Genomic DNA, 72089 nt, shown 5'->3' on the forward strand with positions numbered 1-72089 from the left:
ACACCAAAGGTAATTTTGGGTATGTATACTTGGGAGATGATGAAGCTTGTGAGATTGTCGGCAAAGGTACAATTTCTGTCAAAACTGCTAACGGAAATGAATGGAAGCTTAAAGAGGTTAGGCATGTTCCTTCTCTTCGCAAAATTTAATCTCTATAGGACAATTGGACGATGAAGGTCACAACATTGCATTCGGAAACAAACGGTGGAAGATCTCAAAGGGATCTTTGGTGGTTTCCAAGGAAGAAAAGGTCGGTACACTTTACTTGTGTACTGTTAGCACGCAACCTTCAGCTTGTGCAGCAACTACAGAAGTTGACAGTGCGGTGTGGCATTACCGGCTTGGGCATATGAGTGCCAAAGGAATGCAAATCCTTCAAACAAAGAAGCTTCTACCAGGTTTGAAAGAAGTGGACTTAGAGTTCTGTGAAGATTGTGTTTATGGTCAACAAAAGAGGGTAAAATTTCAAAAATCAGGAAATGAAAGAAAAAATAAAAAACTTGAGCTGGTTCATTCTGATGTTTGGGGTCCTGCAAGTACACCATCACTTGGTGGCTCATTGTACTATGTAACATTCATAGACGATGCGACTAGAAAAACATGGGTTTATGTCATGAAGAATAAATCTGATGTATTTTCCATATTTCAAAGGTGGAAAGCCTTTGTGGAGAATGAAACAGGTACCAGGGTTAAATGCCTCAGATCCGACAATGGAGGTGAATATTGTAGCCAAGCTTTTGAAAGCTTTTGTGCTAGCAATGGCATTCGGAGGCAAAGGACAACCCCAAGGACACCTCAATAAAATGGTATTTCGGAAAGGATGAACAGGACAATCATGGAGCGAGCACGAAGCATGCGGCTACATGCAGGCCTACCGCTTGAGCTTTGGGCGGAAGCTGTAAGTACGTCTGTGTACTTAATCAATCGCTCACCCTCAATGGCATTGGATGGGGGAGTTCCAGAAGAGGCATGGACAGGTAAACCGGTGAATTATGCATTTCTCAAAGTGTTTGGGTGTGAGGCTTTCATGCACATAGATGCAAAGTCCAAAAAGTGTTTCTTCATTGGCTATGGAGAAGGTGACTTTGGGTATCGCCTATGGAATCCTGAAGATGGTAAAATCTTAAGGAGTAGGGATGTAATTTTTAACGAAAAAAATAAGTACAAAGAGTACTTGGAAAGAAAACAAACAAAAGAAACAGGTGATGAGTACATGGAGCTTGAGGACGATGAAGACTCAAGGACTGCAAACGGTGACAATGTGCAACAACGTCAACCAAATGAGGAGCCTCAACCTATTCCCCGAAGATCTACAAGAGCAAGTAGACCTCCAGAAAGGTTTTTTCCTTCCTTCAACCATCTCTTGATCTCAGATTCTGGAGAGCCGGAATCATACAAAGAAGCTATGCAACATGAATCCAAAGAAGAATGGACGAAGAGCATGCAAGTGGAGATGGACTCACTACATCGCAACCAAACATGGGAGTTGGTTGAGTTGCCTAAAGGTAAGCGGGCACTTCCAAACAAATGGGTGTACAAGCTGAAGGAAGAAGAAGGTGGGAAGAAAAGGTACAAGTCTAGGCTTGTGGTAAAAGGGTTTTCTCAAAAGAAAGGTATTGACTTCAATGAAATATTTTCTCCTGTTGTAAAAATGAACTCAATTAGGCTTGTCTTAAGCCTTGTGGCTACTCATGATCTAAATCTCGAGCAAATGGATGTAAATACGGCGTTCCCTCACTGTGATTTAGAGAAGGAAATCTACATGCTTCAACCAAAGGGGTATGAAGTAAAAGGTAAGGAGAAAATGGTTTGCAGATTAAAGAATAGCTTGTATGGTTTAAAGCAAGCATCAAGACAATGGTACTTGAAGTTTGATCGATGGATGTTGGATCATGGATTCACAAGATGCAACTCGGATCACTGCGTCTACACGAAGAATTTGGGAGATGGGAAATTCATCATCCTAATGTTATATGTTGATGACATGTTGATTGCAAGTGCTAACATGCAGGACATCAAAGACCTAAAAGAGGAGCTGTTTAAATCTTTTTCAATGAAAGATTTAGGTGTTGCAAAGAGGATACTTGGTATGAAAATATTAAGGGATAGGACGAAGAAGACAATAAAGCTATCTCAAGAAGATTACATCAAGAAGGTACTAGAAAGGTTTGCAATGCAAAATGCAAAACCAGCTTCTACACCTTTGGCTGGTCACTTTAAACTAACGAGAAGGATATGTGTCCAAAGACACAAGAGGAGATAGCCTATATGTCTAAAGTTCCATATGCTGCAGCGGGAGGTTCTCTAATGTATGCTATGGTCTGGACAAGGCCAGACATTGCACATGCAGTGGGAGTTGTGAGTAGGTTCATGGACAACCCAGGTAAAGAGCATTGGCAAGCTGTGAAGTGGATACTTAGGTATCTAAATGGGACAACAACAAATGCTTTGTATTTTGGAGGAACTGATATTTTTCTAGAAGGGTATGCTGATGCAGATATGGCAGGTGACAAAGATACTCGAAGGAGCACTACTGGCTATGTGTTCACGGTTGGAGGCACAGCAGTAAGCTGGGCTTCAAAGCTGCAGAAAGTGGTTTCACTTTCCTACCACGGAAGCAGAGTATGTAGCAATGACGGAGGCAAGCAAAGAAATTATGTGGCTTCACAGATTCTTAGAAGAGCTTGGATTCAAACAAGACAATTGTGTTTTGTACAATGCTAGCCAAAGCGCTATCCATCTTGCGAAGAATTCGGCCTTTCATTTAAGGACAAAGCACATTGAGGTGAGATATCACTTCATATGCACTCTTTTGGAAGAGGGACATCTAAAGCTAGGAAAGGTGCATACAAGTGAAAATCCTGCAGACATGTTTACAAAGGTGGTCAACAAGGAGAAGTTGAGCTTTTGCTCATCTTCAATCGGCATTCAAGGATAAGAAGCCAGAATGGAAAGTAGTCACAGGTTTGGTTTGGAGATCAGTCTCCAAGTGGGAGATTGTTAAGTATGGAGCCTGATTTACCCTTGTTATTTTCTGTGGGTAAAAGCGCACATTTGTAAGGCCCCCATTATGAGGAGAAGCCATCGTGAGTGAAGAAAAATCACTCGTCGTCGGAAACCAAAATTTTCACGACCAAAAATCAGGGGCAACTTTAGGGGCCTCGGGGGCGGAAGCCCCTGAGACTTTTTCCCCCCCTCGCCGGAATATTCCTTTTCGCCGGGATATTATGGCCGGCCGACGGCCGGAAAGTGGTCGGAAAACAACCGGTACGGTTGGCCGGTGGCCGGTAGTCAATGGCCGGTGGCCGGTGGTCGGAAGTCAATGGCCGAATTCAATGGCCGGTGGCCGAATTCAAAAGCGGACTTGTCCTCTCAAGGGCGGCCACACATGGGCGGATTGAAGGGTCCGATTTGAACTTATTCACACAAGGGCGGCTACACATGGCTGCCTCTCATAAGAGAGGGCAGCCCTTTTGGCCTATAAAAGGAGGCCATTTCTACACACATTTCACAGTGTGAAGTTGATGCAACAAGGTGAGTGTGAGGTGGTGGGAGTGAAGCAAGGAGGGAGCTTCATTAAGGGTATAATCCCTTTGTAAACTACTTTTTGTTTTGAAGTACTAAAGCCATTGAGTGGCTGATTTCCCATGGACGTAGCCCACATTGAGTGAACCACATATATCATGTGTACTCTCTCTTTCTCTCTCTCTCTCTCTCTCTCTCTCTCTCTACTCTAGAATCTTGTGTATGTAAATTTGTCTCTCTCCATTAAGTAATCTACTCAATTATCTATTTAGCTACGTCTTATTTCCTAACAGATCGCACAAGTATCATATGAACTAACATAGTGATGGACGCTTTTCTGCATATGATGCCAATAAACCCCTATTCTCATCAGCCATTGGTATGTCTATGTTTTTGCATTGTGAAATCCCGTCATTTGTACATGAGCTTGTCTCAAGTACAATTCTTTCTTGAATGACTCTACGCATAGCCTAAGTATTCCGTCTTTTCTATGCTTATATAGCCTTCCGGCTATTAGTACTACTGAGCGAGATTACTCAATGATTGATGGTTTCCACTCAATCTAAAGAGAACCAATGGTGAGCAATGGTATCATATGTTCGCTCGACCTCGATACCATCTGGATGTTAAAAAGATACGAATCAAGCAAGTCATCATCAACCCCAAGAGGCACTTCCACGTGTATCAAAAACGATAAATGGTTCATCCTCTGATGAGTAGTCCCTTTCTTGATTACTACAGTGAAATCAAACTCTAGCAAGATAATGAACCATCGAACGATGCAAACAGTATTGCATTGTTTGCTAAATACACAAGTGTCTGCAACAAATACAAATTTGTTCGTGAGAAGGTAATGTCCAAACTTTTTGACTGAATAGATCATTCCCAAGACTTCTCATTTAATGATCGTGCAATTTTTCTCAATTCTATTGAGATGTCTAGTGGAGTAATAGATTGGAAACTCCATATTGTTCTCTTCAAGTTGAGCCAAGATGCATCAAATAGCTAGGTTGACTCATCTATATGAACGTGGAAGATCTTGTTCTAATTAGGGAATTTCAAAATTGCAGCAGAAATAAATCTTTGCTTCAATTGCTCAAATGCTTTCTCACATTCCTCATTCCACTCAAATTTTGTGATGAGAGCATAGAGAGATTTTGCAACAACTGCATACGTGTAAATAAATCGTCAATAATGGCCGCAATGGCCCATAAAGGATTGTACCTCTCTAACTTTGGTTGGTCTTGGAAGAGAAACAATCACTTGATCGAATCTTCTCAAGATATGTAGAAACGTCATTTTTGGACATATTATATCCCAAAATCTTGCCTTTTCTTACCATGAAAACACATTTTTCAGGATTTAGAAAGATGCGCTAAGTTTTGCAGTTCTCAAAGATCTCTTTCAATTGTTCTACATGTTTGTCTCTTGAAAGAGAATGCACACACATGTCATCCATATTAATCTCTAAGAATTGTCTTGTATATTCCTTGAATATGTGACTCACTAATCGTTGGAATGTGGCAGGTGCATTGGTTAGACCCAAAGGCGGATATCCCCCTAAGCAAATATGACTCATCTGTTACAAAACCTGTTTTGTGATTATTTTTTGGATTGCGCGTGACTACTCCACTTGGATAAAGCAATCAAGCACAACATGTAATAGAAAGAGAGAGGCCATCCATCTTAGGCACAACCACATCTATAATGAGGAAAGGGATCCCGATCCCTCCCCTCAGACACGTGGGAGAAGGAGCTTCCTCCAACAATGTTCCCGAGAGCCCTAGTGACACAAGCGGCTACGAGAGAGAGAGAGAGAGAGAGAGAGAGAGAGAGAGAGAGAGAGAGAGAGAGAGAGAGAGAGAGAGAGAGACCGCCGAAGACGGCCGACCATACTAGTATATATAACATACATGCAGATCATGATATGAATGTATGCTTGTATCTTTTATTATTAGTCTCCAAGAGACACCGATGCCCCTAGCATGCGACACACCGACTAGAAGAAAAAGAAGACAAGTTCTTGTGCGAGTTTATGTCCTCAAGGAGTTAGGTGTTGAATACAAGTTCTTGTGCGAATCTATGTGCTCAAGGAGGCAGGTAGTGCTGCATGAAGAATTAGAGCCTGTTGTTGCCTCGCTCGAGCGCCTCCACTTTCGTCTTGAGGAAGCCAATGTAGTGGACAGCCTCTTCCAGCACGGATGCTGTGTCCATTGTCTTTCCACCTGGAACCAGCTCCTGCAGTTCCTACACTTTCTCGCAAATGCGGCCTCACCGACGCCGTGCTGCCACGCTTTGCGGCTCCCTCGATAGTATAACATTCTTTTGTACTTTCCACGTTCTAGCTGGCTGCAGGGACTTATTGCAACTTGGCGCCGATTTCTCATAAATGGGCAATGACTGCATCGTAGCCGCCAAGTACGCCACTCGTGCAACGTGTAAAGCTGGCCATGATCTGGTGGGGTGCTACTTCTACTACAAACTTCTGGTGCTGCTGTGCTCGCCAAATATAACTCTTCGATGTGCGGTACCCAGCTAATTGGAGGGGGGATTTGCTCCTTCTCTGACACTACTCTACAACTAAATGAGTAGAAATGTTGCTTTAGAGTAATTCAAAACTTGCTAGATTAGCTTGTAAGTCAATCTAGCAAGTTGTATTCACATGACATGAAAGATTCAAATTTTACTAACACCATGATGACTTCATCAATTTACATCAACGATAGAAAAAAACCATCTATTATTATACAACTTGATAAAATCAAGCATTATTACCAACCAATTGCACTCGTGTTTTGTCAAATCACACATATTGTTAAAAGTAAAGCAAGTATGTCGGTCTAATTTTGGGAAGCAGGTCTATTAAGACGAATCAAGGAAGATGCGTTGGTGGGTTTGAGGTCAAAAAGGGGGGAGGTGACACATGGAGGAGAGAGAGAGAGAGAGAGAGAGAGAGAGAGAGAGAGAAGCGCGAAGCGAGCGACACATTTTTTTGGTGTGTGATTTTCCTCTCTCTGCGTGTCGACTGACTGCACTCCAGGCGGGAACCTGTCGAGGAGGTGAGGCCACAGGAGATAGTCGAGGCTCGAGAGGTCACAAACCAGAGGAGAAGCCGAGGGGGACGATGGGGAGGCTAGGGTAGGGTTGCGCAGGGGGCGTCTCTCTCTTTCGTACCTGGGTGTGGTCCTGGTCTGTGTGCGAGGGAGCTCCTGTTCAGAAGCAGCCCGGGAGGGGGCCGGGGGGGTGCGCTCGCTCACGATGGAGCTGGAGTAGCTGATGTGCATGGCTGACCAGCCATGGCGAAGCAACCGGGGGCACAGAGGGCGGCGATGCCAAAGCAGGGGGAGAGGGGAGGACCACCGGGGGAAGAGAGAGAGGTTATTTGGGGGAGGATCTGGCGAGATTCCTTTTAATAAAGGCAACATGGACCCAGTAAAGCAAGACTATAACTTCCAAATGAAAAAGAAAACAAAATAGATACAAAAGCTAACCAAGCAGAGCCCACAATCCATGCATGGAAGCATAACCACTCTAAAACAAGCATGTCATAAAAATGACTATACTCCTAGTATACAAATTTACTCATAAGTTTTTAAAATCAATTTGTTCCCGATACAATGAAGATTGAAATCCATGGTTGGAGGCTTGGATGGTTCCAAACAAAGTCAGCAGCAGATACGATATAATTGAGGGTTTTTGGATTCAAATGAATAACCACTTAACATTTGATAACGACATTAGAGTGTAGGACTCCCCATCAAAGTATCATGAGCTAAATATTTATTTCCAATAAAATAGGTTTGCCAAAGTGTCTCATTAAAGGGAATCAACAAAGATCCCTTGGCTTGGGGCTCACGAGGAAAATATAAGGCCAAAAAAAATAAAAAAAATATTGCTTTCCACGTGTAGTACCTCCAGGTGTTTATTAAGGTCTCTTGGGATAATTTCCTGCTGCGACGTTAAAACTCTCTTCTTCATTTCCTTAAGTAGAAGGCAATTAACCAACTCATATTCTAGTTGTTGCATCTCGTATGATATACAATCAGTCTTCTTATGAAAAGCTAAAAAAAATAAAAAATTTTAAGAGATTTTCTCTCACAACTAGGGTACTTTGGGAATTTTGGGAAACTTGAAGGACATTTTGGGAATTTCTGCTCGGATTTTGACCTTGGGAAGGAAGAGGAGATGAAGAGAGATATTTTTTGGAGGGGGTACGTGGAGCACAGAGAGAGAGAGAGAGAGAGAGAGAGAGAGAGAGAGAGAGAGATGCCAACTGTGTTCGTGAAGGCCCTGAATGTAGATGTTGACACACACACAGAGAGAGAGAGAGAGAGAGAGAGAGAGAGAGAGAGATTGCGAGCTGGGGCTTAGCTAAGATCAGGGCAAGCATGAAGTTGCATCATGAGACGAGGAGGCGAGCTGATGCTCGGAAGAGGCTGACGCACGAGCGGACTGGCACTGGCTCAATCTCTCTCTCTCTCTCTCTCTCTCTCTCTCTCTGTTGTGTCTGCGAAGGGAGTGGCTTGCTATCATACATCTTGAGGCACACACTCTCTCTGTGTGTCTCTTTCTCCGCCTTGCTAGATCATGTGGCTCGAGAGAGACTCTCTCTCTCTCTCTCTCTCTCTCTCCATTCTGGCCATGCGCATCCCTTGAGGCATGGGGGAATATAGAGGCGCAGGGGACTAACGGTGATAACAACCATGGGCTTCGTTGCAGGTGGGGAAAGGAGGGTGCCCGAGAAGAGTGCATGGGAATATGACACAAAAGAAAGGGTAGGAGGAGGATCTTCTAAGATTCTCCTTAATAAGTGAAAGTGGACCCAGTAGTAGTGTCAAATCTAGTGTCATGAGCTAAATATTTCTTCCACTAGTGTCAGATCTAAATTTTTACAGTCATTTAAACTATAAACACGGTACCCCAACATGCCTATTTTCCAAGAACATCAAGGACAACATGGTTCTTGAATTTAGCAAGTAAGAAGAAGCGGGTAGATAAATTTGCTTAGATCCAACAGACCAAGATCTACTCTATTGAACATTGGATCTCCAAATCTGGAAGAAGTATGTGATATATGGCAGAATGATCATTATGCAGGCAGGTGCCATTTATCAGTCTTTAAGGGCTAACTTTTGGGCGCTACACAAGGTTCAAAGACATCAAGAATCAACCAACCATCAATCCACCAAGGATCAAAGACATTAAAAGTCAACCAACCATCAATCGACCTAAAGTTACAATATAATCGTGAAGATGGTTGCAAGTTTACCTGACGCTTCTTCTCGTATGCAGTCAGATCAATTAGGATTTGTCTCACAGTCTAGTAGTAGTGCACCATCCATAGGATCACAGTTGGATTCGGGAACCAACATTGGGTGAAATTTCACTAGCACCTCAAATTTGTACTATTGATGGAATTCCTTGTTGTCAGTTCCTTATGCTAACACCTGCACTTGAGCACGATCTGACATCCTAAGCACCAATAGCACTTGATAGAGCACATCATATGCCAAATCTAGCTCATCAAAGCACATCAACACCATCACTTAGCACAATCATAAACATTCACCAAAAATGCAAATTTGCAAAGCATGATAGAGGATGCACATGTAGATTTCTTACTTGTGCAAACCTGTAGGTAGGGGGAGACTTGCAATAAGAACATGAGCAAGCAAAATTAGACAATTTAGTGAGGAAGTGCAATTTCTTTTTCACCTAAACGACCTCTAGGAAGGGAAGAGCCACATCTGCTACTACCCAACAATAGATAACCAATCAAAATTATCTCGAGAAAAGGAAGAAAGGGAACAATCCTAGCAAGTTATCCGTTGTCACAACACAACTCTCCTTAAGCCAAGTAGTAGTAGCTCCAAGGGTCTCACCAAAGGCATCATCAAGTTCAAGGCCAAAGTAACCACCAAAGAGAAAGATTTTACCAAAAAGTATGATGGCCCTATCAAGAGAAAAAATTGAACAGATGCAAGTTGAAAATGTAAAGCAAGTGCTAGTTGAAAGTGTGCTAGACTAGGCATTGATCAACACAAGTCAAGATCCATAGGTGAGTTTTGAGATTAACGAGCTAGAAGTTATGGAAGAGATCAAAGCAAATAGCTTTCAAACGGAAGACAAAAGACAAGTTTGTATTGGTAAAAAGAATAAACAAGATCTTCTTCAGACACAACCTCCAAACAAGGTGAAAGAAGATGAACCGAGGGAGCTAGCACAAGGAATTCAACCATAATAGCTGATCAAGAATGGTAAAATGGACCTTCACAAAAACCAAGGAGCAAGCTCTACAACAGTAGTTCAACAAATACAGCTGGAGGGAAAAATGATGGCAAAGTCAATGAGATTGAGCTAGATTTTATCACATTAGTCCAAAACAAAGCAACCAAACCTCTTCTATAGTGCCCCCAACAAGGATTGCAATTGTTCTCAATAGTGTAAATGCAGCTAGTATCAGATGTATAGCTCTATTAGATCATAAAGCAAAGGGCAATAAGGTGTCATGCCAAGTTTGGAGTATTATTGACAAGCCTTTGCTTCAAACAATGACTGACACAATGATTGCTACACTTAGCATCCAAAAGAAGTTTGAGAAGATGGAATTTATAGTGATGATCCAAGAGACATGCTTGAAGATAGATCTTGTCGATAATGGAGGGCACAATGCGAGCGGTAAAGAGGAACTACAAAACTATTCCTATCTTCTCCATGCCAAGTAGGGTCACAAATACAAGTACCTTTGGTGGAAGAGGTCAACAAGAAGTCAAATGCAACAACCTCAAAGCCAAAAGTTTTGGCACGATCGACCCCTAGTGTTACCAAAGCCATGTATCAAGAGTTAAACTCAAGCTTTCCAAAGCCTCTAAGCTCAATATCCTGTATGTTTGTGCATTGATTGATCCTAGAGGCGTCTCCACATTTGAAAGGCAAATGAGGCACAAGAGTCTTTGATAAGCTCTAGGAATGGCTATACACACGAACCTTCACATAGATTTCTAGAACGATTTTTGATTGTGGGGTGTTTAGAAAAAAGCCTTTTCTTGTTTGCATCATAAACCAATGCCTCTAAAATGGCATCTTCCAAAGTTTTAGGATGTAGATTTTGGCCTGACATTAGGATGTAACCCTCGTAGAAAACCCTGCACCTTGTGAAACTCATCCAACCTATTTAACTTGACAATAACAAATATGAACTAACCATTGATAATAGGAGAGTTCTCTTAGATTAGGGTGCTAAGAGAAAAATGCCATCTTCTTATAATTATATCCTATGAGAACCATGCCACGTCCCTCGTTCAATTATGTTAAAAAGTAGTAGTTGTAGTTCTATCGGCAATGTCCTAACAAAACGATAATGCAATGTCAAATAGTTGTAGCTCTATTGGCATTGCCCTAACAAAAGGGCGATGCAATGTTTTTACTTTGCTACTTTCAAGGAGCATTGTCCATGTCATCTAAAACGTGGACATGCGTACTAATTTCCATGCGCACTATAGGTCGATTGCGATAAAGATGTTATGGGGTATGTTGTGAGATTTTGTTGCAATAGCACTTCCATGATGTTGCAGGTTGAACCCTAGGCTCCAAGTGTTGTTGCTCTCTCTCTCTCTCTCTCTCTCTCTCTCTCGTCCATTTGTCTTCCCCTATCCCGCAAGACTTTCCCTTCCTTCTCTTGTTGAAGGACACAAAGAGAGAGGAAGACTCATGATACTGAAATAAACCATGGGTGGAATCGAAGGCCTATAAACCAATCATTTGAGAAGATGGAGGTAGGTGCATGCAAATAGTGAAGATAGGGTGAGGCTGTTCAGATGCAAGGTAGGTAAAGTTTCTCTACTACAAGGCTTTCACTAACACCCAATGCGTGACTAGAATTTACGCTCCATGCATACCCACGACTTGCCTCCCACTAATGAGCACCGAAAGGAACATTCTCATTCAAATTCTCATGGAGAAAAATGGTGTTATCCTTTTATCTATCTTATGTGTGATTTCAAGTTGTACATCCATGTGCAAGTAGGCATAATCGTATTGGCAATATCCAAGACATTTCTTTGCCTCTATGCCCATTTCAAAATTGGACTCTCATAAAAAAAAGCGTTAACTTGCCAAGCTACTACTCGACATGAAGTCATAAATAAGCAAGCATATATGGCTAAAGCTATAAGACAATAGTCAACAAAATTTGACCTCTAGCAAATCTGTGTATTAGAGCGCAAGGTTTTAGGTTACATACCACAAGACCCAATCGCTTGCATGTGTTAAGTACCATACAATTTAGTGCAACAAACTAAAGGAGGAGATTCAAATTAATTCACTTTGATGAAGAGAATCTGGCATCGTTTCTTTCCCTCCTTAATGGGTGTCGGTCGACTCCACGATGGGCAAACTTTGCAACCTTCACTTTGATTTTTTTGTATTCGTTGACAAGGTGCAAGTGCTTAGAAACAATGTTTTTCCTGTTGAATGTGAGCTTTGATTCAACGCGCATATTGCATCCTCAAGATCACTAGGGCCACTTGCCATAATGTACAAGAAGTGCTTAGAAATGCCAATTTCTCTCGACACCTAAACCTTGTTTGATGTTATGCAAGAATGAAGTATATGATCATATAGTATAGTCCCAATTTGTGTTTTGGCTAAGATCCATTGTGCACCGTAACCACTTTTTCACACAAATAAAGCCCCATTATCTCCTCCCAAATTCATATCACCCATTCATGACTTGCATCAAAATGAATAAATGTAAACTACTTGGAACCTCCCTCGCAATATATGTTCTTAGCTAATCAACAAGAAGATGAGCACACAGTGTCCCAAAGAAACATACTTTGTTTAAAATCATTTATTTACATGCTTCACAATTCCCCCCCCCCCCCCCCCCCCCCCCCCCCCCCCTCCTCTCTCGGATCTCCTCCTCCCTCTCTCTCACTCATTGATATTTTGAGTGACCCTCGTGTCTAAACGCCACTGCATTCTAGCCATAAATCCCTCTATGAGATGTGTCTCATTTGATTATGTGGGGTTCAAGTCAATAAGCTTCCCCTTCCATCTTTTGACATTTGTTGAACTTAGTCTTGTTAGATAGATCGGTTAGGCCTTGTGTGATTGCTCTCTCTCTCTCTCTCCACATTCATTTAGTTGTCTTGTTGGATATTATCTAGGGGGTGGTTTGATTCAGTTCGCTACTAAGAGTTGAAGTGAGTTTTGGAGAATGGGCAGTCCCTTCGAGGACTTAAATTACCCTTCCTCCCTTTGCTGGATAGATTCTCTCTCTCTCTCTCTCTCTCTCTCTCTCTCTCTCTCTCACACACAAGTAAGAGTTATTTCAGAAGACCACTTCAAACCTTATCTCAGTTTGCATGTGGATGTAGAGATGGCGAACTTGCTTTCCTGTACCCTCCCTGCAGCAGCGCCTTCCTGGTAGTTCTTTTCTCTCGAATCTTCGTGGGAAATCAAGCATTTCTCGGTAAGTGCTAACCCTAGTCTCTTGAAACAGTGAGCTAAGGAGCTCCTTCATCGGCGAGGAATTCAGTCTAAGCACTGCAGAGTTCAAGCCGAGAGCGCAAAATGGAGGTTTACTGAGGATCGAGTGCAAGGAGTCTAGGATTGGCAAGAAGCCCGTGACTGTCCTGAAAGGTGTGAGTGTGAACTTGGACAACCAGACCCTCTTTGTAAAGGGTCCCCTTGGAGAGCTTGAAACGACATACCCGCGTGAAATCAAAGTTGAATGCGATGCCTCTGGCGTCATAACCATCTCAAGGGCTCTGGATACTCGACGAGCACGACAAATGCATGGGCTCTTCAGGTTCTGCACTATGCTGTTTATGAATGATTGATATGTTGTCATTTGCTTCATTTCACAGGCAGCTCTAGTAGCACGTGCCAATTTATGGCTGCTGGACATTATGCAGTGCATGTATGCGTGTGCAATAAATGTAGGTTAGTAAGTGCAGGAAAATGCACCAGCAATATGCACAAAATGCTACTTCCTGATGGTTTATAGTCATATGATGGTTTTAAAAGTACTGTATTTGGAATCTCTGAAAGTGAGATAGGCTCAGCTGTGACTTACTAATTTCGAATTATAATAAGTCAATAGGGTCTTTGCGAGCATAACTTTGAAGTTTACAAATATCTCATGTTTGGTTTGACTGACTTTGAAGTTGAGGTTCCTTCAGAAATATTTGCTAGTCAGATTGTCTATTTTATTTGTATATATTTTTTTGAAATAGGTACAATGAACCTTAAACTTTCCCTCTATGTATTTCAATTTTGAATCTTCTTTTCTTTAGAAATTTATACGTGTTTTGCTATAGCTTGTGAATTCCAATCTTCTTAGTTTATGGGGGTATTCATCTTCTTCTGGCATGAGTATGTACTTGTGAATTTTTCCCAGAATCTACATGTTGCCAGTGACAATTTGCGAATGAAAACCATGCACTAACTCTTGATGCTCCATTTCTATTTTCCTTAGTGGAGATACTATCAAGTTGCCCCAAGGATACGATTTCTTAGAGAAACCAGCTCTGTTATTGATATCCGTGAATCATAGCGCACCTAAGCTTTCCATTTATAGGTGTCTCTTGTTTGAAATCAGGTTGGTGAGAAGGTTGAGGAGTTGATACACTACTAGTGACTCACAAAGCAGAACTTTAAGGATTAGAGTTAATGGTCATGAGAATGCATGGCAATACATATATCATGGAATGAACTACGCGAAAGCGAACAACTTCCCTGGAGTTTTTATTGTTTTCTTCACCCTTCAAGATCTTTTTCCAGCTGTTACAAATGAATACGCAGCATTTATCAAAGCGTGATTTGTCATAGATCCTCTTGCCCCTCCTACACCGATTTAGCATGTGCGGTAAATCTATCAAGAAAGATAACGAGAGGGTGTTTGCTCTTTCACCACAATCTCTTCTAGGCTTTGTTGGATTGCATTCCCATTTGTTGTCAAGAGCTATGGGTGTCTAGTAGAATATTAGGCTGGATTGTTGTTGAAGCAAGAATGCTATCTTAGCAGTGCATTGAAGCAAGAATGCTACTTTACTAGCAATTTCCAGATTAAGGCTTCAGTTTTGGGATCCAAGTCCTCTATACCAAGGATGCCAATTCTTCTTGGTGATAGTAGATGCTATAGCCGCTAGCGGCTTTTGTAGCAGAAAATGGGTGGGGTTATATCCAATTTTTGTGGACATATTGGAAAGTTCCTCCACTCTTGTCAAGATGACGAGCATACCTATTCCATGATGTCTATGGGGCTTTTGGAGGATCTATGTCTGGACTTATGGGAGGTATGCAAGAGTTGAAGGCTCTTGCATTCATACGTCAGTTTGATGTGGCTTCGTAACTTCATAAAAGTCTCCAAAGTGAGAAAGGCCTCTTCCTTTTTGAAGAAAATACTTTATAGTGGTGTTGACTCTCTTGATATAAGGGCAAGCCCCAAAGATTTGGTGGGAGTTCAAACGATTGTCTGCTTCTGTTTGGTTTTGACACAAGCTTTTGAGATAAGACACCTTGTCAGAATGGAATCATATATCGTTTGAGGAGGATAACATGTTAAAGCCTTATAACAAGAAGTTTTGGGATGCATATTTAGGTGTAGATTCTTAAAGGTTGGTCACTTTCAAATTTGGATGAGTAGATGGAGTAGCGTAGTGGTTTGCAGAAAGGTATCGGCTCAAGTAGAAAGCTTTTATCATACATGGTATGATGGGACACGCGCAAGGTGGGTATTCTTTCCTTGTCGAAAAGGGGACTTTTGAGGCTAAGGAATACTAGCTCTAATTAGAAGCCTTAATCCAAAACACCAAGGGCCACAAGCAAGAAACCTAGAACTAGATCTTTGGGAGGAGGAACTTTGGGCAGCCAACCAAGTTTGCAGAGCTAAAGCTTGAATGGTTTAAGTAGGTCGACTGCTTTACATGTGGAGATTTGGGACACAAATTTGCTCAGTGTTCTACCGAGTAAGGTAGGGCTGAGACTTCTAGATTTGCAGGGGGAAGGGAAAGAAACGACAGACCGATGTTGGGCTAGTGGCAGACATTCTTGAACCTATCAAGGTGATGAGTCTTTAGAGCTTTGTCGGGCATCGGGAAAAGGTTAGAGACAAGTAGACCCTTATGATCTTTGAGAATAGATCCTAGGCTAAATTCATCTCACCAAAAGTTGTAGCACACCTTGGACTGAAGCCTGAGATCATGGGAGACTAATCAAACTATTAGAAAGGGCCACATGCAGTGCCAACAATTGATTCTATTGCAATGCCTAGTGTAGAGAGGGGGGGCCATGTCACTCCTAATCACCATATCAACAGAATTATGTGTGCATCAATCATTTGGCTATGCTATGTACCGTGTCAAGAGGGCAAGCTTGATATATCAAGTGACTTTCTCTAGAAGTAGACGGCTCATGTATATATGGCACATAGAGCTAGTTGGCACATGACAAGATGCTTGACTGTGTGTTGAGGGCCGATTTCACTTATCCCGAATAGAGGTGATATTGCTTTGCTCATGAGTCATGTGACGGCTACTCATAACTTTCCTTATTCAGAGTATATGATGTTGGCTGGGTGATTAGGCCTTGTCTGCCAGTTTTGCTTTATACTTCACAACAGGGTCTCTATAAGAGCCCCATACAACTAAGAGTGCTTAATGCTTAAAGAACTTGACAAAATATTAATCACAACACTCTAAAGAGACAAGAGGTAGAATGAGGTTTGAAGATAGGCGACCTCCCCTGAAGGAAATAGATTTCTACTCAACCCAAGTACCTTAGAATTGAGCTTAGTTACAATCAACCCGAGAGTGAGTTCAAGTAGACTCACACTCGTAGATCATGCAAGATGCCATGTGCACATGCATAAAAGTAAACATAAGTAGACTTCTCAAACATATGTTCAAAGATAAAATTTAGTTGCTGCGTATGCTAGAGAAGAGATCTAGTGTCTTGGTTGCTTGTAGGATGAATAGAAGAGCGCAAACTGAAGGGAAAAAGCTGAATTTTTCAGATTTATAGGTTGGCTGTTTGATAGCAAACGGTGAGGGGAAAGAGCTTGGAAATTCAAGATGAAAGCTGAAATTTCAAATTTATAGATGTGCTGCCCTGAAAAACAGCAAGCTAGAGAGAGAGAAATGTGGCAGCTTGAGAATGAAGGAATAGTAAAGGTAGAGAGAGATGGTGATGGTAATGAAGGGGATTTCTTGGGCTGATGGTAAGAGGAAAATTAGCAACTAGGAGATGGTGAAACGAGAGGGAAAGAGGCTCATTTATAGGGAAGCTGCCTCAAGAGAAAAGGGAAAAGTTGAAGAGGATTGTGACAAGTGTGTAGTAAAAGATAAAGTTGGTGTGACAAGTGTCCACACACTTGTCTCTTCCTTTGAAAGCTTTTTAACAAGTGTCATCTTTTGGAAAGTTTGTGACAAGGGGCTCGCCACGTGTCTTCTTTTTGGAACCTTCCTTCTAGGATCTCCCTTTTAAAATCTTCTAGAATCTTCCATCTTGGAACTGCTAAATACACACACCAATATGGGTATCAAATGAAAGCTCTTTCCAAGTACAATACGGTTTTTGCTTCAAAACATGGATTTAACATCTCTATGAGGAGATAAAACCATTCAATGCATTCAACCCACATGCATAATGAGCAATCTTCATGATCATGCCATCTTATTGATTGTAACTGTCTGTTCAGGTGGATCTAGCCCACACTCCAAGGCATCATCCCTTCCTATGTGCCAGTGTAACAGAGAACAGGCGGAGCACAGCCCAAACGTTTTGAACGGTGTTCCGGATGAGTCCCGTTCCCGAAACGAAGTTAGGAACGCATTTTTTTTGGAACGGGGTGTAACTAGAACGGTGTTCCGGAACGGGGAGAAGATGAGGCGAAACGACGAAATGCGGGGTGGAATGGTCAGAAGTAGGCATTTGGGGGCAGATTTGGGGACAGTTTTTGAGTTGTTTAGAAGTTTATTTGGGACTAAGCTGAATGGAGGTAGTTCAAGCCTTACTTTAGTAGACCATTCCGGCCTCGTTCTCATTCTTGTTCCGTCCCCCCCTCGTCCTCCCTGTTCCCATTTCGGACCCTCCCCTTCCCGTTCCCCATTCGTGTTCTGGGTAGTGCAAGTATGATCCCGATATACACGAGTTACAAATCGTAGGCGCCTTGTTGGGTTATCTAGGTGGGAGTGTGTACTATCTATGTTCTAACCCACTGTGTGGGTCCACCATAACCTGTGACTACTCATCGGTAATCATACTAAGGTGCACTGTTCTAGCGATCTTGGTTTACAAAAGGAAAACACACTTGTTAAGGTTAATAGAAAAAGCAACCCACCCGCTCTTATTCAAATGTCCCCAACTGAAAAGCTTCCTCATATTGTTTAAGAATATCTGGATAAGCCTGTATGAAATTTTCATCCACCCTCTTGGCATCGGTTGTGGGTAAATCTTTGAACTTCAATAGAAATTTCTGGGTCAGAAGGCCACTTCTTATAGTTCGATTGTTATGAAAGAGGATTTGTTCGAGTTTAATGAGTTGCTCCGTGTCTTCAACTTCCGGGAGATCTTCCAATGACTTGGGAGTTCTAGCTTGTAGCATACTTCATTATTTTTCTTGATGACCTTGAAGGGTCCAAAGTACCTTTTCGATAGCTTCGGAAAAGACCTTGTTTGCCCTGAACTTTGCTTTAATCCGTTCTTATCAAACTTTAGTAAGACATATTGTCCTTCTTTGAAAACCAAATGCCTTCGTAGCTTATCTGCTTGCTTCTATTGTCGTTCTTGGCTCGGACTTGATTCATAGATGTCTTCAAGTCCGAAATAGACTCATCAACGACAAAAATCTTGTCTTTGGTACGGATAATAGGTGGAGGTATTATTCTTCCTTGCATTATTTTATTTGGAGCCTTCCTTGTAGAGGAGTGTCGGGTGTTGTTGTCCAATAGAGGTAGATACTTCTCCCATTGTACTTCTGCTCACTAACATAAGCTTTTAACATATCAAGTAAAGTGAGATTCAGGACTTAAGTTTGCCCATCCCTTTGTGGATGAAATGATGAGGAGAACTTTAAGGTTGTTTTTAAATTCTCAATAAAGCACACCAGATATTACTGGTAACTTGGAGTCCCTATCAAAAATAATTTTTGAAGGCACGCAATGCAACCTAAAGGTATGCTGTATAAAGAGTCGTGCAGCTCGTGAAGATTTCAATGTTTTATGGCAAGAAATGAAATGTGCTTGCTTACTGAACATGTCAATGACGACCCAAATCATATCGCTCCCTTGTGGTGTTTTTGGAATTCCTGTAATGAAATCCATCGTAATAGACTCCCAAGGACCATCTGGGACAGGCAAAGGTTGCAGCAATCAAGGAGCCTTTTGTCTATCAAACTTTGATTTCTGACATACCAAGCATTCGTCAATGTAGTTGTATGTGTCGCTTCGTATTGTCGGCCAATAGAAGAAATGCTCTAAGACGCTTAGAGTGAGTGCTCTTCCTCTATGTTCAGGTTCATGACTCTCTTTTAACACCTTTTGACGAAGAGGAAGAATTACACAAAGACGATTATCCATTATGAGGTGTCCATCTTTGATGTAGTAATTTAGATGAGATTCTCCTTCTTGCAGCTTCAACCATATTGTTTGAAAATCAGCATCCCTGTCATAAGTATTTTTCATACCTTGAAAGTCTTCATGATGAGCCACTGTGATGGTTGAAATTTGAGGGATTCTTGAAAGTGCGTCTGCGACCACATTGTGCTTGCGACGAGTATATAAGATTTGAAAATGAAAAATTGACAAAGAAGTTTTCCATTTTGCATGCTTTTCATGTAAATGCTTTTGAGTTTTGAAATACTTCAAGCTTTAATGATCGGTTCTTACAAGGAATTCATTGCCTAAGAGATAATGTTTCCATATCTTCAAAGCATGAACAACAACTATCAGCTCTTTCTCATAAATGTCATATCGCTTCTCTGCATCATTTAGGCGTCCGCTTTCGAATGCTACCGCATGGCCTTCTTGATTGAGCACATCACCAATGCAATTGCCACAAGCATCTGCTTCGACTATGAATGGTTTTGCCAATTCGGGGATGATGAGAATAGGACCCGAAGTGAGTGCAATTTTGAGCTTTTTAAAAGCTGCCTTCTCTTCCTCTTTCGATTGAAAAGTGCTATTCTTCTTGGTTAGGTCATGAAGAGGAGCAGCAATATGGGAAAAATGTTTGATGAAGCGGCGATAGTAAGAGCATAACCCAAGAAAAGATCTCACTTGATGAACTTCACAAAGATCTGGACATTTTTGAATTATTTTGATCTTTCCTGGATCCATTTGAATACCTTCTGAAGAGATCACATGCCCAAGATAATTTATCTTCTGCATGAAAGACTCGCTTTTTTTATTATTAATGAGAAGCTGGTTCTCATGAAGAAGTTGTAAAACAGTTTCCAGATGTTGACGATGCTCCTCTTCATTCTTGCTAAACACAAGAATATCATCAAAGAAGGTGCCAACATATTGGCGGTGACCTGCACTCCATCATGCGATTGAAAGTTGTCGGTGTCTTAGTTAATCCGAAAGGAATCACCAAGAATTTGTATAAGCCAAAAGAAATACAGAAAGCAGTCTTGTGGGTATCTTGTAGAATCACCCTGATCTGATGATAGCTGCTCTTTAGATCAATCTTGCTGAAAATCTTGGCGCCATTAAGGTGATCCTAAATGTCATCGATTCGTGGAATAGGAGACCTGTTCTTCACGGTTATTTTGTTGAGTGTACGATAGTTGATGCACATTTTGACACCTTTTTCTGAACAAGAATTGGAGAACAAAAGGGCGAGCTACTAGGCTTAATCAACCCACGACTAAGTAGGTCTTTGTCACAAACGGGAGCGCATAACAATATAAAATACATTCGGATAAATAGGATTTATCACTTATTACTGAAGGCAGAGGATATAGAGAGAAATAAATAGAGAGAGAGAGAGAGAGAGAGAGAGAGAGAGAGTGAGTGAGAAGATCGACACAGTACTGGGGACCAGAAGATGGGCTAGTCCCCCCCCCCGTAATAGTATCTTTATTACTGAGGAGAAGTCTATACAAGCACTTGAACCGAACGTATTACCACGTTTGTTTTAGAATAAGACTTGATGGTTCCCGAAAGCCTCAGCTTCCGATTCCCAGGGCAAAACCCTATTCCAAGGAACTTCGGTTCCTTATTCCAATTCCTCGAGAATCAAGGTTCTCGCCTCTGGATCTCACCTTCCAGACTTAGGGCATGGCATCCTTGCAACTCTTTTCCAACTCTTTCTAGAGTCCTCTTCCCGCAGAACAACTCTGCTTTCCCGGACACGAAGTCCTTACTTGGGAATCCCAACTTCCGGATCACAACTTGAGAGACTACCTCTCTCCGATCCGTGGATCTACTTCCCAAACTCGGGTACGAAACCCTTGGGCTGATCTGGCTCTGCTTTTCTCCTGCAGAGGCTCATACCTTCCTCTGCTCCTACTCCCTCACTAAGAGGAAGTACACCTGCAAACAAATATTCAGAGTTCATAACATGAAAATCGTTACCTTCAAAGTCTCGACGCTCGAAACGCAACTCTGTTCTCGAAAAGCAATTCCCCGGAAGAGATCTCTCCATAGAAAATCCTCTCTTCCAAATCCTACACACAAAAGAGGTGTGTTCTCGGGTTCCTTCTCGTAAATCAGCCCCGTCTACGACGTTTATGGGCTGAAAACAGAGAAAAACAGCAACTTGTCGCGATGGAAACACGCTTCGTAGGCACTTCTTCGCGAGGGAACTCGCGCACTCGGTCTTGGCGACATTTGGTACACTTGGGGCAGCCATGGGCATCACCGGCAACGTCTTCTTTACGGCTGAAATCTGCAGCAACATCTCCTCCTTGCAAAGATTGGTCCTCCCCTCTGAGTGAGGGCATGTGATGCTTTTATAGCTCCTAGCCACGGGCACGAATAGCTGCTCGCGTAGAGATCGCGGCCGTTTTTTTTTTTCTTCCTGTTTTGTCAGAGAGAGAAAACGTTGGCTGATCTGTTGCCTTATTTATCAGATGGCTGCCCACTTATTAAGTGGACGGCCGGCGTATTTTAAAAATAGTCTGAACCTGCCCAAAAACTCAATAAAACCTTATAAGTTAAAAACAATGCTTTCACATCACTTCCCAGGCGTCCCTGGATGCAATCACATGCACAATTGCAATGCAGACATAGACTTCCTCGCGGGAAAGTATCTACTTTTCCGATAAGCAATCCCGCTTTCTTGGAAAGCATGTGTTTTTTCCTCAAAGTTTCCTCTGAACCCATCTTCATTCAAGTGCTTGCTTTTTCCTTTTGCACAATTCTAACACAGTTCGGAATTTCCTCCCGACTATGGATATTCCCTTTCCGATGCACCCGTCACCCACCTTGTGACGCATCAGGAATACCCATCACCTAGTCCTTTCCTACCGAACTTACGTTACAATCTCCTTCACAATGCTCTATGTCACCCATCCTATGACGCATCAGAGATGTCCGTTCCCGGATGGTCGGATACTTCTTCCCGATGCTCCTTGTCACCCATCCGATGTGACGCATCACGGGTACCCGTTCCTGGTGGCCTTACAGATATTCCCTTTCACAGTGCTCCCGTCATTACTCTGAATGACGCACTAGGAATATTTTGTCGGATGTCTCCAGTGAGAAAAGCCCTCTCACTTAAAATTCCAATAATTCATTTAGAATTATTTTGCCTTGGTGTTCCAAGCGAGAAAACCCTCTCACTTATAAATCCAATAATTCATTTAGAATTATTTTTTTGTAAGATAAAGCCAATTTAGCAACATCCCTCTCACTTATAAACAGTTGTCCTCAACTGTAGAGGTCCAACTGAATTGCCAAGGAGAAATCGGAAAAATTCCATATCTTGCTCAATGGTGAGTTGAGCTAGTCCTTTCTCAAAAGAGAACTTAAAAATTAAATTAAACAAAAATTCAAAAATCCAATACTTAGCTTACCGGTTCATGTCCTTCCTCTAGTACCTCGAGGATATCCTTCACCAATCATCAAACTTACGAGCCATGTAAGAACTCGTCATTCACATCTTTCCAACAGATCGGAAGTTTTCCTTATCTGAGAATCTGTTAGCTCAATTCCACCTTCTCAATCCCGAGAAGAATAATTCCTCCTAGAAATCAATCTAGGTCTATGTCCTTGCGCATAACCTTGCGCTATTAGTCCGGAGGATATTAAACCTCTTCTGTCCTCCCGCATAGGGCATGTCGAGAGCATTAAGCCCCTGTGAATCTTCCTGTGGCAGACAAAGTGTGTCATCTTACCAAAGTAAGTTCTTATTCCGGGCCTTTGCTTTGGGTAGGCCAATTGTTTCGAGAAGAATAATCTTCTTAGAAATCAATCTAGGTATTTGTCCTTGCGCATAATCGTGCGCTGTTAGTCCAGAGGGTATTAAACCTCTTGTGTCCTCCCACATAGGGAATGCCCAAATCATAAGAGTATTAATCTTGATGTCTTCCTTCACAAACAAAGTGTGTGATCACCTTAAAGAAGGTTCTTGTTTCGGGCCGTCGCTCAACGTAGGCGGACGGTTCCATTCCGAAGATTCCTTGTGCACGGCGCACTTCCTTCCAATCTTTTCCTCCTTGCAAGCATCAATGACGCCTTGCAAAATCTCAGGCAGATAGGATTCTAGCCATAGCATTTTCTGAACGTACGTTCAAACCTAGTTCACAATAGAGCGAACCCTCTTTTAATTCTCAGGGATGTCAACTGCCATCCTTAGCCTTCTTTGTATATAGACAGTGATCGAACTCACTACGTTTGTAGCCTTGAGAAAACATAAACTTGTGGAACTTATGGTACCATGCCCTCGGTGATTGTTTTAAGCCATAAAGACGCTTTAACAACTGGCATACCAAATCTTCCTTGCCTTTCTCAACAAACCCTTCTGGCTGTTGCATGTAAGTTTCCACATCTAAATCACCATGCAAGAACGCTGTCTTGACATCCATTTGGTGCAACACCAAATCTAATATGGCAACCAATGCAAGAAAGCATCTCAATGTAGTCATCTTGACCACCGGAGAGAAGACTTCATCAAAGTCAATGCCTTGTTTTTGCTTAAAGCCCTTGGCAACAAGCCTTGCTTTGTACTTTGGTCGACTATCATGAGCGGTGATCTTATACCTGTAAACCCATTTACAAGGTAGAGCCTTTTTGCCCTGTGGTAATTTAACTAGCTTCCATGTCTGGTTTTTATGCAGAGCTGTCATCTCTGACCGCATGGCCAATTGCCAATTCCCGGAGTCCTTCATTTGCACTGCTTCCTTGTAACATGAAGGCTCATTGCAATCAGTCAACATGACATAGTTCATAGATGGAACAAACCTATCAGGAGGTCGTGTGATACGTCCAGATCTATGCTCAATAGGTGGCTCAGGCTCAGCCACAACCTGTGGTTCCACTCTATCCTGTCCTTGCTTCTCTTGAGCCCTGACATTTTGTTTTGCACGTGCAGGTCCATTTTCTTGGAAGACAACTCTTCTAATCTCCTCAACCCTCTCTGGTTTAGAATGATATTTGGCTTCATTAAAGTGAACATCATTGCTGCGGATAACCTTTCTGGATTCGGGATCCCAAAGTCTGTACCCCATCTCACCAGAATTACCATAGCCTAGAAAGATGCACTTTCTACTCTTTGGCTCAAGTTTGTTCCTAAATTCCTTTGCAACGTGAGTATATGCCTCACAGCTAAAGACTTTGAGATGCTTGTATGAGGGCACCTTGCCTGACCATACCATCTCTGCCACTACTTCTGCAAAACCTTGCTAGGAGATCTATTTATAAGATGAACAGCTGTTGATACAGCTTCAGTCCAAAACCCATTTGGCAGCTGTGCATTAGACAACATACTTCTGACCTTCTCTTGTATGGTCCTATTCATCCTCTCAGCAACACCATTTTGAGGAGGATTGTAAGGAGCAGTAAGTTCACGTTTTATACCTTTTGACTCACAAAAGTCCTGAAAGGCCTTTGAAACATACTCTCCACCATTGTCAGTGCGTAAGCATTTAAGCTTCTTGCCACTCTGATTCTCCACAAGTGTCACAAACGTTTTGAAAACACTAAACGCTTCATCCTTGTGCTTGAGAAAGTAAACCCATACTTTCCTCGAGTAATCATCTATAAATGTCATAAAGTAAGAAGCTCCCCCTAGAGATAGGTTAGGTATGGGTCCACACAAATCACTATGAACAAGTTCCAATTGTGTATCTCTTCTACTGCTTCTATGCTTATGTGGCTGCTGTGTTTGCTTACCATACAGACAATGTTCATAGAATTCAAGATCATTAAATGACAAGCCAGGCAAATAACCAGAACGAGACAAGATTTCCATTCCCTTCTTGGACATATGTCCTAACTGGCTATGCCACAAAGAAACGTTCGGCTGCTCGGTTACATTGATTACATTTTTAGAGACATTTGATACATAAATCATGTAAAGTCCTCCATACTTTACTCCATGTGCTACTGTCATCGAACCCTTGGATATCTTCCACATGTTTTGTCCAAAAGTGGTGACGTAGCCAGCATCATCAAGTAAACCTGTGCTGATCAAGCTCTTTGTAATGCGCGAACATGTCTCACATTCTTCAGCGTGAAAGAAGAGCCATTCTGAAACTTCAATTGAACATCTCCAACACCTAAGATCTCACATGTCTGTCCATTGCCTAGCCGAACATGATCTTTAGTGGTCACATAAGAGGTAAACCACTCCTTGTTTGGAGACACATGAAGTGATGCCCCTGAGTCTATAATCCAGTCACTCAGTGAATTTCCATCAGATGCTGTAAGAAGAGCTGAGTCCATTGTATTCTTCAAGAAGTAGATGTCTCCTGACACTAGACTGTCATCCTCTGCAACAGTGTTTGTCACATTTATTTCTTGAATCTTCATTGAGGACTTGTTCTTCTCACCATGGTCTTCAGCTTTCTCTTTGCCTTTTTCTGCTTTCCATTCTCTGCAGTCTCTTTTCATGTGACCCTTCTTGCCACAATGGTAGCATTCTATGTCACTCTTGCCTTTAGCACTGTGGGACTTGCTACGAGACTGATTCCTCTTTCTACCTTTGTACTTTCCTTTGGTCCTTCCCCTGACAACTAAGGCTGTTCCTTTGCCTTTGTCCATTGTCTTTCTATTGGTTTCTTCAGTAAGCAGACTTCCTTCTACACCTGCTATGTTCAAACCATCTGGAGGTGCAGAATTACTCAAAGCTATGCGAAAAGTGTCCCAACTTTTCGGCAATGTGATCAACAGGAACATAGCTCTAACAGGTTCATCAAACTTGACACCTTGAGCTGACAATTGACTGTAGATGGTGTTGAATTCATTCAGATGATTGGACATAGGTGTCCCTTCTTTCATCTTCAAGTCAACAAGCTTCTTAAGCCAGTATACCTGTGAAGCTGCTCTTTGCTTCTCATAAAGATCACTCAGCTTTAACCATGCTTGATAAGCCGACATCTCGTCTGCTACATTGAAGTAAACGCTTTCTGCCAAAGTCAGCATAATGGTAGAAAGTGCCAATTCATCCATTTCGCTCCATTCATCTTCGTCCATATCTTCTGGTTTTATCCCCTTGAGCTTTATAGGTTTTATCTGCTTCTTTTGTACCAACACGTGCCAAATTTGCTTCTTCCACAATGGGAAATTGGTTCCATCGAGCTTCTTGATATTGTAAAGAGCAGTGTCCTGTGATCCAGCCATAGCTACACTTCACAGTAGTTTACTTTCCTGGGAAAAATTCGGCAGAGTTTCCCTTGTAAACTGACCTCTGAACCAATATCAACCTGTCAAATGAACCAAGAAAGCTTCAGATTCTGCAGAAATTTCGGCAGAGTCTCCTTTGTAAAATGGCTCTAGTGTACTCAAAAAACAGACCAAAAAACAGCTCAAAAAACCACTGTCTCTCTAACACTGTAAGCTGTGGGTAAACTTGTCCTGCACCTGTACTGTCTCTGACTGTCGTGTCACTGTCCTGTAAGCATAGACTGCGACAATGCCTCAACAGCAGTAAAGCAAAGATGCAATCCCAACTGTCTAACTCACAGTCAATACATCCTAGCTGCCTATCTAAGGGTGCTCGAGGGATTGCTCCAAGACTTGTATCACCGAAAGGATCTCAACATTCGAGAATCCCCCAGCTCAATAAAACCTCACTCGACCCTCAACAAAGGCTGCAGTAAATCTGACAGTACATAGACTTCCCACAAAGTCATACATCCACAAATTTCCCACTATATGCTGTAACCGCTGCGGTGGTTGTTTGCTGCGTGACTCACAGCCAGCAAACCCTCAACAGACATACATCATCTCTGACAATACATCCCATGTGGAAGTACCTGCAATGTCAAGATGAAATCTGGAATATCAAGCAGCAAACACAAGCTACCTGATGAACTAGTGGATGTCGCCTACAGTCTGTGTGTAGGTGCGTCCGTGTCATATGTGACACGCCTCCAAGAACTGTAAGCCGTCCTTCGTTGTGTAGATAGCCACAAATCAGTACTCTGGAAGTGCAGATATCCTCAGCACTTGCAGTCGTAGGCCGAAACCCCAAATTTGCAGAGTCGGATCTGCACCCGCTGAGTCCACGTAGTCGAAAATGGCATGCGCAGAACTTTGTCGAAGCCGAACCGTGGCCGAGATGACCTCAGAATGAAATTCTGAGAACACCAAGCCCTTCGGGCTTGCACACAAGATTTGGGGCCGTGTCTTCGCCTGTGGAATCTCACTCCAATCTGAGCAGGTGACTCTGGCTACCTGCAAATGCTGCCCCGAGCCTCGATCTGAGCTCTGATACCAATTGAAGGAGTACGAGCGGAAGTGCAACGCGAGAGAGAGTACGAGAAGAAGAGCATGACGATATGGTGAACTCGCTCTACTGTAATGTGTAGAGCATAGTGAGTTCTTATTAGGTTTTTACAAAAGAATATGTGTACATACCTGGCGGCCCGCCCACTTACCTGGGCGACCACATTGGGCTTTATACCCCAACAGATCCTCGCCGCGAGTCCTCGCGTGTTGCAGATCTGCCGCATTCAGTTTTCAGCCCCAAATCAGCCTAGCGTTTTGTAGATTCAACCAGATTTGTCAGCGTTTTTGCGTCCCCAACCTTGCCCACGTTTGTGGTTGCAGATCAGTCCCGTAGTGGCGTAGCGGTTGCAGATCAACAGCAGTTAGACCTAGCGTTTTCAGATTTCAGCCCTAGCCTTGCGTCGTCGTTGTCACGGGCGACATCGTGGTGTCCATGACTGTCGTCGTCATCGTCAGCATCGTCGTCGTCATCGACATAGTACCTCCAGTCCCGAGCATTAGTACCCATCAGCATCAGCATCAGCATCAGCATCAGCATCAGCATCATGGTAGTAGCATTTGTGCAAGAATAAAGAAAGTACTTGCTCTGGCAACAAAGCAAGGGGGCCCTTGAGGGTTGGGACTTGACATCCTTGTGTCGTCTCTTTTTTCTCTCGTCTCTCTCTATCATTCAATTCAGTTCAGTTCTTTCAAATGAAGTAAAGTGTCCTTGTGTTTGTGCGGAGTACTAAATCCTAGCTAAATCCATAAACACTTCAACTGTAAGCACTAGTAGTGTAGGGGTGAAGATCAAGCCAAAGCTCTGATACCAGTGCAAGAGCCCTGTACAACGAAGAGTGCTTAATGCTTAAAGAACTTGACAAAATATTAATCACAACACTTCAAAGAGACAAGAGACAGAGTGAGGGTTGAAGATGGGCGACCTCCCCCGAAGGAAATAGATTTCTACTCAACCCAAGTACCTTAGGATTGCGTTCAATTACAATCAATCCGAGAGTGAGTTTAAGTAAACTCACACTCGTAGATCATGCAAGATGCCATGTGCACATGCATAAAAGTAAACATAAGTAGACTTCTCAAACATATGCACAAAGATAAAATTCAGCTACTACGTATGCTAGAGAAGAGATCTAGTGTCTTGGTTCCTTGTAGGATGAATAAAAGAGCACAAACTTGAAGGGAAAAAGCTGAATTTTTCAGATTTATCGGTTGGTTGTCTAGTAGCAAATGGTGAGGGGAAAGAGCTTGGAAATTGAAGATGAAAGCTGAAATTTCAGATTTACAGGTATGTGCCCTAAAAAAATAGCAAGCTAGAGAGAGAGAGAGATATGGCTTCTTGAGGATGAAGGAATAGTAAAGGTAGAGAGAGATGGTGATGGTAGTGAAGGGGGTTTCTTGGGCTGATGGTAGAGGAAAATTCAACAACTAGGAGATCGTGAAATGAGAGGGAAAGAGGCTTTATTTATAGGGAAGTTGCCTCAAGAGAAAAGGGAAAATTTGAAGAGGATTGTGACAAGTGTGTAGTAAAAGATACAGTTGGTCTGACAAGTGTCCACACACTTGTCTCTTCCTTTGAAAGCTTTTTGACAAGTGTCCCATCTTTTGGAAAGTTTGTGACAAGTGTCTCGCCATGTGTCTTCCTTTTGGAACCTTCCTTCTCGGATCTCCCTTCTAGAATCTTCTAGAAGCTTCCATCTTGGAACTGTCAAAAAACACACACCAATATGGGTATCAAATGAAAGCTCTTTCCGAGTACAATATGGTTTTTGCTTCAAAACGTGGATTTAACATCTCTATGAGGAGATAAAAGCATTCAATGCATTCAGCCCACACATGCATAATGAGCAATCTTCATGATCATGCCATCTTATTGATTGTAATTGTCATTTCTGGCGGATCTAGCCCACACTCCAAGGCTTGAACCCTTCCTATGTGCAAGTATGATCTCGTTATGCACGAGTTACAAGTCACAGGCTCCCTGTTGGGTTATCTAGGTGGGAGTGTGCACTATCTATGTTCTAACCCACTGCGTGGGTCCACCATAACCTGTGACTACTCATCGGTGATCATGCTAAGGTGCACTATTCTAGCTATCTTGTTTTACAAAAGGAAAACACACTTGTAAAATTTAAGATTAATAGAAAAAAGATACAGGTTCTTTTCTATTGGGCTGTGACAGTCTCTATATTCTATGAGGTAGTGGAGTGGGCGCGACTGTCAAAACAGCCTCGTGCTATTCTTCTCCTTGTTTCTGAGAAGGCATATGATGGAGTGGATTGTGGGACTTCCTCGAGTTTCCTATGCAGCGGATGGTATTTCTTGGCAGATAGATTGTGGGGATTTCTCCATGTTGGAGGCTTTGTAGATCGACACTTAACGCCACATGAATTTGTGCAGTTTGTCCCTTGGCATTAAAACTGTTCCTAATGTACTGACGTGATGTCAGTCTTCTTGTGTAGTCAGATTTTGCATATTTATAACTAACAGATGCGTTTGGGTGATGAGGGGGATTTACTGGATCACGAGTGTGCAGATTCTACTTTCTTATGTTCTGTGCAGCTGAGCTTGAGATTCTTGTGTACTTTTGTCTCTGCAGCAAGGCTTGATACCTAGGTTTTACCGATGTCAGATATTTTGGTGTTGAGGTCATGGCAAGTTCTGGCTTCATTTATCATTCGGATGCAGGACACAGTGATAATCCTTTGACTGTTTCTTGTCGCCGTCTTGTTGTAGAGATCCTCCATGATGACGTGCACCTTTTTGCTACAGCTGGAGAATTTTTGTTTCGAAATGGTACTATATCCTCACTCTTGCAGCATTTGTCTGCCTCAATAAATGAGACTGTTGATGCTGCGTGATTCTTAGAGCCTACTTGTCGCGTTCAGCACTTTGTGACCACTCAAGTGCTGATTCTAGATAGGTGACTTGAGAGGGGCATGCTTTAATTCTACTACAGCAGCCCTGATAAAGAATTGCGGCAGGATGGTTTTTCCTTTTAGGCTGTTGTTGTCAGTTGAGCATGATTATTATATATGGTAGTTTTGCAGTTTAAGCTGCTGCTTGGCCAATCCCTACGTGCTTGCTCATTGTTTTACGCGATACAAAAGGGGCAGACATGGTGTGTCTGCTGATGATAAGAGGTTAAGGGTGGGCACTGGGGATGAGCACTTGTTTTAATTACTTGCTTCTTACGTAGAAGGCCACCTTTAAGCAGTTCTCCTCCTGGCTAGGCTACCTCATTCTTTGCTTTAATGGTGGATGTGTGAAGAGGTTTCCTCTTTGAATCTATTTGTGGATGGTTCAGAGTCGAACTGTGACAAGAGATATCCATTTCTGCATTTATACTGCAATTTAAAATTTTCATATGGATTTTTATTTAGCCTGATTTGTTTTATTGCAACCAACCACAACAGTGAGGTGTAAAAATTGATTAACCATTGATGGTAGCTCTATTTTCTGGTAAACTAGCTATCTGTGACAAGTTTGCTGAAGTGAATGGAAAAGAAGTAGGTCCATTTACCATTGTGAAGAGTTTGGTTTTTGGTCTGTTTTTGCATTGACTGGTGGTTTAATTACAAAATGGAGGGTCTTGTTTGTAGGGTGTCATTTACATTATTGTTTGTTTGGAAGACAGAACTTTGACCGACAACATGATAGTTGGAGTAAGTCAGGGTTTTGAGAAGAAGCTCCAGCTGATTGGAGTTGGATATCGTGCTGCACTTGAGAAGACAGACCTGGTCATGAATCTAGGGTTTTCACACCAGGTACGGATTCCAATTCCAGAAGGCATCAAAGTTAAAGTAGAGGAGAACACGAAAGTTTCTGTGATGGGAAGGGACAAGTGTGCGGTTGGTGATTTCTCAGCGTCCATCCGCAAGTGGCGTCCTCCTGAACCATACAAGGGCAAAGGTATTAAGTATGCAGATGAGGTGATCCGCAGAAAAGAGGGCAAAGCCGGCAAGAAGAAATAAGTATTTTCTGCAGTATCCTCTTTGTCTCTCTGCTTTTTTTTCAAAAGGGACTTCAGTTTTGGATGGGCTGGAATTTTTTGATTATGTGATGCGTCATCACGGGCAATGTAATATGCTGGTATTTTCAAACTCAATAGGCCTATTGTGAAGGTGAAATGTTGGATGTATCAATCATGTGACAGGGGAACCCCTTTATGATCTCTGTTTCACCTTTCAAAGAAAAGAACTGGCTACCTAGCCCATGGCGGTGTATTGCAGCATGAAATGATAAGGTTCTTCTTCTGCTATAGTTGCATCACAACATGGTAATGAGCCATGTGGGTTATACCTTCTTACTTGTATGAGTTGCCTGTAGTGTACATTTGCGAGTCTTTTGCTATGTTTTTTATTTTGCTTACCGTGACACTCGTAATGACGCCTCTCTCTCTCTCTCTCTCTCTCTCTCTCTCTCTCTCAAGTGTGGTAGATTGGTTATGCTATTTCCCTCTTGAATAAGAGGTCTCGAGTTCAACTCTCCTCGTTGGCTAGATATTTAAGACTCTCTTGGGATAGTTTCCTACGACGTTAAAATTCTCTTCTTCTCCGGTGGGTGGGTGTGTGTGTGTGGGGGGGGGGGGGGGGGGGAGGAATTGTAAATAAAAGAGGAAATGGTATGCTTTCTAAACAAGTGAAGGGATAGATCTTTTAAGGTCTTTTGGGATAGTTTCTTACAACGCTAAAATTCTCTTCTTCTCGGGTGTGTGCGCGTGCGCTAAGGAAAAGAGGAAAATGGTATAACCTTTCTATCGTGCAAGTGTGGTATGTTGGTTATGCTATTTCCCTCTTGAGTAATAGGTTTGAGTTCAACTCTCCTCGTCGGATAGATCTTTAAGGTCTCTTGGGATAGTTTCCTACGAGGTTAAAATTCTCTTCTTCTTGGGAGGGGGGGTGTGCGTGCTAATGAAAATAGGAAAATGGTATAACCTTTCTATCACCCAAGTGGTAGATTGGTTATGCCATTTCCCTCTTGAATAATAGGTCTTGAGTTCAACTCTCCTCGTGAGCTAGATCTTCAATGTCTCTTGGGATAGTTTCCTACAACATTAAAATTCTCTTCTTCTCGGGGGTGTGTGCGTGCTAGTAAAAAGAGGAAAATGGTATAACCTTTCTTTCACCCAAGTGTGGTAGCCTTTGGTCATGCCATTTCCGTCTTGAATAACAGGACTTGAGTTCAACTCTCTTCGTTGGATAGATCTTTAAGGTCTCTTGGATAGTTTCCTATGATGTTAAAATTCTCTTCTTCTCGGGGGTGTGCGTTAATAAAAGAGGAAAATGGTATAACCTTTCTATCACCGAAGTGTGGTAGATTGGTTATGCCATTTCCCTTTTGAATAATAGGTCTCGAGTACCAACTCTCCTCTTCGGATAGATCTGTAAGGTCTCTTGGGATAGTTTTTTGCAATGTTAAAATTCTCTTCTTCTCGGGTGTGTGTACGCGAGCTAATAAAAAGAAGAAAATGGTATAACCTTTCTGTCACCCAAGTGTGGTAGATTGGTTATGGCATTTCCCTCTTGAATAATAGGTCATAGTTCAACTCTCCTCGTCGGACAGATCTTTAAGGTCTCTTGGAATAGTTTCCTATGACGTTTAAATTCTCTTCTTCTTGGGTGTGTATGTGTGTGTGTGCGCGCGTGTGCTAATAAAAAGAATAGAATGGTATAACCTTTCTATCACCTAAGTGTGGTAGATTGGTTATGCCATTTCCCTCTTGAATAATAGGTTTTGAGTTCAAGTCTCCTCATTGGATAGATCTTTAAGATCTCTTGGGATAGTTTCCTACGATGTTAAAATTCTCTTCTTTTTCTTCTTCTCGACTCCTCTCCTGCTCTCCCTCGCCTCTCTCTCTCGCTTCCCCTTTGCTCTCTGTCTAAGCTTGCGCTCAGCACGTTGCCTCTCCTTTCTTCTCTCGTCTCTCTCTCTCTCTCATGCTCCAGGTCTAGTTCTCTCCTCTTCTCTTCTCTCTCCAAGTTCTCCTCTCTCTCTCTCTCTCTAATGTCTTCTAGAAGTCACTTAAAAGATCTTTTTCTCTCTTTTCTCTCTAAGTCTTCTAAGGTCTCTTTTTTGGCTTGCCACTAGGCCGGAGGTTATAGAGATGCTTTCTCTTTTTGCTGACTAAAATAGAAAAAAAAATGAGTTATATTTTCAAGCATTTTTTGATAGGCCAAAAATGTTGATTGGTTGAAATAAGATAGTGGACACTCATTTAGATGACTATTTTGTAGAATTAACGATGGACTTTAAAAATGTTTTGAGTTTTGAAATAGGAAGTGAATGCTTATTGACCAAAGAAAAGAATTTGGGCTTAAAGCATGAAACGTTGAAGTTTGAACTAAACTTTTATCTCAAGTAAACTATTGCTAAATTGATAATATTGATCTTGTGTAGAGAGTTCACATGAAAAAATACATAGTTTATTTTTAAGCTTACAAACTCTTTAAGTTTTTTTCAAAGGCTTAGAAATTGTTGATCTAGTGTTTTCTTTTTTTTAATGAATTCTAAACAAAAGATAGGTTTCATAATTTAATTGCTTTTCAAACCTCTTTTTTTTTTTAATTCTTTTGTATTGCCTTAGTTTTAAGTACGGGCTTTACTCCATGCCTCTCTCTACATTTATGCTAAAGAAGGGAGGGGACAGGTGTGTCGGGAGAGGATAGAATCTCTCTCTCTCTTCATACATTTCTCTCCCAATTGCAACTCTCATTTCTACAATCTTGGGCATCGAGAATCAATTATTAGCCCCAAACGTACCACATTATACGTTGTTTTACACTTGGCCTTCCAGGATGATAGTAAAATCTCTCTCTCTCTCTCTCTCTCTCTCTCTCTCTCTCCTTCCTTGTGTACTATACACGAGGTAACTTATGGGTGGGACACGAGCAAGAGGGTGATAGGGGATGCATGGGGCCACATGAGGTCAATAAGGCACTTGGTGTGCAATTGACAATAGGCATTGCAGGGGATGCATATCAAACATACATTGGGATATGGTCAAAGAGAATATTACAAAAGAAAGTAGTGGACTTGCTCAAAATGGCTATCTGCAAATGCGTTTGACATGGAGGACAAGTCGTCCAGTAGATTGGGAATGTTGGTTGAGAGAGAACATAGAAGTGGATCTCTTTCTTTGCTTCACTTTGCATATTAAGTTCTAAGGGGAAGGCCTTGTGATTTTATCACTTGTCTTTTATCGCGTTAATCTCTTTTTCCTCTCTAAGTATTCTATCGGGTTTTCTTCTCTCTCTCTCTCTCTCTCTCTCTCTCTCTCTCTCTCTCTCTCTCTCTCTCTCTCTCTCCGTGCCCCCTCCTGCCCAACCCCCCTCGCACTCTTAACAAAATAACAAATAATTTCAGCCAGTTGTTTAGTTTCAGATTTGCATTAAATTCAGATTAGGAGAGAATGTAGTTGGGTGTGACAAGCATGTATGTCTGATGTGGGAACACGATACGAATATATCATAATGTGGAAACACGTATGTGCATAGTGTGGTCCTCCCTCCCCTCCCCCACTCTTTTCTCCTCTCTATCCCCCACGGTGCTTCTCAAACATGAAGAAGCTTGCTAAGAAAGACGACCCCTTGGAGCAAGCCATTCAAAAATGCAAAGAAGAAATGGGCGAGGTCATCAACAAAATTAATCGCAATCTCCTAGGCATAATAAAGGCGTTTGAAGAGCGCGGGTCGACCTAGGAAAGCAAGATAAACGCACTTGAGAGTCGTGTGACTGCCCAAGAGGCAGAGATTGCATTACTAAAGAAGGCACTGGCAGAGGTGCAATAACAAAACACGCTTGAAGTGGTAGGGCTTCAACCCTCAGTAATTGAAGAACTCCACACGATCAAAGAGCAAGTGGATGCCATAAAAGAGGGGGAGGAACAATACAAAGAAATGACAACTTCTTGGGCAGATGTTATCACAAAGACCCAACAGAAAGTGGACGAGGCCGAGAAATCGATCAAGGTTTCCAAGAAAGGGAAAGGCAAAGAAACAATGTCCACGAGTTCTCATGGGATGGTGACATTATCATCATGGGGGACTTCAATGCTAGGATTACCTAGCACCGGATAGTATTTATGATACGTCAGAGGAGATACTGACGGAGCTGGATACTGCGGAGATAGGCCTATCTGGACTATCACATGATGTGGAGCATACTGAGTATGGACGATACTTGATAGACATGGGAACTGCACATGGCCTGACCATCTTGAATAGCCTACAGAGATTTCCCATTGCGGGAGGTTTTACATGCTTTCCACACAGACATGGAGCCAGCACAATGGATTATGTCATGGCATAGCTGAGCTTTATGTCTAGTATCCAGGACCTCACAGTTAGACCTAGACTTGTTGGGGTGCCAGTAGAGCATGCCCTTGTATCAATGACCATTTGTTTCTAGTTTAGTGTAGCACAGATGCCACGGGCAGCAACCCCTACTCACTGCACCTTTACGCGGGAGACGGACTCTATCTATATAGACGGGATCTACAGATGCTTGTGCATTGAGGAGCCCTAGCTACCCCTAGAGCAGCTTACTCCTGTACTGACACAGACTCTACATGATGCAGCAGTGGAGGTGTACCCACACAACCAGCTTGAGTAGAGTCAACGCTCTGGGAGCATGCCCAAAACAATTGGTATGATGAGGAGTGTCGCGAGATGAGAGTCAGACTTTAGAGGGAGGTGCTTTTGGGGGACTTCACTCACACGCAGTCTCAGATTGCCTTCCGACGCCTAGTGTGACGAAAGAAGAGGGTTTTTTTGGCCCGGCTAGAGCAGGATCTATATCAACTATTCTTGAGTCAAGACTCACGTGAGGCATGGCGACTATTTCACGAGCATTCCCTACCTCCTGCCATTACTTCTACAGAGGCTTGGGACCAGTATGAATCTCTACTCTTGACCACATTTTGACACTAAGAGCCATTATTGAGGAGGGCAGATCACATGGGAGACGGATCTATTGTAGTTTTGTGGATTTTTGCAAAGATTTTGACATAGTGCCCATAGCTAGATTGATGCACAGACTATAGGAGATGGGAGTACGCGCATAGATGGTTTGGGGAATCATGCCATTATACAGATTAGTAGTGGGCCATGTACGCACTCCAGAAGGGCTATCTACATTGGTTCACTCCACTATCGGGGTGAGGTAGGGCTGCGCGCTCTCCCCTACTCTATTTGGTACGTATGTGGATGGGGTTTCTGACTATATTGAGAGACATGGTGATAGAGGGGCATAGCTCGAAGGGACATGGATTCCACTATTGCTATATGCTGATGATATTGTGCTGACCTCCGACTCTCTTGAGGGGATGCAACGTCACTTGGACGCATTGCATAGGTTTGCCCATGACAATGGTTTTTGTCTGTCAACCTTGGTAAAACCAAGGTTATGGTGTTTTAACACCACCCCACAGTGAATCAAGAAGACAACACCCACATTCACCTATGGCCATGAGACATTGGAGTATACAGATGCTTACACCTACCTGGGGGTGGTGTTTAGTGGACCAGCATTCTCATTGAGGACATGGATTCCACTATTGCTATATGCTGATGATATTGTGTTGATATTCAACTCTTCAGAGGGGATGCAACCTCACTTGGACGCATCTCATAGGTTTACCCACGGCAGTGGTTTGCCTGTCAACCTTGGTAAAACCAAGGTTATGGTGTTTAACACCACCCCACAGTGGATCAGGAAGGCAACACCCACATTCACCTATCGCCATGAGACAGTGGCGTATACAGATGCTTACACCTACCTGGGGGTGGTGTTTATGGACCATCATTCTCATTGCGGAGAGAAACAAAGACAAGACTGACTAGAGCCTATGCAAAATTGGGGGGACTGGAGAGGATGTGTTCATAGATCTAGTTTCAAGAGCCTCGGACAAAGCTCTGGCTTTTTGACACCGTAGTGGGGGTCCTCTTTGGACCATCGTGGGAGGTCGGGTCGCGCTGATGGATGGAGAGACATGGAGAAGCCTTTGTTCTCTATGATCTCGTGACTCATCATAGCCAAGGCTTCAATACCACATGACATTATTTGAACAGAGCTAGCTGCCCCTCCACTAGTGGTTGAGGCGCTCACCAGATCAGTCTCCTTTATACACCGCTTATGGGACCTCCTAAGAGATAGATATGCCTGCCTAGCACTTGAGTCCTCTCAACAGTTAGCTATGCAGGGAGATACAAAATGTTGGTATGGGGAGATGACATCATGGTTTCAGGGACATGGGTTCAGCATGGATAGATTGCCCCCTTTCCAATATTCATTGGATGCACCCTCTCTGACTCTTACACAGTCTGAGATCACCCGGCTCATCTGCCAGGTCCTGACTTAGCTTGACACAAGGAGGACCTGGATACAACCGGCACAGGAACTGGGCACGAAGATGGCTTTCTATAGAGAGCATCTTCTCCAACTTAGTGAGGTTGGTTTTGTGACGAGGCCCAGATACATGGACACCCACTTATCTCTTGGGATACGATGCGCTATTGGCTAGATACGCACTTCTTCACACCAGCTTCGGATCAAGACTGGTAGGTACATCGGAGTACCAGCAGAGGCCAGGACATGTCCCCTATGTCACATGGAGCCAGAGACAATTGCACTATACATGCCACTGCCCATTTTACTATGAGATACGAGACCACTTTCATTGCTTGTTCATGTAGGGCTTTGGACCACTTTCTAGAGTCATGGGATATGAGGATCAAAGATGTCTGGGATTGGTTTTGCTCGGAGCTGCGCAGACACAGAGAGAGCTTGATGAGAGGAGAGGCTAGCTAGTCTCAGAGATAGATCACAGACTTCTTTAGAGCAGACACTAGGCGGCAGGAGGAGCAGCAGCCACAGGAAATCTCACATTGTCTGTATACCAGAGGCACACTGATCGATCGAGCGACCAAGCTGGGGAGATCTAGACGCCCGCGACGGCGGACGACTACATAATATCATCGGAGACTGCAACAGAGGATCCGGGTCACTTTGGCTTGACCTGCACACCGCTCGGTCAGACTACTTACCATGGAGGAGATTGATGAGATTCGTCAACGATCGATGATGGATCTCTTGTGATTTAGCTCTTTTGAGGACTTTTCACCCTACTCATCTTGTACCACACACATACCCACATTGTGTCACATTAGCCCTCATTCACTACTCCCACCCCTCCCCTGCTCGTATCATACGCAGTTCCCTTTTTAATACCTTTTCTTTTGTTTTTATTTTTGGTACTCAAATATTTTATCAGATTCACCCATTGTAACTTTTTGGTCTCATAGGTCATTTTGGCCTTTTGAAGACATTAATATAACATTTCATTTCATTTCTCTCTCTCTCTCTCTCTCTCTCTCTCTCTCTCTCTCTCTATATATATATATATATATATATATATATACACACACACACTAGTACGGCCGGCCACCTTCGGTGGCCTCTCTCTCTCCCCCTCTCTCCCTCTTTATCGCGTGCAAAGGGGCTTGTTTTTGTTTTGGACTTTAGCCTTCAGGTCGCAGATTGCAACAGGTGTAAAGGGCTCCCCCTTCCGCCATATTATGTTAGTAGATATCTCACCCAAGTGTGGTAGATTGGTTATGCCATTTCCCACTTGAATAACAGGCCTTGAGTTCAACTCTCGTTGGATAGATCTTTAAGGTCTCTTGGTATAGTACGACGCCGAAATTCTTTTCTTCTCCTCCTCCTCTCTCTCTCTCTCTCTCTCTCTCTCTCTCTCTCTCTATAGTTTCTGGAGGCTTGTGTGTGCATATTTTATGAGCACCCTGTTATAGTCATCAAAATGTCAAGGAAAATGGAAGATAAGCTGCATATAGGTCAGTCTTTTTTGAAGGATCCTTGCTATTTGTGGTGTAACCTTGATGCTTTATGTACAAAATATTGCTTAAACGAAGGGCTCACTTTGCTAGAAATTGAAAGGAAACTGGCAAGTTCTCTTTATGATGGCTAGCATTGATTTTGATAGGAGTTACAGGGTGGAGGTTAGACATGGTTAAAATCCTAATGAAGATGATGGAAGGAAGGAGACCTTGAGTGGACATGATAAGCCCTCTGGCTATGCAGTTGCTCGAAACAGCAAGTCTCAAAAGACTGGAAATAGAAGTAGCCAGATTAAAATCAATGCAAGTGGTGAAGAAGAAACTTAAGCAGAGAAATTTTAGGTTTGATTTGTTAGCGCACGTTTGAGATTTGTAGAGGTTTCTTCAACTTTTTTTTTTTTTTTTGTTGGCAATCTGATGATTGGCATCAGCTAGTTTTATGGGATTGTGCCCACACCCATACCCATACCGGCACGTCGCAGGGGCTGAACCATAGCGGGTGGGCCCTTAAAGCCCCTTGCCTTTACGGCTAGGCCAACTCCCCTTGACAGATCTGGGGAGGTTTCTTAACACAACTTGTAATATTTTCTAGATATGCCTCTGTGTTCTTAATGAAAGTTGCTCATGTGAAGCAAATTTTAGGCTTGAAGTTGGTAAGGCTTATGTCTTATCAGAAAAAACCTGAGGCAGTCCAAGCCTCCTTGTCATGTGGATTGGTGGGGGTATCCATGAGCTTTAAGCCAAATAGCCCAATTAGAGCTTGTATAAAACGGAGACGTGCACTACTGTCATCGCAAAGCTTTTGGAGTTGGTTGTGAGAAGTTTTGTTGTACATTTCCATTACCAATTGCGTTTGACAACAAATGCTTAGATTCGGCCAGCAAAGAAGCATTTGTTGTCATGACACTTGCAGTCACAAAGTGAAAACATACTCATAGTCTCATTGTGACAGAAACCTCCATGGAAGGAGAAAGTATTCTTAAACCACCTCCTCTCTAATTTGTGTGTCAAAGGGCGTGGTTCAACCACATAAAACGAGCAAGAATTACCGTCACAAATACCATATGAAAGCTATAGTGTTAAGGAAAATTATATGCTGAGACTAGTGCTTTATCTGGAAGGTTTGTAAAGATTGGTTAAAGATCTTTGAAAGATTTAGAAATTTTCCCATGTAGGAAAACGGACTCTTTCTCAATGTTTTTCATACAATGCATAACATCATGAGCTCCTGCTCGAGAGGCACCGGATACCTAGCTAGGTACGATTGGGGGCGGAGCCGGTCCACCGGGCCGGCGGTCCCCTATCCCCAATCGTACCTAGCTAGGTATGCGGCGTCTCCCTCACAGAAGCTCATGATGTTGAGGTAAGTGACAATATGGGAAATATTGTGAGAATTTGTCCAAAACTTCTTGTGCGCTTGGAATCTCTCTTTCTCTCTCTTCTTGAGTACTTTTTAAAGTTCTCTCAATAACATCTTAATTGCGGATCAAGCTTCAAGGGGGAAAAGATGTAAAGGCTTGTATGAAGTATCAAGGAAGTAAGAATGGTGCTCTTTGGGTTACGCCTTTGAGTAAGATAGAGGGAAACATTTTGCATTTTGCTCATGTTAATGAGGCCCTACATAAACATAAGGAGGAGGAGGAGGAAGAAGACGAAGCTAATGGAGATCTACAAATCTTAGTAGGGGAGCAGTACACACAGAGGGGGGAACGTTTTGCTTTGCAAAGTCTGAATTACACGGTAAGATTAAGCCATTCCTTTCCACTTCAGGGTGATGTTTTATTCTTAATGATGCCTCCACTCTGACTGAATGCAGTCTCTGTAAGTTAATTTGATGGCAACCTTACTGGAGGGAAGGGGGGGTGCGGCAAATATGGTGGGGGGCAGTAGTGGCAAAGGAGGGGTGCCCTACTTTGCCACACCCTGGATAGAGCTAGGAAAGCTGGAGGAGAGGGAGAAGTGGCAAACTCTCGCAGTGGAACTGGTCGAGCACTCCATTGCCTCCGAGCTCCAAGAGCTGAAGCATAGCCTCTCCGATCCGCTGGCGCGCCTGCCCGAGCTCAAGCAAAACCTTGCCTCCAAAGTGGACCAAGCCCAAGCCAAGATCTCCTCTCTAGTTGGTAAAAAACTTCTCCATATCTTTAAATTTGGGCATTGTCCAAGCGGAATGCCTTCTGATTATGTAAACAGGAAAATGAAGGAATCAACTGATCATGATTGTGTGTGTGTGTGTGTGGTGCTTGCTTGTGCATGTGGCGTACTTCCCGTTTCTCGTCCAGCGGACTATCGGAGGCTGTTGGTGGTGGATGGCTCGAGTACTGTATCCATGGAGAAGAAGGCAAGAGAGACTTGAAATTTTGGGTTGTGAAATTGCCATGATGCCCAAAAGAGTGACTCACACAGAAACCCTATTTGTTGGATTATAATGCAGGCGATAATGCATGCCCTTCAACACCAAGCCCGCTACGAATTCGAGCTAGAGAGCGTCCCTGATACCGCTGAAGGTATTTGCCTTATGCCCATGCACGCGTGTGTGTGTGTGTGTGTGTGTGTGTGTGTGTGTGTGAGAGAGAGAGAGAGAGAGAGAGAGAGAGAGAGAGGGATTAAAGAGGTTGAAGAAACACACCAACACAAGAAGATTTACAAATTTTCTCATGTAGGAAAACGAAGTCTTTTCCAGTGTTTTTCATACAATGAAGATGATGTTCGAGAGGCACCGCATACCTAGCTAGGTACGATTGGGGGCAGGGGACCACTGGCCCCTCCACCGGGCCGGCGGTCCCCTGCCCCCAATCGTGTGGGGGGGCCGGTGGTCCCCTGCCCCCAATCGTACCTAACTAGGTATGCAGTGCCTCCCTCACAGAATCTTATGATGTTGAGGTAAGTCACAATGTGGGAATTTGTGAGAATTTGTCCAAAACTTCTTGTGCAAGTTGCACCACTTGGGACTACATAAGGAGTTTGAGAAATAGATCTACAAGTGATAAGGCAAGGGCTCCTTATTTCATTGGATAAACATAAACATGCCATGCTTCAATCAAGAGGGGAGTTGGCCTAGGGTTAAAGGCAAGCGGCCTTAAGCACACATGCTTTGGTTCAACCCCTAAGAATTCCATGCTTTACACTCGAGTGTGGCAAATGAAACCTCACCTCCCCTAGGAGGTGCACCCCACACGATAGATAAGAAAAGATCAATTTGACATTTACTTGTCACTTTGTGCCAAATAAGGGTAACTCAACACAATTACCCCTTCCTCGTGTGTATGGGGTTCCCTTGGGCTCCCCTTATTCCGACTCGAATCTCACAAATTGGATTGTAGCACGCTAAAACTTGTAGCGCTCTCTCTCTCTCTCTCTCTCTCTCTCTCTCTCTCTCTCTCTCTCTATTGTTCCTACGATGTTAAAAGTTTTGCTTCTCTTCTCTCTTTTACACATAAAATACAAACTTTTAAATGCAGTTTGATGGTATTTCAATTGCTAGAATGGGTGTGTCCAAGATTGAACTCTAAATCTTTCTTTGTGGTTTGATGCATTATAGATGTCACCGCAACAATTACGGAAGAGTTTGCGATTGAAGAAAGTGCGGCACATGCAAGTCCTTGATGGCTTGTGTAGTAAATTTTGAAAATAAGACAATTGCTAGATTTGGTTTCAATGGCATCCCCAACATAAAATAGTAGCATAGATTTCTCTCTCAACATGTGTACCTAAAAGTACTTGTATTGAAATAATGATTATGTATTCTAGTAATTACCTTCTCTTGCTAGACTAAACAATTTCAAGATCGGTGAGTAGAGTATTAGTGTAAAATAACCCTAAATTCTTCCAAAACTTTTGAGTCATAAGAACATAATTCCTTGTTGGGTTCTCATTGCATTCAAGAACATAGATAATTGAGATTGATGGCTCTTAATATCAAAAAAATTGATTGCTCTTTCAATGGAAAATGCGCTTTCAATCGTTCTATACAATTCCTGTGGAGCTTCATGTATAAATCATAGTTCATGTTTGTTGTATATATCCACTTTATCAATTTGAAACTTGTAAAAGTTACCATTGGTAACATTTTTGAAACGTTTGTCTCCATTTGGAAAATTTCTAGACTTCTTCAAATTTCAATTTCAATTGGTAACTTTAACGATTGATCTGGTCACCAAAAAGAAAGTCTATATCATTATATACTTTATTAGCAAAAGAACATTAACAAGGTGAGAAGGCACTAAGGCCTCTTAAGTTAAGGGTGGGATAAAGGAGAGTAAATTTAAATAAGTGGCCACAATCACATAGAATTTCTGTTGTGTGTTTTTTTGGGGGCAAAACTCACAATTGTGAGTAAATTATATTAACATAGCGAAAAAGATACAAGCTCTTGTCATGCTCAAGTCGAGCCATGACCGCTTCCCCAGGTCACCATTACATTGGCCGAAAGGGGAGCCAACCCCCAACAAGTGATAAGCCCACGCTTTCACTCAAGAGAGCCCGACATACTGGTTACAGCCTTGCTCCACTCATCACAATTGAATTGTTTCCCGAAGGCCACGACCACAATTTAATAAAATAAATTTTTTTAAAGTCCTTAAATGAAAGGACTCTTTATCAACATCTCATATCATGGGATCAAACTCCTATCAATATTTTATTTATTCATTTGTTCATTTCAAGCATGCCAAAAAATGAATGCACCTTTGGACCTCGGAAAGTCTATGATCTCTTTCTATTCATTCACAAGACTTTTGAGACCCTATAGGGACACTTGTCTCATAATGAAAATTGAACGACCTTCACCCTTTGGGTACTAAGGCTTTGGTTGTCCTCAATCAAACAAAAGAAAACTACTCACTCATGCTGCTCAAACAAAACGACCTTGATGCAACAAAAACCAAGTACTGCACTTTGATGATTGTGTTTTGAAGCAAATTCTTGATGCCATCTCAAAAGATTTCAAGGAATCTTATGTTCAAGAAGAGTTCATTCTCTTCTTGCATTTAAGGAATCATTGCGTACCCCCCCCTGTCAAAGTTGACGATGCGGAAGCCTCTATAGAGACCAAGGAGAGAGAGAGAGAGAGAGAGAGAGAGAGAGAGAGAGAGAGAGACTCCTAAACCAATCAACCTTGGCAATGGATAACTGAATGTGTATGTGTATACAATGGAGGCAAGGGTTGCTTATATAGCAAGTTGAGTAAATTGCCCTAGTCATACTTTGATAATTAGGTAAAATAAATACCTAAAAGCCAAACTAAATATATCAATATCTTCGTGGACCTTGCTATGTTGCAAACTCAAATGGTAGAGTTCTACAATGTCACATTTGAAGAGGTTGGCCCGCCTAGGCGGGATGCTTCATTTTGTTTTGAAGCTAGATGAGCCATGAGATTTTTAAAGACAAGAAGCTAGAGCAAGTCACCATCACATTAATAAACAGAGGTGAAAGCATGAATAAGTGGAAAGCTATTCATGTAATAGCATAGCAAAAGAAAATGTTATGTCAGATTTGGAATATACATTTAAATTAAAAAATTAACAATGTCCTTGGTCTTCTCATCCCCACTCTTTTTCATTAATGGGAGCAGTTTCAAGTGGGACACGCCATCACGTCTCTCTCTCTCTCTCTCTCTCTCTCTCTCTCTCTCTCTCTCTCTCTCCCTCTCCTCTTGTGCACTTCTGCCCAACCCGTCAATTGCGCTATTGTGCTTGGACAAGCTACTATGCTTGGAGGATTGGACAACTAATGCTGTACTTGAAGGCTACCACTTGCTGAGCTACTTGTGATCTTTACGACTCCCCCTGTACATTGATGCATGTGTATCCTCTGATGCAAGGATATTGCATCCACATCGAGCTATTGTGCAATATGTAGAGTTGCATGTGCCACAGTCCGCTACATTTCTACAACATTCCATTGATTTTTTTGCATGAACATGTCCACACCATCCTTTGCTGCTTGTATGAGGTGCATGTAGAGTTTTCGTGAGGTTGCACACATTTGTGTCATAATTCTACAACAGCTAGTCGCGTGATGTGTAGATAGATCAAGAACACCAACATGGCATCTTCCTCAAAGTCCCTATCTCATGCAAGCAACAGCTTGATTAGGAACATTATTCTAAAAGCGCTAGTTGTGTGATGTGTAGGTAGATCAAGAACACCAACATGGCATCTTCCTCAAAGTCCCTGTCTTATGCAAGCATCAACCTGATTAGGAACATCAAGCCACCTGTGCACTTGAAGTTCTGTCGCCTTGTTGAGGAGTTTCATACAGAGCGTGGACTACCATTGGAGGGGGTTGACCCTCGTTCCTTGATAGGAACCAATGAAATTTTTGATGAGGTCTAGAAAGATGTATTCATATGCCCAAAGCCTATTTCTAGTAGCCAAAATAAAGTGAAGGCATACCATGCTCGATCAGAGTTCTTACAAAAGATTGTGTGGAGGCATTGCGATGTGTACCAGGAGGGTCCCTTCATGTATGAAGTAGGGACATAGTTTGCAAAGGCCTTTGCATTAGAAAGCTCCATGGAAGCTGTCTCAGTCATGGAAAGCATCAAATTGCTTCATAGAGAGGGCAATGAAAGCCTCAAAGGAAAGACACAACGTGCAAAGCAAGATGAAGAGGTGGGAAGAGCAAATGAGTGGTAGAGGGTTAGGTTCCAGAATCACTGCTGCTTCTACCAGATCATCAATGAGAACACAAGGATTGTTTGTATCCCTATCAAGTATGACCATGGGAGGGTTTGTGGTGCAATTTGAAGAGGAGGATAGTAGGGTACTTATAGTAATGAAGAATATTCTAGAGGCCAAATTTCAAGTTTGTAAGTCAAGACACAAGTATGCAAAGAAGCAGGTAGAGGATGAAGTTAGAGAATTGCATAGGGCTTAGGGTGCTCAAGGATCAAACACTTTGGTGATGAAGCTCCAAATGCATATTGATTGCATGCAAGACCCTACAGAACGATAACGTCTGATTGATTTGATTGGAGAGTTCTCATCTTTCCCACCAGGGAAAATTGCTGAATTAGAATTCAAGGTGGCCACGGACAAGATGCTTCACATCTCACCCTCCTACATGTGCTTGGGCTTCTTTTAGAGTTTGTGGTCCACTTCCAAGTGGTTGTGTGTCTTTTGGAGTGTATGGTTATGTGTTGTATGCTCTATAGCACAATCCACGCGTGCTATGTGCTACGTAGTACATAATATGTACTAGATGGTCACAACATGGCTGTCATCTTGTTGGAGTGTGTGTGGTTATCTTCTATGTGCTATATAGGTCAATCTAGGTGCTATATGATCATAGTATAGCCCTCATCTTCCTTGAATGTGTGTGATTATATTCTATGTGATATGTAGCACAATATATATACATAATATGTGCTATATAGAGTAATTTGTGTGCTACATGATCACAATATAGCCTTAAAGTGTCTATGGAATTGTAATATGTGCTATATAGCATAATCTGTGTGCTATATGGTCACAACATAGCCGTGGAGTATGTGTGGATTGTGATATGTGCTATATGGTCACTCTATGGTCACAATGTAGCCCTGGGGTGTGTGTGGAATTGTGATATGTGCCATATAACACAATCTTCATATGTGTTATGTGCTACATAGCACATTCTATGTATACGGTGAATGTCTTCTTGGAGTGTGTTTGGCTATGTTCTATGTGATATAAAGCACACTCTAAATAGAGCTATGTGTCATACAGCACATTGCATATCAGTGTATATAGAGAAAATAGAGCTATGTGTTTCATATAGCACATTGCATATCGGTGCATATAGAGAAAATATTTTTGCTATATGCAAATAGTCTCTCTGTTATGATCTACATTGCATATTCTATGTAGCACTTATAGTACATAATACTTGGAGTTTATGTTGTGTGCCATATAACAGACTATAATAGAGGTATGTGTTATATAGCACATTGCATATCATATACCACAAGCTTGTGCTATATATCATATAGAGAAAATTTATGTTTTATTTGTGGTATTTCAAACAGTCTCTCTGCTATGATCTACACTGCATATTCCATGTAGCACTATAGTACAAAATACTTGGATTGTGTACAAAAGCCGATGTAGAAAGTCCATGTGCTATCATGGTCTGCTATGTGCTCTATAGCATGAACATCCATTGACTTCAACATACATGTATGAAAGGTTATTTTATCATGTTGCTTTTGTTTCATTTTTAAGACTATATGTGTTTTCTTCTTTGTTTCTTGGAAGCTGCTTGCAAAAACAGAGAGTAACACAACACAGGAATCCGAGCACCTTAAGTTTTGTGTTAGCATGGAGAGGGATTCATATAATGTGGGGGCTCGTTTGATGAAACCCTTCCTTCCATTTGTGGAGTTTGAGTAGAGCAATAGCGAGGTGGAAATTGGAGGATTCTACCACTGTGTAGGATGTGAATTCCCCTTTGATGCCAGAAGCTTGGAAGTATTCTCCCTACCTTGCACCCATATGTACCATATGCTATGCTTTGCACATGTATGGACTATGGCTACTATGTTGCACTAGATTGCAACATGCTTGCTCCCCCAAGAGCAAAGCATATTATTGGTCTAAAGTTGAAGACTGAGATGAAAGAGTCAAGTGTAAGTAAGTACTGGATGTGAACTATTTAACTAGTGCTATTGAAGGTTCACTTTTGATTGGATGTTTACCTTCTTGCATTTAATGAAATGGTTTGTAGGTATAGACACCATAACAAAAACCTTAATGCAAGAATCGATGAGGACAACAACAGAGAGGGTCTCTATGAAAGCCACTGGTAGGTCCAAAATTAAATTACATGTGTGTATATTGGGATATTCCAATTGAGATTGAGTAAATAACTTGCTTTGCAGTGCAATCATCGCATGGTTTCTCTAACAAGATGATCCTCTCCACAAAGAAGGATGAGGCAATTACCCCAAGGATGCAACTAGTCCTTGAAGAATAGTCTGTCTTAAAGGATGAAGTATGTGGAATAATTGAAGACATCTTGACTACAAAATCTAGTGTCGTCAAATTACCTAGGCAACAACTAACTCAAAAAAGGATGTTGCGTTCTCCATTAAGTGCTAAATCATCCCCAAGGGTGCTCAATAAAGGTGAAGCATTGACTGAGGCTATTGTAGGTGCGTTGAATGTAACATCACCTCCATTACAAAAGAAGTCAACACCAAGGCACAAGAAATTGACTCCTAAAGACCTCGGTGGCACTCCCATAATGGATATACCCCTTGACTCAGTTAGGAAGAGGAAGAAACCAATTGCAAAATAGTGATTGTGTCTTAGTTATAGCTCCTTGCAAATGGAAGATGTCTTTATAATGCTTGTGCATTTCGTTGCACCCCTATTGTATCCATGCCCCTTGTTGAACCAACTATTGGAAATTGTTAATGACATGTCTCTTAATTTTTGCATCGTGCACTTGCAAATTATTTCATAAGGTGAGGTATATACATGTCTAGTAATATGTTTCTACTTTGTCGTGTCATAGATAATTAAGAAGCAGAAAAAGGAGGAACTTGCATAAGAAGCACTTGCTCTTTAGGGCATGTAGATGCTTGGAGGGAGGGGGGGGGGGGGGGGGGGGGGGGGGTGGTCTTTATGTATAAATTTTGTATATGTAAAGTTTTCCTCCAATTCCATTTTATGCTACCCTTATGTATGTGAAAGTGTGAGAAAAATGAAATTTAATAACCCCTTCTGCTGCACTCTTGTGATAGTCACATAATTATTAAGTGACCCCTTAAGTGTAGATGAGGGCACAAATACAGTTGATCACAACACAACACCTAATACTGCGGAAAAACTTTTAATGGATGCGTTCAATGCAGTTGATGTGCAAGTTGTGCGTGATGGTGTGCACACAAATGTTGAGCCTGCTAGATTTGAAAAGGGTATATTATCTACCCCTACTATAGTTGAATTTGGCATAGATGCCATTGTTGATCCTATTGGATTTGATGCTCGTAGAGATGGAATTGTGAATTCTATGGGAGTGGATGCTAGCACAAATGCTACAATTGATGGTAATGTAACTGATGCTGACATAGATACCATTATTGATATAAATCATGCCATTCAGATTGTGGGCATAGATGCCATTGTTGGGAGATACAAAAGATATGGGTGAGGAGGCTTTCGCAGATAGAGGAGGTGGAATAGGTGAGGTAGTACTAATAATTGGCATCGTGGTCCAAGATAAGGCAGTATGTCAAAGCAATGTTGTTGGCCTTTCAATTGATGTGCAAGATGTCCATGATGGTGTGCACACAGATGCTGAGCCTGATAAACTTGAGAAGGCTACATTATCTACCTCTACTATAGTTGGTTTTGGCACAGGTGCCATTGTTGATCCTATGGTAGTTGATGCAGAGATAGATGGCATTGTGAATGCTATGGAATTTGACTCTAGCTCAGATGTTGTTGTTGATGGTAATGTAAATGATGCTGGAACATATGCCATTATTGATGCAATTTATCCCCTTGTTGATGCAGTTAAGGCTGTAGGTATAGATGCCACGATTGGGGATACGAGAGGTATGGTTGAGGAGGTCCTCATAAATACAAAAGCTGGAACAAGTGAGTAACTGATGACGTTGCCCACACAAAGATTGACTTTCCAAGTAATGTTCATGGCCTTGCAGACAAAAATGATCCTTTAAGTACCAAGGATAATACAACTACAGTTGCGATAGCGGCTATGTGGGCTCTAAATGTGTTTGAGAGAAAAGAGAGGATAGAGCCACTTCTAGTAATGCCACTAAAGGTATGCCATTACCTATTGTGTCTCATGAGGATGATGAGAGAACTCAAGGAAAAGATTATGCATTATATTGGATGTGACTGTCCTACTCATAAAGAGGTACAAAGTATCCTATTATAAAGGGAGAGCAATAAAATGTGTGTCTGATGAAGCAAGACTAAATTATCATGTAATCATCACTGAAAGGGTTCCATGAAAGATGAAATATAAATATGTTGTCAAGCCCAATGCATTGGTCTTTTTGCAAGCATTGTGTCAAAGAGCACAATTAGTGCTCTTTGGAGTAGCATGTCCAAAGATAATCTAGAGGCCAATTACTCCAAATCACAATTAGTGCTTTGGAGTAGCATGAACAAAGATAATCTAGAGGTTGCGTTGAGAACTTTCTTTCCTTAGATGAACATACAACTTTTCCTAGATATCATCGGTCAAGAAATGTGTAAAACGAGTAGTTTAGGCTAGATGAAGTTCTTAGGGTCCCTTCAACTAGTGATAACAGAAAGGAGGTATTTTTGAAGTGTTTGGGAGACTTTTGAGGGCTCTATGCTCAGTTCAACAATGACACTACATTGCTGGTGGATGACATGCCCTATAAGTGTCTACTCAACCCGTCAGGAACCTGGCTCTATCCTCCTATATTTGATCCTATCAATAGATGTTAGTCAATCCCCAAATTACATGACTGCCACAATGTTCCCCTGGTTACTTAGGTTGGAAAATTCACCCAGATCTAGTGCTTATACAAAGATGAACCAGCTTGAAAATCCTTCTGACAAAGTGTCTGATCATGTCATACATGACTATAGAAGTCCACAACAGCTAACACGAAGCAGAGGTTGACTGTGATTGGGGAGTTTACCAACAAATACAATATAGAAATATTTTGTCTAAATTTTGGTGCAATCTTTGTTGTCTACTAATTTACCCAAAAAAACTGAGGAGTTTTCTAAACTTATGGAATGATGAGATGCTATTTTGGTCTCTTATAGAAAAATTTGTGTAGTTGTGGAATGAATTTCTTTTTTCTCTATATTATAGTAGGTTTTGTAATTTATTTAGTATGTACAAAAGACATTTGTTGATTGCTACTTATTGTGCCATATGACACATATGCTACACATTGCACATGGTGTATTATACACATGCTACACATCAACTCTCTATACATAATATGTTACAAATATGGCAATGTTATGTGCTATATAGTACATAGCACATAATACACTTGTACATTGTGCATTATAGCACATACCTGTGTACCTGGGGGGGGGGGAGAGAGAGAGAGAGAGAGAGAGAGAGAGAGAGAGAGAGAGAGAGAGAGAGAGAGAGAGAGAGAGAGAGAGAGAGAGAGAGAGAGAGAGAGAGAGAGTTGGCAGTCGAGCCAGATTTTCCAAGATAAAGTTTTCCAAGTTGTAGTGGACCACTGTTTGCTCTAAAAGCCCCATTGGCATAACTACTGCTATATGCAGATTTGGCTCTGTGTATCTAAGCGGATTTTGTACTTTGATGTGCTGAGATATTAGTCGAAGTGGAAGCTTTGTCTCTGAGTAGACCAAGTCTTTATATGTAAATTTGTGTCCTTGCTGCTTAAAAATGCCTTGTCATTGTCTATGGCTTTGGTTTTGAGCAGCACGTTGTAGTTTCCATGTGGGAGATGTAATGCTTGGTTGATTAGATTGGTGGTGATGTGCACTTTCACTATTTCTCCATCTTTGTCAGCCAATATTGCTTCACCATTGTATTGAATTGAGCTCATCAGCTCGTGTGCTCTTAGAAAATCAGTTCTCCATGGCAACAATCTGAACAAGGTATCCATCTATAGGCATCTTGTCCCTTCTATGACCTCTTGGTCTTTGAGTAGAGTTCCTTTGAGAATATGGTTGTCTTGACTTTGGTGCCATCCGTAGCCTGAAACCTCCCAATGAAGATGTTTGTTGGTATTTTGGCAAGCTCTTCTTCCGAGATTTGGGCTTTCTCATTTGATGAGATTTCTACCACTTGGTAGGGGGGAGCTTCCCATTGCTTTCTTGGTCATCTGCGAGGCATTTGTCATCAGAAAATCATGTGATTAGCTCCTAAAGTTGGCCAAAAGGGTTGTAGAGAAAGTAAAAAAAATGCAAACTCGACCATAAAACAAAAAATAAGCATAACTTGACTAGAACAAGGCCAAACTTTACCAAACTTCACAAGTGCATCTAGGAAAACTATAGACACTAGGTTATGTGGCTACATGTGAATTTTGGCTTAGGGGGTCATGGATCTCGATCCATGTTTGAAAACATATTGAACTTCTGGTGATACCATGTGGTAAAGCCTACTTTGGGGTTGCTATGGTTCACTTCTTTTTTAATTTGGATCACTGGTTGGAAATTCATGCCACTTTTTGGAAAATTTCCCAGACTTAGAGAATTCTGGTAGTTTGGCAAGGGTTTTGAAGTTCAAATACCTTGAGAGTTTAGGGTTAGGCCATCTTTGGCATTTGGGACCTGAGGGTATGATTTTTGTCTAGAAATCTTGCAGGGGGTCATGTATTGTGGTTCATGTTCAACAGCCATTTGGAGTGAAACTTGGGGTACATGCTCCTATAGAAAATCCTAACACACTGGTGAAGTCATTTTCAAATTTGGACAAGTTTCTCTCAAGTTTTCGAGTTTCCCAAGTTATGGCCCAATCTGGTCCGACATTGCCATATTTGGTTTTGGTTGACCATTTTGACCCTTGAAGGTTGTTAATCTGTTTGTCATTTAGCTCTTATGACAATGGGATTGGAGGAGCACCCAATTCCCAGCTGTATGTTGAATTTAAGTTTGGACTCTCTAGGTCCTCTAGAAAATTTGGTTCATTCCTCAAGCATTTTTTGCTTCCATTCTCATACTTTAAACGAGCTTTAAACTCACCAATTGTTTTTTTGGTATTAAAGTTTTGCCCAAGATCACAATTTCTATCACAGACACTCTAAAACTGCTAAACTTAACAACTGAAGCACTTGACATGTCCAATATGCTGAAATGATAACACGTAGCACATTTCCCAAATTATACACACACTTTGTATCCAATCTCTAGCAAATTTGCTTCAGTTTTTCATGGATCACGATCCATGTTCAACACCCAAATCTGATAAAACCATGCTCTTATTCTCACTTGGTGAAAGTGCAAGAATTCCATCTCCTTCTCCAAGCTTGTTGAGAAGTTGAGAGCCTACACATTAGGAGAACTTTGGACTCATTGTTGGGCCTTTTAGTTCTAGAGAGAGAGTAGCGCTCGACCAATGAGGAAGAGGCTAGCGTTACGTTGAAAATCGGCATTTTGCAGCGAAACTCATTGAGAAAATAAGGAAAAACAAAAATTTTATTATTCAAATTATACAATGTCACACTTTCAAAGCGGCGTAAATATCGTAAACCATACTAACTTTGTACCGAAGAATTTCAGAACTTGCATTGAAGGCTCCATCCAATATCTATGTTCCCGCCCAAATGTTACTTTGAGTAACTCTACTTCCCTCTCAAAATTGTCTTCCCTTTTTCATATTTTTGTTAACTCTACTGTGTGTTCTAGTGCACACCATGACCACCTCTCGAAGGCCTAGCATTACAATTGACTATGTTACCATTTTTAATAGTTATACTACAGATGATCAATCGTGGATACCATCTAGAATAACTATCGGGAGTTGGGTACTATTGCAGACAAGGAGGAGGAAGAGGAGGCAACACAATGATTTTGTGGAGGCTTTCAAGAGTCAAGTTAAAGAGTTTAAAGTGTGTGCACAAAGCAAGCGAGTGAAAGAGGTCCTCATACAACATGCTTTCCAACATGCACACTTAAGGTTGCAAACATCTCCTCCTAGTTTTCCACGGCATCGACCCAATTGTATGGTATTTTGAGCATATATCTCATTCAATGCATGTTTATTTTTGAAGGCTTATGGTTGATATCATGTTTGATATGGTGCAGATATTTATCCATACGAACATGATGGACTAGCAACCAGTTGAGAGCATAGTTGGGATTTTTAATGCTTTCCATGCATATATTGGTGAGCAAATATGCTGAGGATGATCGGACAAGGAGCTTGCAGATAATGGAATATTGCATATGGTAATTGGGATAGGAAACAATCGGAGGGAAAAATCTGTATTTTGCAAAACAAGTCCATAATTTGTAAGTACATTTTAAGCTCTCAAAATTTCATAGTGTCATTTTGATATTTTAGATATCATATTCTTAGTGGGCAGCTTATTCCACTCGACCAAGATATAGAGTCTAACTCTGAGAATAAACCTTTAGCAATGGAGATCTACTTTTGAGAGAGCCTACTTATTATGATGGACACAATGTCAAGTACAACTCTTGCAAAGCTTAGGGTAGATCTTACATTTGAAGACCTGCCCACTACTACCAGAAGTGTATGCATTTAGTCTCAACAATAGAAATGTACTAACTAAATGGATAAATTTCACTTGTCTTTAATGTCTTAAAGATATAGATACTAACACTTTGTTTTTCTCAGATTCCAAGATGCAAGGAGAAAAAAACATGGTGCAAGGTGTCCCTTTCAAACACACTTCACTTGATTGATTCAACTAGAAGCTAGGTCACAGACCCTGTGCACGCAATGAGTTTTATTGCCAAAGGCATTGCAATGATACAAGCATTAAAACAACATGCGTACTTACGTTTGATACATCAATAATTTGGCTTAGAAGGAGCATAGAATTCATATACATTATCCAGCCCCACAGCTGAAAACATCAGTCTGAGTGGGCACACTGTCTAGTCAATGCTCAATAGCAACACCTAGATCATGCTCTAACAAAATGTGCTCCACACAACAAATGGAACTACATACATAAGCACTTGCTCAATAGGGCATTAGAAACAACACTACATGCGACAACATAAAGATAAGCCTTATGCCTTTACATGCCCATGGAATCCCCTGCTTTGCTTGGAGTTTTTGTAGTAGACGAACTTCGCTTTAATGTCAAATAATAGCACACTCTAATGTTCACTATTCAAAAAGAAAACATCAAAATTATCAATGATGAGAAATAGTAAGACCCTAAATCCAACATAGTTTTGCATACCGACACAAAACTCACCTTTGATTGTAGGCAGTGACCAAAAAGCGCGCTAGATCCTAATTTACTCTGCTGAACCGGTCCAAAAAAGTCAAAAATGACATTCCACTGTTCTGAAGCATAGGAGATATAAGCGGATCTATTACATAGATTTTGTCCTGCACATTCGCAGGCGGAAGCGAGATAGCATGCCTGACATGAAAAAGAACTAGCCTTTAGAATGGTTACAAGATATAAAGAGATAGGTCAAAACAAAGCGGATACGGATCTTGAAATGGTCATATAAGTCCCTAATCGCTTGGTTCTGATCCGGGTCAATACCAAGCGATTAGTGGCCTTAAAGATTTCCAAGTTTCTCTATTCGCTTGGTACTGACCCCAAACTAAGGTCAATACCGAGCGAATAACAGCCTTGTAAATATTAAAGGGTCCTTATTTGCTTGGTACTAATCTTGACTGCATCACATAATGAACCTTATCCTTACAGCATAGCAACATGAGTGGACGACTGCATCCGTTGTGTTGGCGTTGGAGAAATTGCCCATGCAGAGAAAATCTTGTCGATCGAGGTTGATAACGTAGGCCGCCTCTAATCGTCCGGGCAGAGGAGTATGTGCTTGAAGAGGTGCAAAATTGACAATGATTTGTAGTTCCTCTTTGTTTTCTTTGTTGATCTGCTCTACAATATTCCAATCTTCTTGTACACGTTCTTGCTCTTTGCTAGCTTGCCATTGCTCTGTGTTGGCTGGCACTTGCAAAGAGATACCTGCCTCTTGATTTTCTTGACTAGACTTGGGCCCTACCTCACCAGGCTTTGCTCTTACTGACTCAGGGTCTAAATTGGTGGGCTTCTCCCTGGTGGACTCTAGCTGTAGGGTTGTGGGATCCTCTCTTTCATCCCTGGTGGGCTCTGGTTCTAGGCTCGGTCTCTGTCGCTACCTGTGTGAGCTTCTCCATGGTGTGTTCAGGCTCCTCCCTCTTGACCCGTGATCGTGTGCATCTGTTGCTCTCAACCCCCCCCCCCCCCCCCCCCCCCCCTTGCCTATGAATGTTGCTTCAATATGGAATGGTGATCCAAGTTTCTCAAACATCGCATCGTTTACGTGTCGACGTGCAGCCTTTACATGTGATGGATTTGGAAGCAATGATCCTATCTGTAATTTATTTTGAGACTTTTTAACTAATGCTTTGAAGAGAGTCATGTATCCCATCTACAAGAGCCAATCTCATCAAGTATTGCTTGCAGTTTCATTGGCTCTAGTTGATTCTCCTTCATGAAGGAGGTAAGGAGCCTCCCTTTCAATTATCAAATTTCTTTTGAGTTATCATCATGTAGGAAAGTCTTGCAAAGAAAGCACCATGAGTCATGATCAATAATAAGAAAGGGTACAGTATACATATGATATAAAAGAAGAACCAAACTTCGAGTTACCTTAAAGCTTCTATTTGTTTTTCAGGCTGCCACTACCAATCTTCATATTCTCTATGTTACATAGAACTCGTTTTCTTTTTTGACTCCCAAGCACGGTGTCTTTCACATGTAAACTAGTGATCTTCTTCTCAAGGCTTTGGATTGTCTCTTTGTTTGATGAAATCTTTTGAGCGCATGCTTCATTAAGTTTCTTCAGTTGGATGTTCTCCATTGCTAGGAGGTTTATTTGCTTTTCCACATTCAATACTTGCATTTTTGAATGTTTAGTGTATCCCAATAGCCCATCCTTACCATCGCATGTGAAATGTAAAAGGTTAGTGATATTAGCAAAGGGAGGTGGCGTATTTGTTGTAGGATCCTTTGGATGAATAGACCCATCGGTCCACAAATCCAAATGATGTTCCTTGTTTGTCCTTCTAAGTTCTTTCTCCCGTTGGGATAAGAAAGACTCCTTCCTACGTTTTTGCAATGGTACGCACGCTTGCAATACATCAACGTGAAGATGATGTGTGTTCTTTCTTTGGGTAAGTGTTGAAGATGAAGGGGCTGGAGATTGCAAGTTCAAATTGATGTTTTCATCTGGAAAAAAAATGTTGTCCATTCTTATGACTAACAAAATATCTCAAGTTTTGGTAGTGAAGGCTTGGAAACTCGCGTTTGAAATCACTGTAGTCCCATGCTTTGAGTTGATAGAGTTCCTGTAGCTTATGTTTTTGGAAGGAACGCTTGTAAATTGGTGTTTCAAATCATTAGTCATACGGTTATTTAGATTCTTGACAAGAGAACGAAGGAAAAGAAAAGAAGACGAAGGCTACCTAACAATGAATATCATTTTGGCTGTTTGTTGGTGCAAAAAAGCATCTTCTAAAATAATACTATCTAACATTTTCATTTTCTCTCTCTAAGATGACATGGAACTTCTTACAGGACCCAAAAATAAGTCCAAAGTTCTCCTAATGCCAACATTCTTGGCTATGGAATGGAAATCCAACCAAGAGCCATGCTTCAATGCTTAAGCTTGCCATCTTCTTCATCATCATTATTATGCTATTATGCTATGCTATGCAACAAGAGTGATGATAAGTGAGGAACTATTTCTCTCTTGTATTGCGAAGGCGTCTTCCGAACCATTATAGTAGCTATGGCAAGAGCTATGCGACGCTGAGGCCAAGCTTGCATGGTTTTGGTTTCTTTGCAAAGAGCTCTCCTACAAGCTTTGAGGTGAGTTTTCTTCTAACCGTTCATCCTATTAGCAATTGATATTTGTCATTGCGTTCATGGCATGTAGAATTACACATTAGGCCTAAACATGTCTAGAATCCGTGACCTGTAATTTTCTGCCTATCTTCATACACAATTTTTGCACCAAGCATTTACAGGTAGTGAGTTGGGTTAGAGACTTTAGGGTAGTGTCCTTTAGATGTGTAGAGGTCATCCCTTGAGTTTTGTGACAATTCGATAACGTTAGATTTTGTTTCAAAGAGTGTAGCCATCGTAGATACAATAGCTTGTGTGCTTTAGGTTGGTTTTCCTTGTTAGTGATTGTCCATAGAAGGTTGAGTAGATAATTCACACCCATCTATTTGTTTCCATACGCCTACGGGTCAAGCTCTATCCTTGGTCCACATATTGTTTGTTGGTCTAGTTCTCACTTTGCTAGCAACTGCGAGCAATGAATCTGCCCGACAACACCATCCTCATATGTACTCTAGATATCGAGATAGTATGGCTTGAATCCTCTGCTATAGTCTCCATCAATGATATAAAGCTCCCCTCCTCATTCGTGGGCGGGTTAGTGTGCATCTCCATCTCCCTAGCTGAAATGCTCAGTCAATGAGAGGACCATGGGTGTGAGTATGAGCTGAGCTTTACAGTGGTTGCTGCTCCTCTATTTTTCAAGTGTGAGTATGAGCTGAAATGCTCAGTCAATGAGAGGACCATGGGTGTGAGTATGAGCTGAGCTTTACAGTGGTTGCTGCTCCTCTATTTTTCAAGTGTTTGGTGCGAAGCAATCAATAATCTGTCTTTGGGATTGTCTCTCTCCAAATCTTCTCAATAAACTATCTTTGTGTCTGTGCAACTCAAGTAGATACAATACAAGACATCTCTGGCCCTTATAGATCATGACTCTATAGAAGGGTATAAATCCCTCTCTGAATAGACAGTGGAAGCGATTCCGTATCTTATAATACAATGTGCACTAACGTATATAATGCATCTTTGTCTCTGGCTCCATATGGCATAGGTGGCATATCTTGCTAGCTGCTAGTATCCCTCTGAATCTATCAATATCAATCTTAAACTGTTGTGAAAATGTTTGTAAGGTCTCTACTTTCGAATTTCACACAAGTTCTATTACGCAGTTGAATTTTCTTTAACCATCACTCATTATTTGAGATATTCAAGTTCAAATTATGAATAGTAGGTTGAGAAAACTTAGAATTTGAAATTTACGCTACAAAATTCTGACATGTTTAGCTATATGAATCACTAACTAACTTATTGCAAGACTTAGTTACTGATTATAGAATTTTCTTTTACTACTGTAAAGTTATATAAGACTGTAAAGTTTAACTTAAAAATGTAAAGTAAATTATCATTAAAAAAATAAATAAAATAATTATAAAGACAAAAGAATACACAGGGATGACAAATGAAGGCACATGGACTCACTTGGACTCACATAGGAGGGGACAAAGTGGGACACACTGTCACATGAAAAGGAGAGGCTACTCTTGACTAATCTTAATGAGGGGGGGCCTGTGTGGCCTTATCTTTTGATGATAATGACAAAGTGGTCAAGCTCATGGGTACCACAAGGGTACCAAAAACGCGGGTATGATTTTTGGGGAAAAAAATGTGTTTTTTTTATTTTATTTTTTTGAAAAAAAAAAGTTGGACGTTTTCTTTTCTGCTATAAATAGAGCATCCATGCTCACACTTTAGACATAGAGACTGCCTCTATAGCGCTCACGAAGTGCTGCCACTTCTCTTAGAGAGAAGGCGTCCACAAACCACTAAGAGAGCAAAAACTCTAGTGCACTAATAAGTATCGTGTGTCTTGTGCTCCCCCCGCCCCTCTCCCTGCCTCTCTCTCTCTCTCTCTCTCTCTCTCTCTCTCTCTCTTTCACACACACACACACACACACACACACAATTTGGGACCAATAGATTCTCGCCCTACTTTAAATGTATCTATACATTTACTCTTTAATGGTATAGCAATTGAGTGTTGCTCCCACTTTAATAGTGATAGAGTTTTTACTCTCTTTGATAGGTTTTGATAACTTTGGAAACGGCATTGCTTGTTGTGGTTGTAGGTACTACAAGTTACAAGAATATTTTACACACAATTTTCAGATTATGCACACATATTTGTGGGATCTGTAGTGAGCATCACATTTCCTCTCTACTTCTATATATGATTATGCAGTTTATGCTCTTTTGAGAATTATTGCCATACACTTTGATGCATATGCATATTCATTGATTTGACATTTTTTGACGTCATGTGTGACGAGTTGACAATGAAGACTCGTGACAGACTACGGTCACGTTCTTGTCAATTTATGCGATGTTGGAATTGTGGTCACACAAGGCACATTTGGCATCATTGCTTCTGACACATGAGGAAGCGACAAGGATGTTTGCATGATGCAGACAATTTTGACACATGCTAGAGAGGTAGTTTCATATTCCAGTGATGTTGATGCCACCTTTGCTGCTAATGTTCATCATGCTTACATGTGTAGTACATGTGAGACTTCTTCCTATTGGTTACTTGATGAGGATGTAGTTTTTTACCTCAAACACTATGTCATGAGTGGTTTTGCACCTTCTCTAGTGGGAGTCTTGGTAGTGTGCATCTAGTTGATGGTTCAAGATATGATATTGCAGGTACAAGAGATATATGCTTGCCATTGCCGAGTGGTGCATCATATATGCTATGACATGTGCATTACATTCCTCAACTGAGAAGGGGTTGATCTTAGTGAGAGAGTTAACAGGTTGTGTGTATCATATACTATTTAGAGTGCACTCTTTTCATATGCATTCTGGACTGTTAGTGATTGTGAGGGGATCCCCGAGCGGCTTTGTCTATCCATTGCATGTCTTTGAGGTTTGAGATGGTTTAATCTCGATTTGATTGCAGACACATCAATGTGAGATGAGAAGGTCTCTTTCATGGATCTCCAAATTTCCTTTGTGTTTGTAGATGCCGAGTTGGAGCGGCCATGCTCGTGGCGAGACACAACTGGTTTATCCACTTGAGAAAAAGATGCCTCCTACTATGGAGATACATAATATAGAGTTTTTTTAAATGCTCATGCTAGAGGTTCATTTTGTGATATCAGGTCATTTAGACCCACCTATGGATGATAGGGATGTTTTGACCATCTCAGTGTCGAGTATGACACATCCATATGTGATGAATAGTCTTGATGATGTAGAGGATGCACATAGCATTAAGGTACCTGCCACGAAATAGATTGGTAGACGTTGCACTTAGCATTCATATAGATACCAGGGATTGGTTGGTAGATATCATGCAATTATCATCAATCTTTGGGAGTCTCATGTACGACCTTCTAGTGTCAAGACCCAAGATAGTAGTTGTAGAGGGAGCGTTTGCAATTGGCATTGTCAGTCGTGTGATGATGAATAATGCTGCCATGGTCATGGAGCTATACAAGTCATTAGGGGATACTTACAGGATATGCATATGCACTCTAGCATAAAAGCATGCTTTCACACATTGCTAAAGCCAGTGGACATAGGTTGAGAGTAGATTCTCCCTATCTTCTTGTACATACTACTAAGTGGTATAGTAGGTCCACTTGTTGAGACACTCATCTATAAGTGAGAGGTTATTGGGTGTACCTGCTACCCTAGGGGCCGGACATGCCACAATTGTTTAATCGCCCACTCTACATAGCTTCTTGCTTTTTATATACAAAAAGAGTAAGGAGCTCTCTCAATACTTCCGTGAGTTTGTCTCTACCCACACATAGTCTCCATCTTCTTCTTCCTTTCTCTAGTACATACACATGTGCATACGCGCTCTTTTAGTGCAAAGAAAAAGCTGCAATTTTTGTTACTGTAATTAATCACATATTGTGCTTTGAAAAACCTTTCTAGCAGGAAATTCATGTGCCACAACCTATTAAAAAAATTCTTTTGTCGCAATAAATTCTTGTGTGCTTGTTCTAATTTTCAAGTTAAAAACCATGTAAGACTTTAGAAAACCAGTTCTTTTCAAATGCACACAATTCTTTTCATATGTACATAGTTAAAAATCAGTTTTTTTTCATATGTACACAATTTTTCTCATCTATACTAGTTTCTTTTCATATGTCCAAAGTTCTTTTTATATGCACGAGCAATGATCATATAGGTTCTTGATTAGGTCTGCATGCATAGTATTTTGGTTCTATGTGGTTCTTTCCACTGCTCTATTAACCATTTCACCCCATGATGGTTATTTCAAGTGGATCCCACATCCATATAAAAATCAAGCATGAGAAAGTGAGTATGACAAGACAAGACTTTCATGAACTATACATCCTCAGCTTGGTTGAGGTTGGCAACCCACAACTAATGGATGTTACAGAAAAAGATTAGTTGTCAGTATTCACAACATCGCAAAAAAAAAAGGGGCAAAAGGTAAAGCTTTGAAATGTTTAGCAGAGTTTTACAACAAATATTTGATGTTTTATTAGATGCTATATCACAAGATACATATGAATGGTGAGTGTCCTGCAAGGGCCATTACATTTGAAAACTGTCAACTGGCAAAATTGGCTCTTGACAAGTCCAAATACCGGGTTGCTTGGGCACTGGTGGCTGAGACCTCAATTAGTTGTGTGGAAGCACATAAGAAGGGGATTTCGGATTTCCAACAAACTTAGTTTTGTGGGAGCACATAAGCAGGGGATTTCCAACAAACTTAGTTGTGTGGGAGCACATAAGTAGGAGATTACCAACAAAGTGGCAAGAGTGTTGACACACATAACAGAGGGTGAAATAGTCAAGTAGTCAAAGTTTGTATATGCTTCATCCAAGCCAATCACAAATAGCTCTTAGATAGGTTAGGAGAATGAAAGACCCAACCATGGTACACTGCACAAAGCTCCTCACTCGCTCCTCAATACTAGAAGACCTACTCTTAGAGTGGGAAAAATTCCGTTTGACTAGGTTATTGCACACATAGAACACATGTAGCATCATTGCTACAGTCCCCTTGTCCGTGCAATTCTTGAGACCAAGGAGCTTCCCTTCCAATAATGGTCCCAAATTTCCCACGATCTCAAAGTATACCAAAGCACCTAGTCACTGTTTGCCAAGTCTTGTGAGCTCACCCTTTGACCGCCTTTGGGAGTAGAGGTTCGCATGTAGTATGTGTGAAGGAAATTAGAAAGAGGAGCTTCCTTGGTGCTCCAATGGAGGTGGGAGAAGAATAGTAGAGAGGTTGAGTCCACTTGAATAGTGGTTGAGTGTGCTTGTTGCATCAATGGAGGGCTTAAGAAAGAGCTTGTAGAGAGAGATTCTCTTTTTAGCTACAGGATAGATTTAGAGGGCACCTTTGAATAATTTGCTAGGCCTTGTTATATTACTTTACAAAAATCTAGATAAAGTGTAGGGGGGAGGGAGAATTAATGATAATACCTTATATGGCCATCCATTGTGGCTTTAATTTTTCTCATTTAAGAACAAATTGGGTTTAAAATAGCCTTAGCTTGTTAACTTAATTAATCGTATCTTGATACTACGAGAAGGCTAAATAAAAAATGAAATGAGTTCAATGGTGATAGTTTACAACGTGTTCAAAAACCATTCTAAATTATTTTTACATTATTAGATGATGTATTGCAAAACATTTAAACTTGTGGCTTAAGAACATTACAACAATAATGTAAAGTAAATGTAATTACAATACAATGTAGTGCAAAATATACTTGCAATCACATAGTACTTCTTTTATCATTTCAATGCAAGGTCATGGGCATAGTAGTACAAATGATATGTACAAAAAACTTCATTATGTGATTGTTTGGGGGCATCCAAACATATGAAACAATCCATAAATTCCGATATAAAGGTGTCTTGAGTAAACTTCTCAAGCATGCTCATCGTTTCCTAGACTTTGTTTAGTATTTATAGTTATTCGCTACCCCTTGCTACATAAGTGCAAATTTTGCTTCTTTGATATCTTCTAAAGACATTGGTGAAACAAATGGTCATGAACATTGTTGCTCCAAATGAGAAGGGGGGCGGGGGGGGGGGGGGGGGGGGGGGGGGGGGGGATGGATTGCCTCTTGGAGCATTTCCTCCTCAAAGCTTGCATCTTCATTGGCTTGAAGCTTTTCGCCCCTTTTGCTTCCATCTCAAGCCTTTTCCTACATCCAAAGCCTATTGTTATTATTTTGGGCTACATGATGCAGCAAAGAGTATTCTCATGTTATGAAACATACATAAAATTTTCTTAGCATCAAAAGACGCAAGACCACTACTTGAATCATATAAATTGTGCCATAAATGGGAGTATTGGATGAAACAATCTTAGTGTGCCTTTTAGGGTGAATAAAAATGAAGAATTGCAACTGACGCTTACTACATGATGGTATAGATTTCTTGGATGAAACAATCTTAGTGTGCCTTTTAGGGTGAATAAAAATGAAGAATTGCAACTGATGTTTACTACATGATGGTATAGATTTCTCCGTCCACATGAAATGTATTACAAATTATCTATCGATGGTGTAAAGACTAGGTGGAAAATTTTGATTTTTAAAGCTCAGTAAAATGTTCTTTAATTGTGTGCAACGTGCAATGGACTACCATGCAATATGAGTTAAATAAAGATACTCTAGACTGCACAATAGGGTGCAAAAGAAGCTCCACTTCTGTGAGATATAAATAAATGACATAGAGAATTGTAAGGATGTATAAGATACTATAAACATATAAACTATATTTCGTTCTCGCTTAAACTAACTAGTATAGAAGAATTTTTTACAGAACTTAACATGATAGTGTAGGGTATTGCAAGTCTGCAAATTATATGGTGGGTACTTTTGGATTTAAGATGTCAAAGTATAGTAGAATTTTTTGATCAGTTACATGGTAGTAGATGCTAATACTCTTTGGACAAGGATAATTCATCAAGATGAGAAATCAATTGTGAAAATATAGAGTGGTGCATTATATGATGGAAAAAACTACCACGAAGTATACAATTCCACGTATTAGGAGAAACAACTAGGGGTTTAGGATTTAGGCTACTACAAGCATAGTGGACTCTAGTATAGCACAATAACAGATGCTACGAAATAAATAAAATGCACTTACAAAACATTCACATAGTTTTGTTGCTTTATGAGACAGTTTGGAATAAATTGCACTACATAACAGGTCTTGAGTTCAACTCCTCGTCGGCCAGATCTTTAAGGTCTCTTGGGACAGTTTCCTACGACGTTAACTCTCTTCTTCTTCTTCTTCTTCTTCTTCGTCAACACACTTGGATTAGAATTGAGGATGAATCCAAAGATAACTATCGCAAAGTTGAAGTATACGTGACATCAACTGGGCACACAAAATAGATGCTTGACTTTTTCTTATGATTCCCATAGCACCCTTTTACCAAACAAAACCTAGATTTGATGTGAGTCATTGCATGAGAGAGCAAGTAATTTGGAAGGACCTTTTGTGACCCGAGCAAGTAAAAATTGATTGTTTCCATGTACAGTTTTGAGATGAAAAATTACGAATGAGCATTTCACAAAACTCATAACCACCATCAATTTGTTATCATTGAACATTGGGCTGAGCTACTCAACAAATTCCAACCTAAAGATAAACAGGATATATGAAGTTTTATGAGTAAGCTCGGCAAGGCAAAACTTCAAACGTACGGAATGGAAAAAGGGGTTCCAGCAACTTGCAGGAAAGTGAAATCCAAGGAACCGACGACGATGCGGTGAGGTGAGCCGCACAAGGAGCACATCATAACACTATTCAACTGAAATCTTCATTATTAAAAAAATGTGTTCAGTCTGACATTTACCCAATCAGTTCATTTCAGGACCTTGCACTCAATGAAAGTAGACAGCTGAATGTTATAATTCGCCCCACGAATGAGATAGGGGCTCGAATGAAGTATCATCAAGTCCCATTCTTACCTCCACGTTGGAAGGTGTTGATCTAAACCTTGATCATTCAAGTCAAATGTAAACACCCGTTATTAAATATAATAAGAGAGACAGAAAAAGGTGTTACTTTGTTTTTGGTTGTGATCCGACAATGCTAGACCATAAATTGCTTTTCTTTCTTATGTACAAAGCAAAGAATCAATGATGCAAACCATTTTAAATATTGCCATCCAGCTTGTGTACAATCGATCGACTTAGGAAACCTACATATTGGAAGGGAGTGCTAAAACCCCCTCATAAAGAAAGGACAAAAATTCAAGCAGACAATCTGGGTATTGTACAAAGGAAAGAACATGGCTACTTTTAGAAATAGACTCTCAAGGGGTGAATCTTTCATTGAGAACGTGATGAGTGTTGTCAATTCTTTGCATGCAGCTTGCTAAACATCATAGATGAGCTCTCCACACACAAAAAGTTTCTTCTAATGAATTCACAGCTTGTGGGTGCAGATCCCAAGAGACAGCAGAGGAATAATCCCACATATATCCACATACATCCAATCAAAACCAATACTAAATTTTATTTTCAACCTCTCAGATCATGTACAACGACTAATAGATACGAGAGGTTAAAAATTCTCTTCACATTGTGCCATCAACACACAAAGAATATCATCTCTATGAAAACTATAAGAGGAGTCCTAAGTACTCACAAAGCCCACTCAATCAGCCTGTATAGGAGACAACGTGCTAGTGCTGAAGGACCATCTCGAGAAGATACACTTGCAAACATGGAATCCCTATGCTATTGTCAAGGAATCCCTACGCTACTGAGGGACCTCTTGATAGTTCTGATCTCTATTGAAACTATAAAGAGTCGTCCTCACAATGGCCACTCCATAGCCTGTGTTGGAGACAACGTGCTAGTGCTGAAGAGCATCTCAAGAAGATAGAATATAAGATATGATTCCCTACGCGACTGACGCACCTTTGTCTACCTCAATTGACTGCGTCTTCTTTTCTTTGCCTCTCTTCTTCTAGCTTTCTACGCATCCGACCCAATATAGAAGACTCCTGAGGAGCCTCTTGTTTCTCTTGCAATAAAGGCCTCCTACTCACTCTCTTCTTAAATGTTAAATTAGAAGCAATTTGATGAAATCTGAAATTTATTAGAACACTTGAGAGAGAGAGAGAGAGAGAGAGAGAGAGAGAGAGAGAGAGAGAGAGGTCACATATCAAGGGTTGAAGATGGAGCCACTTGGGTGAGAACCATTGAGGCCGCCGAAAATGGTGAGACCAAAAAAGTAAAAACATTTTTTTTTGTAGGCGGGCCAAATTAGGGCCCAAGAAAGGCTAAAAAATAGGTTCCTTTTAGGAAAAAAGGAGATTATTCACTTAGAAAGGGCTTAATGTGTGGAGAAGGGAAGAGAAAGATGTCTTATTGTTCAGAGGCATACAAGAGGAGAAGGAAAGAGGAGATTATTTTTGTGTGCATGGGTTTTTTCTACACGTTGGTGGTGAAGGAGAGGTTTATTCGGCTTCATACTCCTCATCATCTTTCAAAAGATCTTCGTGAAGGAGAGATACTACAACTAGACAGCCACAACCATTCTCTCTCAAGTGTGCCATTATAATGGTCTGGGCACACATTGAGCAAAGCATGATGATGTTACAATCTTCCTACACTGTTACGTGTAGTATAACCGGCTTGTACACAGTAGAGGGCGGTACTATTTCAATTACCTATTAACTTTACACAGAGCACTGTGAAGAAAAGAGAACACAGACGTGTCCAGCGACTAGAATGTCACGCGCACACGAGACGGACACCCTGTAGGCCCCAAAGACTCGCGCCCCTTTCGGTATTTCCCTATTCAATTGGAAGTAGACGATCCGAACACTAGATCAAACTCTCACAAAGCTGTCCAAACCTGGCGAGGGCTGAAAATGCAGGTTTCTGACCTGATTTCGGTAACATAACGGCGCCAGAACCCCTGTAGGTCAAAAGGACCTGTCTTGGACGGATTCCCTTGCAATTTAAAAGCTTTCTGGTTAGCTTTAACAAAAATTCAGAGTGCTGTAATTCCCTGTTTTGCCACTGCCAGGTGCCCAAATCCCTATCTAAGTATGCCAAGGCGTTCCCAAGGCTCCCCTGGTGTTCCCTTGTAGTTTAGATGCGAAACCCTAAACCTGCAGAAAAACATAGCAGGCTGTAATTCTTTGTTTTGGATCGCTTTTAGTGGAGCAAACACGTCAACGCGTGTGCCAAGGCCGCACGCAATAGGACAATTCCCCCATAAATTGGACAAGTTTTCATGCTAGAAAACTCTCCAAATCCGCAATCTTTCGCCATGGAACTGTGCGTACCTATGGGGGATTAGCAATTAGCTAATTCGGTTCCTATTCAGAAGGCCTTGCCTTAGCAAACACGCATAAAACCCTCAGAACTGTACATGATCATCTGAGTAGCTTGACTAGTGGGGCATTACCATATGTGCAAAGGGGAGAGAGAGATGCGCGAGAGCAAATCATTGCACTACATGAAACAAAGAAGGCAAGCTTTCCATTAAAGTTGTGAACTTGCACCCACTACTCACACACACTCTGTAAAATGCATTGAAGACTAAAATCAGCTTTGCCCCTTTGGTTTAATTCCCCTAGTTCCCACCAACTTATAAGGTTATGACTTGCCGAGTGGCCCAAATTCCATAGGGCGCACATAGGCTTCAATACTCATCAGGATTTAGTGCTAACTGGCCGGACCAGTACCATACTAACCAACCTAGACTCCCGATGTGAAAAACCTGTTCAACCGCAGCTGTTTCACATTGGCCATGCAATGTCCACTTGTACCTTTTCAAGGGTTCTGGGGAATGTTGGAGGTAAAGGCCCCCTGTGGCCCCCATCTTGTATAGTGTACACATACTTATACTCAAAACTCACTTATAAGTGAGTACACACATTTTTATTAAGTGTCCGGCCAAAGTTATAAGTGTACTTAATAAAACAAAGAACCCTCACAAAACAATCGTGGGTTTCTTACGTTTGAGCCTTCTCTCTCTCTCTCTCTCTCTCTCTCTCTCTCTCTCTCTCTCTCTCTCTCTCTCTCTCTCTTTCGATCTGCTGCGCATCCTTCTTCCTGCATTGTGTGCCCATCTCCTCCTGCTCTTGCACACTCCCTGCACTCAACAAACTAGTATCAGAGCAAGGCTACGTGCCTTGGGCGAATCTCTCGCGCGTAGGGAAGGAGTTTCTCTCTCCTGCGCAAATTTTCTCTCTCTAGAAACAGCAGCGCAGCAGCTTCCTCTCTCTTCTCTAAGTACGGTACATCGACTACCATTGCTTACACGCTGAAAACAAGGAATTACACGTCCAAAACAAGTGTTTTTGGGCTGTTTTCGGCTAAAAACATGCCATTTTCTGCATATTCAGGTGTAAAAACAACAAAATCAAGGTTACAGGCTGTCACAGGACACTTTGGGGAACCCAATTTCACGTTTGGAATTGGGGCTTTCTACCACTTTGCTGAAATTTGTCAAATTTCAACAATTATTCGCGACAAAACTTGGGGCTTTGCTAATTTCAACAAAAACTACCAAGTTTACTCCTTACAGGTGCAGGTGGCGAAGCTACAGTGGAGAATTGAGCAGTGAGAATTTGGGGCTTTTCCTGAATTTTGAAAACTTCGGCAAAATTTCACTTATGTACTTATATTTGTGGTAAATTTGAGCAGAGAGATTGAGGCTTGTGGAGCCTACAAGTGTTTATTCAATTATTTGAGCAACTTTCACCTCTTATGTGTAGTGTCAAATGTACTTTATGCAGTGAAATTGTGGCATGTACAACATTGGGGTCATTGCAAATGCATTTGGTGATGAATACTTGATGTGAGGTTGTTCTATGCGTTGAGTTTGACATGCTCAATATGTCATCTTGTTGAAAATTTTACTTTTGAAGTAAATTACAGCATTATATTTGCTCTTGCAGGCACTTATTTGCATTTGCTTTTGCGGTACAGTGATTGTACTTCTTGGTTGAAAATTATCAGTTTTTGTTTTGTCTCATTATGGCTGACACTTCGTCATCCTCGGACTCTAAGAGCCTCTTTGAGATCCGTAGGTTTGATGGTACAGGTTTTGATTTGTGGAAGGATCGCATACAGGGCATTCTTTTCTTGAAAGAGTGCGATGATGCATTGTCTGCAAATAAGCCAGAGGGTATGTCAGATGCAGATTGGAATAAGCTTAACAAGAAATCCATTACTTACATCAAGATGGCTGTGACTCATGATATCCTTGTTGATATTAAGGGACTTGACACAGCTATGGCTGTGTGGGATAAGCTTAAAGCAACTTATGAGAATACGACTCCCGTAAATCAGGTCCATCTCATGAGGAAGCTTGTAAGCTTAGAGCTTGATGAGTCCAAATCTGTTTCTGATCCCTTAAATGCCTTTGGTGGGATTTTGAGTCACTTGAGTGATTCAGGTTTGCAGGCTTTTGAGGATGATAAGCTCAAGGCTATCTTTCTACTTATGACACTGCCAGAGTCTTGGGAAGCATTGGTTGTTTCTTTGAGTAACAACCCCAACTTGACCTATGATGGTGTGCGTGGTTCTATCCTCAATGAGGAGATTAGACGCAAGTCAAGTGGGAGTGGCAGTGGATCAACCTATAATGTGCGTGGACGTAATGAAAAAACGCAAAATGTTGCAAATAAGCAAAGAAATCGAAGCAAAAGCAAGGAAAAATAGCAAGACATCACTTGCTATCAATGCGGAAGAAAGAGGCATAAAAAGCCCAATTGCAGGTATTTTAAGAAAGAGCAGGAGCGCAAGAAGCAAATGAATGCAAAAGGCAAGAAAAATGACAAAGAGGGCAGCTCTACCCCTAAGGAAAGTGAGCCTGAAAAGGCAAATGTGATCTCTAGTGTTGTCATTAAAGAAATTGATGAAAATGAAGACACTAGTGATCTTTGTGTTGCATCTTTAGATCCACATGTCATGACTGTTGAGGATATGCATATCACTAAGCATGATGATAGATGCTTTGCTTTCTACTCATGATGGCCTGTCACAATCTTGGATTGTTGACACTGGTGCCTCTTTTCATGTAACTCCCTCTTTGGAGTGTTTTGCCTCATACACTGCACGAAACCTTGGAAAAGTGTATTTGGGCAATAACTATGCTTGTGACATTGAGGGAGTTGGCACCATACACCTGGCACTTGATAATGGCCAGGAACTCACTCTTCATGATGTTAGATATGTGCCTGGTATCAAGAAGAGTTTGCTTTCAGTTGGGCAGTTGAATAGCAAAGGCTTCTTCACTACATTTGGTGGTGGCATGTGGAAGATCCAAAAGGGATCTATGCTTGTGACTAGAGGCAGTAAGAAGGGTACTTTATACTATCTGCATTGCAAGGCATTACCTGGTCGTTTTGTTGCAATTGCAGAAGTGCAATCACACATGGAGCTTTGGCATAAGCGTCTTGGACATATGAGTCATAAGGGACTGCAGACTCTTTCCTCCCTTGGTAGGATTGATGTAAAAGGCTCTAAACTTGATTTTTGTGATGATTGTGTACTTGGGAAGCATGTAAAAGCTTCTTTCTCTCATGGAGCCTATAAAAAGGCTAGTATTTTGGATCTTGTACATTCTTATGTATGCACAATGCCAATAAAAACTCATGGTGGTTCTCGTTACTTTGTGTCTTTCATTGATGATTGTTCACGTAAGCTATGGGTTTATTTGCTCAAGGAAAAGAGTGAGGTTTTGAATGCATTTAAAAAGTTTTATGCCTTTGTTTGTACTCAAAAGGGTTTGAAACTTAAATGCATACGTACAGATAATGGGGGGGAATATGTTTCTAAAGATTTTAATGTTTTTTGTGATGAGAATGGGATTAAAAGGGAGTCAATGCCCCTTATAATCCATCTTCAAATGGTGTGGCTGAGCGTATAAATCGCACGTTATGTGAGAAGATTCGGTGCATGCTGTCTACAGCTAATCTCTAGCAATTGTTTTGGGGAGAGGCACTTAAAACCGCGGTGCATATATGCAACCGATCTCCACATCGTGCACTTGATGGTGGCATCCCTAAAGAGGTTTGGTCTGGCAAACCGGCTTCATATGACTACTTGAAAGTCTTTGGTTGTGAATGCTATGTACATGTGCCTGTTGACTTGAGGACCAAACTCGATATGAAATCCTTGAAAGGCATCTTCTTGGGTTATGGAGATGAAGGTGAAATGGGATATAGAGTTTGGATTCCGGGGTTACATAAGGTAATTCGCAGCCGGGATGTGGTATTTAATGAACCTAAGCTGCTGAAAAATGCCACATCCAGTGACTTTGATAAGAAAAAGGTGAAAT

The 72089-nt window shown here is 41.4% G+C and overlaps 2 protein-coding genes across 2 annotated transcripts; both read left to right on the forward strand.

Annotated features, from left to right (window-relative positions):
* Nucleotides 1–12797: 12797 nt before the first annotated feature.
* On the forward strand, nt 12798–31686 carry EMB2394 (Ribosomal protein L6 family). The gene is made up of 3 exons (XM_086516744.1): nt 12798–12954; nt 13031–13339; nt 31063–31686. The coding sequence occupies exons 1-3, from the start codon at nt 12908–12910 to the stop codon at nt 31397–31399; spliced, it is 693 nt and encodes a 230-aa protein (XP_086372870.1). The 5' UTR covers nt 12798–12907; the 3' UTR covers nt 31400–31686.
* A 9194-nt stretch (nt 31687–40880) lies between these two features.
* On the forward strand, nt 40881–43030 carry LOC147454923 (uncharacterized). Its single transcript, XM_086517453.1, has 5 exons — nt 40881–41020; nt 41097–41400; nt 41560–41618; nt 41712–41784; nt 42819–43030. The coding sequence occupies exons 2-5, from the start codon at nt 41115–41117 to the stop codon at nt 42881–42883; spliced, it is 483 nt and encodes a 160-aa protein (XP_086373579.1). The 5' UTR covers nt 40881–41020; nt 41097–41114; the 3' UTR covers nt 42884–43030.
* The last annotated feature ends 29059 nt before the right edge of the window (nt 43031–72089 follow it).

This window comes from Adiantum capillus-veneris, chromosome 7, assembly GCF_014529385.1.
Source record: "Adiantum capillus-veneris isolate H3 chromosome 7, ASM1452938v2, whole genome shotgun sequence".
Taxonomy (NCBI): domain Eukaryota; kingdom Viridiplantae; phylum Streptophyta; class Polypodiopsida; order Polypodiales; family Pteridaceae; genus Adiantum; species Adiantum capillus-veneris.

Bases quoted from the DNA above. Each gene is read 5' to 3' on its own strand.
- EMB2394 (XM_086516744.1), top strand. From the start codon at position 12,908: ATGGCGAACTTGCTTTCCTGTACCCTCCCTGCAGCAGCGCCTTCCTG. The intron at 12,955-13,030 runs GTAGTTCTTTTC...CTCTTGAAACAG, and splicing joins CCTGCAGCAGCGCCTTCCTG to TGAGCTAAGGAGCTCCTTCA. The intron at 13,340-31,062 runs GTTCTGCACTAT...TTTGGAAGACAG, and splicing joins CAAATGCATGGGCTCTTCAG to AACTTTGACCGACAACATGA.
- LOC147454923 (XM_086517453.1), top strand. From the start codon at position 41,115: ATGGCAACCTTACTGGAGGGAAGGGGGGGTGCGGCAAATATGGTGGGG. The intron at 41,401-41,559 runs GTAAAAAACTTC...TTTCTCGTCCAG, and splicing joins CAAGATCTCCTCTCTAGTTG to CGGACTATCGGAGGCTGTTG. The intron at 41,619-41,711 runs GCAAGAGAGACT...ATTATAATGCAG, and splicing joins CTGTATCCATGGAGAAGAAG to GCGATAATGCATGCCCTTCA.